Source organism: Arachis ipaensis, chromosome B10 (assembly GCF_059453495.1).
Source record: "Arachis ipaensis isolate K30076 ecotype BB chromosome B10, ASM5945349v1, whole genome shotgun sequence".
Lineage (NCBI taxonomy): Eukaryota > Viridiplantae > Streptophyta > Magnoliopsida > Fabales > Fabaceae > Arachis > Arachis ipaensis.
In genome coordinates this window covers 130,409,177-130,480,349 of record NC_142435.1, presented here as the reverse complement: position 1 = coordinate 130,480,349, position 71,173 = coordinate 130,409,177, and the positions used below count along the sequence as shown (strand labels likewise).

Sequence of the window (71,173 nt, the reverse complement as noted above, 5' to 3'; positions counted from 1 at the left end):
TTATATACTAAAATTAAATATTGACTTTTCAATATATAAATTGTTTGCATTAAATTCGATGATAAAATTGCATTAAATCATTTTAAATTTTTTGACACTAAAATAAAATATTTAAAAATTTTAAAGCTAAAATAAAACGTTAAAATATTATGGACCAAATATTAAGATTTGGTAAAAAATAATACTTTTTCCTTTCAAAATTTTCAATTCAAATATTATTTTGATAGTTCCGCATTCCAATTCCTCCTCTACCCTCTAGGCCCTACCTTTTCTCAACGAAATTCAGCTAGCAGCGCATAATAAGAGAGAGAATAATGAGAAACCGTTAATTCCGTTATAACTTATAAACATAAGTCTCTTCATCGCGTCGCCGGAATCGGTCTTCGATCCCATTGGAAAACCAGATTTCCGACACCGGAGGAAAGGAAAGAAGCACCGATCGGATAGAATCGTTGCTGTGGTTATCGCTGACGAAAGAGAAATGGTGAACTCGTTAGTTGAACGTGCCACGAGCGACATGCTGATTGGTCCTGATTGGGCTTTGAACCTTGAAATCTGTGACATACTCAACCATGATCCTGGGTACACCATATATCTACATTCTTTCTTCATTTGCAATTTTCTTCTTCTTTTTCGTCTCGGAATTATTAACATTTTTTTATGAATGAAATTTTTTGTTACTTATTTTTCTCAAAATCTTCACACTTTCCATTAATTTCTAATTTTCTAGATATGTTGTTGCCTTGGAGGTGAAGTTTTCTGCAGTTACTTATTCTCGGCGATGAATTACGATTTCAATTTTTTCATTACTGGCTTAAAACCAAGGGATCAACTATTTTAAAAAATAAGAAATAGAAAAGAAATCTTTTAATTCGACTGTAAATTCAGATACCTAAGAAAATGATTCAGATTATTTTAAATGACAAGAAAAAAGGAGAAAATTTCTAAGAGTGAATATTATTATTTATGGAGTGCGATCAGCGATGTCTAGAATTGGAATCTAGAGTTGGCATATCTGAATTTAGAGTTTTGATATTCAGTATAAACTATTATGGTACAAAACCATTATCACAGACAGTGATTTGTGCAATTCACAGGGATTCACACTGTGCTTTATTTAAGAATATAATACCATAAAACACTATACTTGGTGAAAACTACACGCAATAAAACTTTGTATCGTTGATTATCCATGAATTTATACACTTCTTATAATTATGTAGTATTTATGTTAAATATAAAAAAAATGTATTATTCATGCTCATTGTGAGTGATGTCTTTTGTCAATGGGAGAAAGTTGGTGCCATACTGCCATATCAATTTTTACTTATTCTTGTTTCTTGTGTGCACTTTCTTTGGAGCTTTCACAAGTTGAAATGGAACTCAATTTACGATATTTTATTTCTCTCTATCTTGGTTTATACTTCTAGAGTTTGAGAAATCAATTTGGTTATGATTTATCAGGCAAGCAAAGGATGTCGTTAAAGGCATAAAGAGGCGGATTCGAAGTAAAAATCCTAAAGCTCAACTCCTTGCATTAACTGTAAGTAGATATGTTTATGTATCTTTCATGTATGTGTTTTCCTTTTCACATTTATTTTGATTTCAAACTTCGACAAAGTTGGTCACTATTTGAGTTGTGAGGTGATAGGCTTGAATTGCAAGCAATTAAAATTCTCGTAACATCATTTTGTCACTTCTACTTTTTATGTGAAATTGAAGTGTTGTCCAGATAGCTTCTTAAATATCGCTTTCTTTGATGTTTCAAAAGTAGGATCAATGTACTAAATTTTGGAGACTTGGAGTTGAGTCGCTAGTGTTCACTGTAAATGGTTAATATCTATTCTTTAATGCGGTTGTTGTGCATTCAGATTGCCTTAGACAGAGTTTCTAATGAAAATAGCATAGTAGCTGTTCAAATTATGTTTCTTTAAATAGGAAGATTTTCTCAATTGTGGATATAACAAACATATTTGTATCATCTTTAACAACTGCAAAAGCTCATTCGGTTTTAAATTGGTGTCTAATATTTTAGTTGCTGGAAACAATTGTAAAGAACTGTGGAGATACTGTTCACATGCATGTTGCAGAGAAAGAGGTTCTTCATGAGATGGTGAAAGTAGCAAGGAAAAAGGTAGACATATCTCTTTTATGTTTCCATATCCTTCCTTTCATACATGCTTTCATTTTATAAATTATATTTATGTTATTTGTCATGCCAATTGTAGCCTGATTCTAATGTCAGAGAGAAGATACTGAATCTTATTGATACTTGGCAAGAAGCCTTTGGAGGGCAAAGAGCAAGATATCCTCAATATTATGCTGCATACCAAGAACTGTTGGTAGGTTTACAAACAAGTTATTTTAACTTAATGATCTTTTTTCCTTATATATGAGCATGGGGGAAATTCTCTAAAGAGTAGTATTTTGCATAATTCTTTCATCTTACTGTTTAGATGGGTTTTCAATGTGAATGGTAACATTCAAAGCACTTGCACATACATTTAAGAATTAGTTTTTGCTTATTTCTTGAATCCTATGAAGTATTTGTCTATTTCAGCATGCAGGAGCAGTATTCCCTCCAAGATCTGAAAGTTCTCCACCTGTATTCACACCTCTACAAACACGTCCATTGACATCACATCCACAAAATATCCGCAACTTTGATGTGCAGGGGGACACAGCTGGGTCATCATCAACCGGGTCATCAACCGAGGCTGAGTTTCCAACCCTAAGGTGTATTTCTATCTCTTTTTATTATGAGAAATGGACTCAGTTTTCTTATGCTGATCTATATAGTTTTCTATTACTTTCATACTTTCCTTCTATCTTATGATCTTTCTTTGTCGGTAATTACATATAAACCCAACGTAATTGAGTATCATAGCCATATTTATCACCTTGATCACTTGTTTCAGAACTCTCTTTTTTCTTAGAGCAAATGTCATTTTTAAGCATTTTTTCCCTCCCAATTGGCCTTGCCTTCTAACTATTTTTCCAACTAAAATGATTGTTAGATCTTTAATATGGTTTGAAGAAGGAATCGATTTCTATTCCTGGATTCCAACTTCTGATAGGTATTTAGATTTTAAAGAGAGATGAGAGAGAGATGGTACTTTATGTACTAACTTTTTTACGAAAGATCAGACTACCAAAAACAACTATTATGATGATGACTATGATGAGGATGATAAAAAAAAAAACTGACATATACATGTTAAAGATTATCAATGAAAAGAGTTCTATAAAATTTTCTACCAACAATGCTCTTATCCTATATTTTTTTAATTGACCTTTTTATATCCAGTTTGTCTGAGATTCAAAACGCACGTGGTATCTTGGATGTTCTTGCAGAGATGCTGAATGCAATAGACCCTGGAAATAAAGAAGTAAGTTATTCAGTTCAATTGTTCAAATATGGTGCTTGTTTGTGTGTGATGCTTAAGACTTCTATAGATAAATCTACTGATTCAATTGAAGAATATATTCGTACATCCTAATAACATTTCATAGCAAAATGAAACAAATCCAAATCATTATATTCACCATTTGGTGTGACTTTGACCTATCTATTATTATAAATATGAAGTCTGATATGTTATTAAATTTTGGTCTAATCTTAAAATATATTAGAACGTATGAAATATAAATAAAGCATTATTAAAAAAACACATTTAAATTTATAATAAAATAAATATGTAATAATAAATAATTAAAAATACTCAAAAGTTTAAACTCCATTCATTATACTTTTTAAATTGTAACATAATTGTTAATATATATGCTCAACTTAAGTGACCAATTAAATTTTTTAAGATAAAATATATTTTTTTGTCTCTAATATTTTTTAATTCTACCTCTGCCGTCAATTTTTTAATCGTCAATAATTAATGAATATTTTTCTTCCAACTTTACTTTTATTCAAAATTTTAATTTTAACTTCAATCTATTTAAAAGTTATAATGGTTTCACTAGATAGATAATAAAAAATGTGAACGACGTAAACAACAAGCTACACCGCATCCACAAGTTCACTAAACATGAAAAAACGTATTATCCATCCTTACTCTCAATTACACCTTTCTCCTTTTTCATTATCCTATTTTCACCGCAGTCACTCCACTCTCTCCTCCCCTGTCATCGTCAATGTTACCGCAATAAAAAGAAACATCCATGTACAATAAAAAGCAACATTCATCGAATTTAAAGCAATATCCATCGAACTTAAAGAAACATCCATGTACAATAAAAAAAAAACATATGTGAGGCTATACGACATGATCGATAGAAGGTGGAGGGCACCCCACGTCGCAGAAGGAGAAAAAGAAGTTTGACATCGGCGGAGGGGCACAATGGAGGATGACGATGCAAGGGGTGTTGCAATTGTGCCATCGACACGACTTCTCCCTCGTGAAGCCCAACGATACAGCAGCAACGACAGAGGGCAGAGGCAATCCCCATGGCGCGATGGAGGCGCAATGAGGCTGGATTGCGTGCGGCGGTTGCGGACGCATGAAGGAGCCAAAACGCGTGACAACGGTCAACGGGCTACACCACAGGCCACTAAACATATATATATATATATATATATATATATATATATATATATATATATATATATATATATATATATATATATATATATATATATATATATATATATATTATTCATCCTTACTCCTAATTATACCTTTCTTTTTTTCCATTATCCTAATTTTTTCCGCAATCACTCCACTCTCCTCTCCCCTGTCACACTATCAATGTCGCTGAAAATGCAGGACCTTAGCGCCGAAATGAAAAGAAACATCCATGTACAATAACAAGCAACATCCATTGAATTTAAAAGAAATATCCATATACAATAAAAAAAAAACATCTATGAGGTTGTGCGATATGATTGATAGGTGGAGGGTGTCCCGCATCGCAGAAGGAGAAAAAGAAGACCGACGATGGAGGAATTGATGGGATTGGGATAATATTATAAATTTTAAGTAGATTGGGGTTAAAATTAAAATTTTGAATAAGGATAAAATTAAAAAAAATATATATTTATTAATTATTGACTGTTAAAAAAAATTTATTGCAGCGGTAGAATTGAAATTTATTTGAGACGTTAAGGATAAAATTGAATCAAATTAAATGTTAGAAATCATTTTAAAAAATTTCAAAATCGTTAGGGACAAAAAGTATATTTTACCCGATTTTTTAATATTTGAACGTGTTGCCGTGTTGGTAGGGGTGAAATTGATCGAATTAAACGTTTTGCGGGCTAAAACTTAACTGTGCCTAGAAGCTTTAGCAAAGGAATATTGTGTTTGGTTCTGACAACAGAATAAGATAAGGCATTAAAAATAAAATACAAAAAACAAAAACATAAAAATTAGTGTTCTTGTATTTTATTTAACGATAAAATAAAATAAATTATAAAAAATAATTTATTTTCATTTTTTATTCTAAAAATTTTAAAAAAATATAATATAAAAAATTAATAAAAAATAAATTATATTTTTTGTTAATATTTTTTATATTTTTTAAAAATAAATATAAAATATATTTATTCAATATCTCTAAATATAATATTTTTATTTATATCTTATTTATCAAATATAATTTTATTTCTATATATTTCTGTTTGAGTATTCTGTACATGTAAACAAACATAAAGCAGGTGATCTATATTTGATATATGAGTATCATTTATTTATGTTGTTACTATTATCTTACACTTGAATTATCTGTTATGAACCACTTGCAAATATTTAAGTTTAAACCATAAAACTCAAGGACCGATGATTATCATGTTTTAAATTTAAAACAAAAAGAAAGAAAACTGACATGTCATGTATAACCTCTAATTTTATTTTCAGGGGCTTAGACAGGAGGTTATAATTGAATTGGTGGGCCAGTGCAGAACTTACAAACAGAGAGTGGTACATCTTGTTAACTCAACTTCGTAAGGCCTGATGTCCCTTTTCCGTGATATTATGCAACAAAATTGGCTTTTTTTTTTTTTGGTGCGCAAAATTGGCTTTATTATCCTATTCTTAACTTTTTTTTTTGTTTTTTTAAAAAAGAACTATTTTTAACCATAAAAAATTTAAACGTGGATAAAATTAATTATAAAAGAATAAAATTAATTTTTATTTATTAAAAAAAATTATATTTAACAAAAATAATTAATCATTAACTTTTTATTAATTTTATTAAAAAATTAAAATATTTAAATTATTCTCATTTTTTTTATTATTTTCAATCTTATAAATTCTTCAACTCAACTCTCTATTAACATTCAAGTTTTATACACCATTATTATATGACCATCACAAGTTCACAACCATTACCAAACACTACCATCAACACAATACAACAACAAATAGCAACAGAAAGAATGAGACAAAAGGAGACAAATAACATTAATAAATAGAGAGTACGCACTTTTTGAGAATAACGACGAGGCAAATAGAGTAGATAGGAGTAATTTGGACATTTTAATTAATTTTTATTGAAATTAATAAAAAATTAACAATTAGTTATTTGTGTTAAGTATAATTTATTTTTTATGGGTAGAATATTAGTTTTATTTTGTTATGGTTAATTTTATCGGCGTTAAATCTTTTATGGTTAGAAATTATTATTTATTATTATTATTTTTTTTGAGTTGTGTTAATTCCACTATTTTTCATATACCTTTATGTGTACTGTATACTTTCTATTTTTAGATATAAAAATAGATATAATGATAAAATTATAAGCAATAACTGATGTGTATTGTTTCTAAGAAGAAAATTATACAACTTAAGGTATACTAAAAAATGGTGCAAGTATATTTTTTTTAATTGTATTCCTAGTAATTTCTCTTCAAATTCAAAGAAAACAAACTGGTATATTAACTTTTTTATATTTAATTTTTCCAGTGATGAGTCACTCCTATGCCAGGGTCTAGCTCTTAATGATGATCTACAACGTGTACTGGCCAAGCATGAATCCATTGCTTCAGGAACTTCTAATCAAAAGGACAACGAGAAACCAAAGCCTGAAACTCCTGGAGCACTTGTTGATCATCCTCTGGTTGATACTGAAGATGGTGGTAAACAAAGCGATGAGAGGTAATCGGGTCTCCATTAGCCTAATTAAAATCCATGTAATTAATTATTGGATGCTATCTTTTTGGAGTTTTAGAAATTTTGGATAATTTCTAGTAGAGTAATAATGTTTTATTGTAAAATTAAGGTTTTTAAAATCCTGTTTTATTCTTTCATTTATATTCTTTAAATTTTATTTTTGTGTTTGATTTCATAAATTAGTACTGTACTAATCAGTTATAAAATCTTGTATTTGATTAATTAGGTCATAAACCTTTGCTTTGGTTGCATAATTTGATATTGCTTCATGCATGAAGCCGATATATGAATTACGACCAATTTTTTGGTACTTTTTAAAATCATGTCAAAATTGTTGAATTTGATCCTGATAAATAAATTTGGAAAAGTTATCAATGTAAGATTTACTGACGCAATTAATTTTTGATACCGTAGACAACAGCATGAATTATATACCAACTTTCTTCGACAATAGGGTGACATGTTTGCATAATTGCATAGTTCTTTCAGGTTATATATATCTTCATTTTATTTTACTTTATGTTTGCAGATTACCATCTAATGCTGAAGCTGAGTCCCAGACATTCAACCAATTACTACTTACTGCACCCCCAACGGCAAATGGTTCTGCTGCCCCTTTGAATGTTAATGCCAAATGGGACCTACTCAGTGGTGATGACTATAACTCATCACCAAAAGCTGATAACTCACTTGCTCTTGTTCCTCTAGGAGAACAGCAGCCAGCCAGTCCAACACCTCATCAGAATAATGCACTTGTTCTTTTTGATATGTTCTCTAATGGTAACAATGGACCTACTCCAATTCTTGGCCAACCAAATTCATTATCCCCCCAATTTCATCACCAGACTTTCATATCTCAAGGCATATTTTATCCCAATGTAAATATGCCAAATGTGGGATCACCTCATTATGAGCAACAATCATCACCATTTGCACAAACCACAGCTCCTATTTGGAATAATTCTCAGGCCCAACAACAACATCAACAACAACAACAACAACCACCACCAAATTCACCAGCTTATGGTACACCTAATGATTCTTTATTTGGTTAAATTCTTTCACAACAACTACTCTTTTTCCTTAAGCAATTGTTATGATATATAATGAAGTGTGACCTATAATTTTCACTCTTTTTTTTAGATGAACCATATTAGGTGTACATAAAAAATTAAGTCACTAAATCAATTACTAATATAAAATACATATTAAAATATAAAATATATATTAAAAATGAGTTAAATTACATATATATTTATATACAAATATATAGCTGATTTTTTGTATGTAGGTATCATTTTTTTGTTTTTTGATATTATTACATCACTCATGTTTTTATGGCTATAGGCACACAAAGTGGTGGATCATTTCCACCACCTCCTTGGGAAACAACCGAAAATGGTAGTCCTACAGCAGCCGGCAACCAATATCCACAACCATTACAGGTCACTCAAGTGGTTATGACACATGTACAGAGTGCTGGTACGCATGGTCAAGGACTACCTCAGCCAATGGGGAATGATCAAGCTATCAGTATGTATATGCAGCAGCCAAATGCAAATACCTATATTTCAACAATCAATAACAATAATGCTGGTCAAAGCAATCAGCAATTCCCTCAGCAGATTCAAGGTGTTCCTGGTGGTGCTTACATGTCTACGGTTCCACATCAAATGCAAAATGGTAACATGGCTTACATGTATCCACAACAAATGTATGGCAACCAATTCGTCGGATATGGTTACGGTCAGCAGCAACAAGGGGTTCAATATGTTGAGCAACAGATGTATGGTTTATCTGTGAGTGATGACAATGGTATGAGGAACTCTTACCAAGTTTCTGCTACTTCTTATGTGCCATCTGGAAAACCTTCAAAGCCAGAGGATAAGTTGTTTGGGGACCTTGTTGATATGGCTAAAGTGAAATCCCCTAAAACAACTGCTCCTGACCGAGCTAGTAACACCTAGAACTGTTAGGTTTGCATCTTTAACTTTGTTTGCCACATGTTCTCCTCATTCTTTTTCTTTAATATTTTACACTTTTCTATATCTAGTATTTAATATATTAATATGTTTTATTTTATTATTTTATAATTATTTTTCTATTTTGTGGTGCTTGGCTAGAAAATTATGTTAGATTTGTACATTAATTTGTTCTAGAGAAAAACACTTGAGATTGAGGATGAGAATTCATTTTTTTCTTTTGGTACAAAGAGGGTGAGAATTCATGAAATAAGCCTTTTAGCATTTTTTTTTCAAATTTTTTCATGTAACATTTACACGCGGCCATAAAATTAAAAGAAAAAAGAGAAGGCAAAAGAGAAAGACACCCACCAATCTCTGTGTATGTTTTAAAAAGGTGAAGATCGCATTGAAAAAGAAAAAAAATTATGGCAGAAATTATACTTAGAAGGACTAACTGTAGCCTATGGCATTTTAAAGATGTACTATTCCTTATGTTTAAACTAACGAAATTATAAACTAAACTTAAACCAGCTAAGTTGAATTTAATTAATTTAAACTTATTTTCAATCTTAATAAAACAAAGAGTAAAGTACTAAAATGATGTAAAACAAAAAGCAAAACTTCATGGAGAGTGTGGAGAGCGGGGGAGAGTCTTCGAGGGTGACACATAGCGAGGCAGCCGGCTATGTCGGCGGAAGCAATAAGGGGGAGAGCGGAGGGGGCATGCATCATAGAGCGGAGGGGCATGCATCAGGTGAAAAGGAAGGGCTTAAAGGAGACATTAACATGACTCAAAGTCCGCGGATATTTCTCTTGATGAAGAAGCAAACGAGATATTGGCAGTGCCCTACAAAGATGTCATCGTGATCAAAGTTCTTGGAAAAAATTTTAGCTATACGGCGATCACGCACAAGCTTAAAGGTGTGTGGAGAACCAAAGGAGGATATGAGGTACTAGATGTCGATTTTGGCTATTTCTTAGTCAAATTTGATCTCTTAGAAGATAGAGAAAAAGTTCTCCTTGGAGGACCGTGGATGATTATTGGTAGTTATGTTGCGGTTAAAACTTGGAGTTCTTCATTCAGACCTTGTGAAAACACTTTTGGATCTACCATGGTTTGGATAAGAATCACAGGTTTAAACATTAACTATTATCAAGAGAGAGCCATGAAAATGATTGCGTCAGCTGTTGGCAGACCGATCCGCATCGACTTAGCCACCAAATCTGCACAGAGGGAAAAGTATGCAAGAGTATGTGTGCAAATTAACTTGGGACTTCCAGTTATAAAAAAAAATTCAAGTTGATGGTCATATGTATGACATAGAATATGAGCACTTGAATTTAATTTGTGAAAAATGTAGCTGCTTTGGGCACGTAACAAGAGAATGTGCGAAAGAGAAAAATTTGCTGTCACTATTTCTGGTGGATAACAACGAGAAAATGGCAGAAGGTAGTCAAATCCTAGTAAAAAATCAAAATTCAACCTTTGAATTTGGAATTAATGCCAAATCAATTCCAATTATGGAGAAGCATGGAACAGCGGATCTTGTGCATGATAATTTGCAAGAATCACGCATGAATAGGAATACTCGTGCAAAAGAGGGTGAATGAGTTACAGTTAGTAGAAAAGGCAAGGAAAATGTGGGTAAAGGCCCAAAAGTGGTGCCAAAAAAACCAATGTAGCAATATGCTCCAATTTGGTGAGTAAGAAATTTTCTTTTGGGTCTAATAACATGCATGCTGGATCCTCATCAAATGCAAAAAGAAAGTCCTTATCAAATATAAAGGTGGGGCATAAGGAAAAGAAGGATCCTCCATCCATGCTTGGCTCTTTGGGAATAACTCAAGTGGCTTTTAAGGATCAGAGTACTCCTTTTTTTAAAGTAGGGCACAAAAGACAGCGTCCTATTTCGCTTCAAAACTCACCTACTGAAGCATTGTCAATGGATTCTCGAGTACAAAAAGAGCTTGATAAAGCTAGTGCAACAACAAACTTGGAGAACCAACCTCAATAGAAGAATGATGGTTCTGCGGCGCAAGTCCAAGAGAAGACACTTGGAGACAGGGCTCCATCAACGTGAGGTAGGATGATTAAACATTCCAATTATTTAATTTATTTTTATGGATTGTAACCATTTAAATATTATTAGTTGGAATGTAAGGAGGCGTCAAATAAAATGTCTCGGGTGCACTGTAAGGAGTTGGTACGAAAATTTCAACCAACTTTTTTTATTTTGGTGGAACCTCATATTGGGTTTGAAATTATAAAAGAATTTTGGGGGAGATTAGGCTATTATTCTGTAGGGATTGTAGATGCTGTTAGACACAATGGAAGAATTTGGTTCCTCTCTGCTAATTTAAAATTTTTTTGTAAAATTCTTTGGGCTATGAATCAATGTGTAACTTTGGAAATTGATGGTGGTGGGAGAAGATGGATCTGTAGTGCGGTTTATGGCAGCCCTCAAGCCACTAATAGAGTAGAATTATGGAGTCATCTGCTTGATATTGATTTTTGCATTCAGGACCTGTGGGTGGTGGTTGAGAATTTTAATGATATTTTGAGTGTTCATGAGGTGAAGGGGGATAATTTGTATTCGAATCGCAGTAGTATCTTTGCAAGTACTCTAGATTCTTGTGGTCTTTTTGATCTGACAATTTCTGGAAGACGGTTTACTTGGTTCCGTAAAATTCAAGGAAACAAAGAAATTGCAAATAGATTGGATAGAGTTTGCTGTACTACAGAATGACGCCTTCTTTTTTTCAGAAGCTTTTGTTGAAGTTCTCAGCCATTCTCACTCTGATCATTGTCCCCTACTTATCCGATGTTAAGGAGTTCCTATCAAGAAAAGAAACCAGCCTTTTAGATTCTAAGCGGCATGGGCAATGCATCCTGATTACAAGGCCATTGTTCAGAAATCTTGGGATAGTACAGACTTTGACATCCATAGGAAGTTGCTGGGGGTTCAAGAAGCTTCGTTGGAATTCAACTCTACGATCTTTGACAATATTTTTATTAAAAAGAGGGAATTGGAGGCTTATTTGAATTGTATTCAACGGAAAATGAAAGCTGACGATGATCCGATTTTGAAGCACAAAGAGGAAGAATTGAGAGCTGAGTATAATCTAGTTTTGGCCCAGGAAGAATTGCTTTGGTACCAGAAGTCAAGAGATCAATGGGTTCGGTTTGGTGATAGAAATACTAGCTTTTTCCATATGCAAACCATCCTTAGAAGAAAATCTAACAAGGTTCATGGGTTACTGGTCAATGATGGGTCCTGGTCTGATGATCCGGAAGTTTTGCAAAGAGAGGTTATTAATTTCTTCAAAAATATTTTTTGCTCTACTGAGCCTGTTGAGGTTAATTGCATGGGAGAAATTCCTATGCCATCTCTTAGCCAAGATGCTTGTGATAATTTGTCTAAACCAGTAACAATGTTGGAGGTTAAAGAAGCTCTGGATAATATAAGCTCGTTCAAAGCTCCTGGGTCGGATGGTTTTTAAGTTTTTTTCTTCAAGGAATATTGGGATGTGGTGGGTCATGAGGTGTGGTGTACTGTTCAGAAAGCATTCTTAGAGGAGACGTTAATCCATTCTTTGTTGGAAACTTTGATTGTTCTTATCCCTAAGTGCAACCTCAAACTAGATTGAAGGATTTTCGGTCAATAAGCCTTTGTAATGTAATTTATAAGCTATTGACTAAAGTGCTTGTTAATAGATTACGACCATTTTTAGATGAGATTGTTAGCCCAACTCAGGGAGGGTTTATTCATGGTAGAGGAGCACCTAATAATATTATTGTCGCCTAAGAAGTTCTTCACTTTCTTAAGCGGACAAAGTCTAGAAAAGGAGCTATGACTTTTAAGATTGATTTAGAAAAGACTTATGATAGAGTTGATTGGAATTTTCTTAAGCACACTCTTGAATCTTTTGGCTTTCCTTCTCTAATTATTCGGCTTGTAATGAATTGTGTTCAGGCCTCAAATCTTTCCATCCTTTGGAATGGGAATAGATTGGACAGCTTCCAACCTCGCAGAGGACTCAGGCAAGGAGATCCAATTTCTCCTTATTTATTTATTTTGTGCATGGAGAGATTGGCGTACTTTATTTCCAAACAAGTTGACGAGGGTATTTGGGATGGTTTGGTTATTTCTAGAGGGAGACCTAGAGTTTCTCACTTGATGTTTGCAGATGACCTCCTCCTTTTTTGTAAAGCGAAGAAAAATCAAGTTCAGAATGTTGTGCACACCTTGGAGTTGTTCTACAAAGTTTCAGGTATGAAGGTTAACATTGAAAAATCTAAAGCTATTTGTTTTAGAAATATCTCTAATAGAAGGAAGGAAATGTTGCCTGATGTTTCTCATATTCCCTTTACTAGTGACCTAGGCAAATACTTGGGGTGAACCTTAATCATCCTCGAGCTGCTAAGTCTATTTTTTCGGACTCTTTAGAGAATATCAAGAATAGGCTGGCTAGTTGGAAAGGTCGGCTCCTTAACAGAGCAGGCAAGCTTTGCTTAATTAAATCTGATGCTTCTTCTCTTCCTATTTATCAGATGCAAGTGACTCTTTTTCCTACTTCGGTTTGTCAAAAAATTGGTTCTGTGCTTAGACAATTCTTGTGGAAGGGAAAGGTGGGGGAGCGTTGCTTAAATTTGGTCAAGTGGAGCAAAGCTGTCACTCCAAGAAAATATGGAGGCTTGGGAATTAGAGATACCCAATGTGTAAATTTTGCTTTATTAGGAAAGCTTGTTTAGCAATTACTGCATAATAAAGATAAGTTTTGGGTAAGAATTATGTTGGCAAAATATTTACCTGGGAGTTCTTGCTTTTTCACCCAATTTTTCTAATAATGTTTCAAGTACTTGGCGAGCGATTTATAAGACAATAGAAAAGCTTCGTGATGGTTTTGATTGGTGTACAAGCATGATGTCTCAATCCTTTTGGTATCATGCTTGGCGACCATGTGGAACGCTAGCTCCTTTGGTTCCTTTTGTGCACATTTCTGATTCTCACTTGAAACTAGAAGATGTCTGGCACCATGGACATTGGCAGTGGGATATTCTTTGCACAATGATTCCGGAAGAAGTTAAACTTGATTTGATACTCTTTGATCCTATCAAGCAGGCAGGAGATAAAACAGGTTGGTTTTGGACAAACTCAAATACTCTCACCTACTCGACTAAAAGTGGGTATGAATGGCTATTGAAGAAGAAATTTGGCTGGAATGATAATGAAAACTGGCTTTGGCTTTGGCGCTTGAGAATACCGGAGAAGATAAATTGTCTGCTCTGGCTTTGCCTCAACAACAGAGTTCCCACAGCTAGTTACTGGTTTTAAAGTGGTCTTGCTACTTCTGATTTTTGTCAGAGATGTTATCTTGCTCTAGAGGATATTAACCATTGCTTTAGGACTTGCCAAAAAGCTCGTCAGATTTGGATTAGCTTAAACTTGGGAATGACCGCTGAGGACTCTAGTTTGGATTTTGTATCTTGGATTCGTTCTAACCTCAACAAAAATGAGTTTCTCTTTGCAGCGACCTTTTGGTGGATTTGGAGGGATAGGAACAATGACATCTTCTATCAAGATGATCCATGGAGTAAGGAGAAAATTGTTCACTTAGTTAAGCATGCTACTCGAGATTTCTCTAATGTTATTACCACCCAAAAACATATTATTCCTTCCTCTTTGCAATATAACTGGGAACCACCTCCAATGAATGTCTGTAAAGTGAACTGCGATGCAAGCGTTTTTGAAAATGAGCAATTAGCTGGTTTTGGATGTATTATTAGAGACAGCATGAGAATTTAGATAAAAGGTTGTTTTGCCAGTATACCTCTTTCTAATGTTCTATGTTGTGAGTTTCATGCTATTTGGAGAGGGCTTGTTATGTCTTGGGATTGCGAGTGCAAAGAGGTCATATGTGAAACTGATAATCTTGATGCGTTTCTTCTTGTTTCGCGAGGCACAACCAGCATGATTAGGAATGACTCTGATCTGCTTGAAAAAATCAAAGAGATGCTCTAGCGCAATTGGACAGCTACTTTAGTGCTCATCCAGCGCACAGCAAACAGAGCGACTGATTTAATGGCTAAGACTGCTACTTTAAACAAGCAGGTGTACCTAGAGTGGTTACTGCCCCCTAATAATTTAGACATTATTATTAGAGAAAAGTGCTACTCTTTTTGTTAGGTCCTTTTTCTTTGTGTTATGTTCAGTCACCAAAAAATCCAATATATATTTTTTTTTTTCGACGAATAAAAATTTCCTCTAAATTAAGGATTTTAATATACCAACTTAAGTTTTGTCTTTATAGTTTGTTTATGACACAATCTTTTCATAAGTAGTCTATCTTTTGGGTTATCAAATATTAAAAAAAATAAAATAAAATAAAATAAAAAATTAAAAGTGTAAATTTCATTTTCTTATTTTTTGGTTCAATGTTTTGAGACATTAGCATCTTGAAAATTTTAATTACCTAATTAAGTCACCTTTTCTTCCTTTTTTTTCTTTATATAGGGTAATAATATAAAGGAGTCAATATAAAAATAATATTTTTTCACTTTTAATTTTTAAATGATTTTTATTAAAATAAAAAAAGTATTGTATATTTTGTTAATGAAATAAATTTTATTAAAAATTTATTAAACTTTAAATTTTAAATATAAAATATAATAAATAAAAAATATTTGTTTAATTAATAAAAAAACATATTATTTAATAAAAAATGTTTAAGAAAACATCTTTGTCCTTTTATAGTTTTACCTGTCCTCATTGCCATAAAAATCAAAAATAGAAACATAAAATAAAAAAAATGATCATAACTTATCTAAAGTGAGAATTATGGTTTTAAAAATCGAATCCGATTGATTCGATTGGATTAATCAAAAGCAAATTATTTATTTTGGATTTTTTGCTTAAGAATACTTGATTAGAAGTCTTGCAAATTATTTATTTTAGATTTTTTGCTTAAGAATACTTGATTAGAAGTCTTTGTTAAAATTTATTATGATTTTGAATTTTTTATTATTGATGGTTTGAGTTTTTGCATAAATTTGTGTTTTATATTGTTACTGATTACTTGTTTATTAGAAGTTATTGTTGAAACTTTTTTGGTTCTAAATTTTATTGCTGATGTGGTGAGTATTGTTGTTGATTACTTGATTTACTTCATTAAAATTTTGAAGTTGATTAGAAATTTTTTATTTTGTGAATTTTTAATGATAAAATATAAACAGTTTATTATATGAAATTGTAAAATTTTGAATTTTGTTGGTTTAGAAATAATTGAATTTGAATATTTGAAATTGTATATTGAAATTTTAATATATGGGGAGTGCTAGGTAAACAATGAGTATGTTGAACAATATGAACAACTACCAATCAAATAAAAATATACTACATCTTAATTTAATACTATTAATTAAATTTAAGATTAATTTATTTTTTTAACCCTATTAATTAACATTATTCACACATTATTCAAAAATATTATTGGTTACCTATACTTTCTTTTAATAATTTCATTACATGTTTAATTAAACCAAATCGTTGAACCTTGGTGAAAATTGCTTCGGTTTTCCTATTGTCTTCGTATTTGTGTTGTTTTCTCAGTTCATCTTTTTAGGGTTCACAGTGTTCCCATACCCTTTTCCATTTCCGAAGCGATCCAACACAGCATCGCAACTCTTCCTTTGATTTCATTTCAATTTACTTCCCAAATCAACAGTACCCTCTGACACGGTACGATCTTCCGTTCTCTTTTTTGTGTTTTCCTCAATTTTGTTTCCCAATCCTAATTAACGAGTTGTTTTGGTTAATCATGCAGCTAAATTCACAGTTTGGGCATCATGCAGGTTCTTATAACTCATCTTTGTCTTCTCTTTCTATCTTATCTAATGATTTTATTTTCCGGCTACCCATAATGGATGCAGTTGTTGTGAGTTAAAATCTTGGTGTTTGAAATTGAATTGAGTAGCACTTGCTTATGGGAAATAATGATGGGATATCATATAATTGTTGTTTATTTTGAAGTACCTGGTGTTTGTGTTCAATTACCTTCTATGAAGATGGGTTTGTTACTCATTAAAGATGTTTTAATTTGTTTTTTGGCTCTGTGCCTGATTTATTGTCAAACTTTGTAGTTGTAATAAACTTGATTGTTCTTCAGTAAAACCTTGCTGTTATAATGAATTGGGATTTCGACTTAGGCATCAAGAGCTAGGCTGTTCAAGGAGTACAAAGAGGTTCAACGAGAGAAATCGGCTGATCCTGATATTCAACTAGTTTGTGATGATTCTAACATTTTTAAATGGACGGCACTGATCAAGGTTTGATCAATACGTTTCTTGTAAAAGCAGTTTATGGCATTCAACCAGTGTGATGATTCTGAAATCATGTTGGTTTTGTTTTGTTTTATTCTTTTTTGTATTAGGGACCCTCGGAGACTCCTTTTGAGGGGGGTGTCTTCCAACTTGCATTTTCGGTTCCAGAGCAGTATCCTCTACAGCCGCCCCAAGTCAGGTTTCTGACTAAAATATTTCACCCAAACGTGCACTTCAAGGTAAGATGGATTCATCCTAAGTAATTATTGCCTTGTTTTGTGCTTATACTTTTTCACTTATATTGCATTTATATTATATGATTTCTGAGTAAAAAGGGTTTTTCCTGATTTATTACATAGATGGTTTTTTTGAGTTCTTTCCCTTCAAATTCAAGTGGAAATTAAAAAATTGTGTAGTTGTTTGCTTGGAGCATGAATGGGGTTGGATACCTCGGTAGTCCTTACCATGAACCATCAGTTTGAAAATAAAAAAGCTTTGACACATCTAAGATCGCAATAGTTTAGTGCTCTTTTATGTTACTTGCAACTTATGTTCCCATAATCTTGGTTGTCTTAACTTACCTACTTCAGTTTGCTCTTGGGTCTCAGTTGTCTCAGTCCCTGTGGGAGGAAGACCAATAGGAATTAATACTTTTTATGGGAGGCAAAGATGATGGTTAAGCCTTATGATCACTAATTACTATTACGATAGTGTTTTAGAAGCTATTATTGAATCTAATTTCATTGCCTAGTTATTAATGTTTCTTGTTTAACTGCGTGGATGTCGCATGGTGGCTCATCATCTAATCCCTTAACTAAGAGGTCGGGAGTTCGAATCCCACCTGGACATGGAAAACATCCTGGGGCCAGCTGTTTGCCTTTAAATGGATGACCCGCCACGAACGGATTAGTCACCGCGTGGCGGGTGGATACCCTTGGGAAACCAAAAGATAAAAAGGAAGATTCTTGTTTTCCTTTTGTTTGATATACAAGTTCAATAGGAATTTTTTATTAGATTTGATTTTCCTTACATTTTTATCATGAGTATTACTTAAACGTGTTATTAAATTTCCAGACGGGGGAGATTTGTTTGGATATCTTGAAAAATGCTTGGAGCCCAGCTTGGACACTTCAGTCTGTATGTAGGGCTATAATTGCTTTGATGGCACATCCAGAACCCGACAGCCCACTGAATTGTGATTCAGGTTGACTGATTCTCTCCACTTATTGTTTACCCTTTTTGGCTTGTCTCTCGTTTCATGGAATCAAAAGGAAGTTCTATTCTCCTCATTAAAAATAACTGAAAGAAGACTTTTAAATTCATAGATGCACCTATGTAGTATAAGATCCTGATGACGGGAGATCACATATTAAAGTTGGATTTGACGAATGAGAAAATGCAATATGTATGCCAATTAAGTATAATTGCATGAGACAATGGCAATAGCCAATAGGCGAGGTAGTGGCGTAGTAGAATCAAGTGTTTAACTGAATGAGGTCCATTTGTCTTCAGTCTCCAGCTGCGTTTTCTGTTGAAATGAAATGTATGTTTAGATTTTTGTTATTCATTATAGAACTGTGCTTAAAGCATCAAATTAATTTGTAGTTCCTAAACCCACAATTTGAAACCCTTTTCGATCCCCAACTTATTTCTCTTTGGCATTACAGGTAATCTTTTGCGCTCCGGTGATGTTAGAGGGTACCAATCAATGGCCAGAATGTACACCAGGCTTGCAGCAATGCCAAAGAAAGGCTGAATAATTTCAGATAACTTGCTTTTCTGTTTGTCTCCGTGCTTGCCAGCGACAAGAAAATCAGTGTGTTAAAGTGTCCAAAGACATATTGTAACAAGCTAGCAATATATATGGAAAACAAACCAAAATGCTAGCAATATAACTTCTGATGTACTGTTCTATTATCAATGAATGAAATACGCTTTCCAATTCAACCAAAAAAAAAAAAATAAAATAAAATACCAAAGCTTTAGAAATCACATGGCTTTTTTGTATTAGATTATTATTCATTATTCACCGTAAATTGGTTTTTAGAAAAAGGAAAATATAGCTGAAGAATCTGAAACATAGCACCTTGGAATAAAGAGAAAACATGCTTAAATAAAATCATGCATTGTGTTACATTTGATAATGACATCCTAGATAGTACAGCAATGTAAAATTGCATAACATTGAGCAGGTAAAGTACTCCCTCTATAGATGAATACATGCATAGCGTTTTGTCATTCAGTTTCACAACATGACAAAGTAAAATATACCAAGGCTACCAATGAGCCAGAACAAATAGGTTTATAACATTACACATAATTTACAATTAGATGTTGAGGGCACGAGCTTTGGCTTTAAAAATCTGTCAAACCAATCAGACGATTCTTTCACCTGTAATTTCGTTATCTGGTGACCAACTCCAGGTTCTAAAATTATCTGCATTTCAAAATAGGATCAACTGAAGCTAACCACTTGTATTAATTATTTTTGGATTGGTATTAGTATTGGAAGGCCATATATATAAAGATTGTGAACCAAATAATACATGTTCATACCTTGAAATTATCTAAAGAATTTAACTCCCCATACACCTGGCGTGCATTTGACTCAGGAGTTACTAAGCCTCCAATGGGACAACGAGGATCTTCCGCACCTGATGTATCCAAGACACAAGGAAATGCTTCAGAAAAGGCTAAATGGAATGAGCTTGCCAACCCCAAATTATCAAAACTTGTGAGAAAGGATCTTCAGCTTACCATTAATAATAATCAGAGAACGTGGTGCAATAGATGGAACCGAGTAGGGTGAATCAAACTGGGAAGCTAAGCCCGGGGCAATCCTATCCCATACCTGATCAGAAATTAAGAAAATAAGAAAAACAAGATTAGTATCCAGTACTAGACATTATGAAAAATATATGTCATGGTCATGAGCGTCAAGAATCCTGTTTTATTAAAGCTAAAAGAACAGCAAAGCATATTGCAACTCATTTTATAGACTAATGATGGTTCCATTCATCAAACATTGGCTGACCTTCTCCACGACTTCTTTGTCAATTTCACTTTTTCCCAAATCTTCACGAGCCGCTGCATATACATTTCAGATTGTATTAGCATCAATAAATTTAAGAAACTTCCAAATTGCAACAACATCGTATAAGTTTCATTTCTTTTGACATTATATATCTTACCCTCAAACACTGGCTTTATACTGTTAACTCGAGCCTGCCACATATCGTTATCGATGGCCCATCGAAAACCCTGCACGAAGGCGGCATGACAGTTTTCAATAATTGTTGCTTTAGAAGAACATCTTGCAAGATAAACCCCCAAAATAATTCAATTACACCTGAACACCAATAATAGGAGCAGCCACAACATAGCGGGGGTCAGCAAATGCTGCGAACCATGAATGCATTCCTACATCAATGAATGACGTAAGTTACAAATGATATAAAACATGGCATCTGTCATGATCCTATCAAATTCTCTCAAACCAACCTCCAAGTGATATTCCAGTGATTCCTATCCTAGATGGGTCTACATCCTCTCTCTGTGATAGATAATCTGCCAATTTAATCAAGTCCCAGACCTGCCAGATGAAGGAACGATACACAAATTTTGAACCAAATTAATCATGAATTCATAAGTTTAAAATGCACCAGTGGCCGAGTCTTTTTGCACCTTAAACCAGCATAATAAATATGGAAGTTACCGTGTCATATATGAATGGCATCGTCTCCCCAGTTTTCCAAGCAGAAACAAGAGCCTGCAATGAAATTTTTACAAAATGATTTGTCTTCCACTTTGTGAAGGATCTTGGCTAAATATTTCAGTGGAAAAAAAAAAGCCTCTCTTCAGCTCTTCTATACAAGACTAGACTGGACTAGATGAGCAAACAATAAAAATTAAAGCCGAAGTACTTCTCCTAGGCCTTATAGCTTAAATAATGTGATAAACTGATAAACATGATTATTATTTTAAATATTGGAAACAATCCAATCAAATCATTTTCAAATATTGTATAAAGATATTAAAATGATTTTCGTTTACAAAATTACTCTTAATATTAGTTATATATCTTCCTTAATAAATTAGCCTACTTATTCTCTATCTATCACTATTTTACTGCTATATCTCTTCATTTATTCCAATTATATTATTAAAAGGGATATATTTAAATAAAAAAAATTATATCCTCAATTTTCACCTTCTTTTATTCACTGCAAGGCGATAATATTCAAGTCTAACATCTTAAGTCATTATGCATGCTAAACCACTACTCCTAAAACGTTTATTATCTTAATTTCTTTTTTATTTCGATAATTGAATTAGGTCCATTATTATCTTAATTACAGTAGCTTAATTTCTGAATGAACAGTGAAAAATAGCAATTATTAGAAAACTAACGACTAATAAAGCAGACACATACATCCCGATAGGTGGTGGCGCTGCTAGCACGCTCGCCGTGGTATCGAGAATCCACAGAAATCGCCACATATCCTCGCGAAGCATATGCCTGAAACACGAAACCGAAAAATAAGACCACAAACTTTGACGATTCACAATCAATTACAGGATTATACATATACACACACAGTATAATTCACCAATGAATTAAGCATACAAAGATGAAACAAAGCAACCTCAAGCAAAGGGCGCAGGTATTCTTTGTATTTATTCGTACTGTGCAGAAAAACAACCGCAGGCCTTCTCTCCGCCTTGGTTTTCTCCTTCAAGCTCAGAATCAACAGAGGCAACTTTCCTTGATCTCCTTCCTAACAACGCAACGCAACCAAACGATTCAAACTTCGTTTTCAGCAAATTCTTTTTTCTCTCAAGCTCAAAATTCAAATTCGAACTGTATAATTCAGCTGAGCTCAATAAAGAAAAAAAAAATCGAATCAATGATTGAGAACCGTTGACTAATCAATCATACCTCTACAGTCAAGTAGAGATTCTCCTCCTTGAGCAAATCTTGGAGGTTAGCAATGTCTGCCTTCGGACAAGACGCCATAATCTCCAGCTGTAGGGATGTCAGGCAAATTCAACCAGGAAGGGAAAAAAAAAAGGAAAATCTGAATTGAAAATTTAAAAATAAAAAATGCTATGGATGTTAATGAAACTTCGAATTTGAAACCTCTACTTCCGATGGAGGAGAGTTCTGATCCAAAGGATCTGTCACCGGCTTTGCAAGTTCTATAGTTAACGGAACTGAAATGAATTTTTCAATTACGAAAAGAATTAAATCAATATAATCATCACCGAAATCTTAATTTATGTCAACTGAAACAATGGTGATTGATTGAAGAAGTGTTATTACTACCTGGAGCGGTTCTTCTGCTACGGAGGACTTGAAGGAACTCGGACCGAAGCTTGTTTTGAGCTTCCATGGCTTCTTCTTGTCCTTTGGTAATTTTGGTGTGAGTGAGAGTGTGAGTCTGTTGAGGAATAACTAAAACGGCTACGGGTTTTGTTAGTGAGCATGTGGTTTGTGTTCTTCTTCTGCGTATATTTATATACAAGTTGCGCGGGTTCGTGGTGCGTGTTGTTACGGAAGGTACCGAAGTAGTAAAAGTTAGGAAATGAAGGCACGTGAGGCTGATGGGAGTGCTCACGTGCCATGTTTGGAGAAGATTCCCAGCTCCAACTTTCATCGGCGGTGTTCTCTGCGTGGTGCAGCTGCTAATTAATGGTGTGAGAACTCGCGTTGATCTTGCTCATTACATTATCTCTTTTATTATTATTATTTATTATTTTTTTGTCTTGTTAACTTAAGGGACGACGAAATTAAAATTTGAGGCCATGCTTGTACTTTTGTAGAGAAATATTTTTGTGCAACGTCAACGTGTTAATATTTTTTTTTTTTTTAAAAAAAAATGACATGATATCCCTTTTTGGTGTCTAATATCCATAGGTAGATACATTAAAATATCTGTGGTGCCAATCTCAGCTTACAGTATAGTTTTGAGAAAAGAATATGATTCTTCCCTCCAAAACACGCTTGGGAGTTCTTGCAATTTAGTGATACATCCGGGGTTCACTTGCTCCGTACTGTTAGTATCTCTCTGTAGCGAATACCGAATAGCATTGCGAGTTGTCTCTGTCTTTTTAGAAGGTAATAATATCTCCAACATTTAATTTTCATCAAATTTATTTTTGATTTAAATTGAATATAGTTCTATACGTACTCATTAATTATTTTATTAATACGGTTTTAAATGATTCTTAACTTGTTCTTTAAATATCTAATGAAAAATTTGATGTGTATTAGGTTGGACTTGCACTCTTAATCGATGAAATTATGTTCGATCAAGAAAGTTCAACCAAAACCATGATTGAAATTCGATATAATTCAACCAAGGAAAAGTCTATAAAAGTGGTAAGTTGTGGAGAAACTTCAATTCCTGACTTTTTTAGTGTAATATGTCCAAAACTGCTGGAAGACCAAATTTATATTGCGGAGTTAAGAATATCCAGCCAGTTTCATCCTTTGGCTGCAAACGGAGAAGGAAACAAGAAGGAAATGAGGACTAACATGATGGTTAAGTTCCTAGAACTGTTTATGTGTAAAATTCGTTTGATCCCCCAAAGTCACATTCTTCTTATTAACCAGGTTCCTCAAAACAAGTTTTGGTCACTCCCAACTAATTTGACACTTCCGCGCAAGTTTGAGAGATCAAATTAATTAAATAAATCCCGGCGAACTTAATTTTGTAAAATTTTACACGGTTGCATACTTGCATTGCATGGAATTCACTGTCGGTATAACTGCAAAAATTTCAATTCCTTTTTTTTTTTTTTTTTTGTGTGCTTAACATGAACTTCATCCAATTATGCACGTCAATCTAACATTGTTTTCATTACCACTCACTCAGCTGAGAAGTCTTTCACATAGGGAAACATTCTATCATTCCCTTCCATAAAATTGGCAAGCAAACCTTAACGAGAGATCAAGATCACCATTGCCATCGATCATTGCATGCTTTTTCTGAGATATTTCAATGGCCGATGATGAGATGGGGCACCTTGCAACACAGTTGCTGGGAGTTTCCTTCTTTTCACTCCCTATATCAACTTCAGCACCATTACTGTTGGCTGCAAGTTCTTCCTCGCTTCCCCCGTCTTTCTTGGCTAATGAAGAGCACATTGTTTCTAGCAAGTTAAAAGATGAGTGATACTAGTTATAATTAGTACGAGTGATCTTTGTAACGAACAGAAAAAAAGAGAAAGTGATCCAAGGTGTTGAGCAGAAAAATAACAGAGAATCCTAACTTCAAAAATTGTATAAAATTTTAACGAGTAAAAATAAAAGAGATCTCTAAAAGGTTTGTGTTGTGCCATGAGAAACAGTTCTTAGCTATGGCAAAATTCAAAAATCACTCGAATTTATCATCATGTAGATAACAACTATCATTCATCCTTCCTCGTGAAACCGGCATATACCATCCTCAACTTTATATCACTTCAGAGGAAATAGAAGAAATAAAATACCAAAAACAAATTGCATTCTGCACAAAAAGGTTGTAAGAGTGAAGAGTTCAACATCATAATAATAAGCCAAACCTTTTATGCTTCCAACAGTAATGAGTCCGCGTAGAACATCCCAGAACTTTGTGAGTACAACCCTTTCTTGCTCCTCATACACATCAGGGCATCGATCAGAAGTAGATGAATTTTGAACAATGCTTTGAAAATTGTTGCATGCCACTCTATTTGCAGAACCATTATCGAAAAACACCTCATCTTGTTCATCACACATCAGTGATAGGGTTTCTGGTGAAAGTGGCCTATTATAACAGTCAATATCAACTCTATCTACTTCATCTTTACAATTATCACATACAAACTTGCAGACATCTTCCCTGTCTTGCAGCAACTGAGTTGATGAAGGAATAGAAGATTTAAATTTCCCAGCATCAACGTTCTGGCCTACTTTGGCTCTCATTTCTGGAAAGTTAAAAGAAAATTATGATTCCAAATGTGTTAAAATAAAATGTAACTAAAACTATAGCAAGTGTAAAACTCAGAACGAATTTAAGATTAAATGCAGACAGACTCATCAACTGCAAGGTAACAAATAACGAACATATCAGTAACCCTCAAGCCTATATTTACATGGATGCTGCAACTACACATGATGTTGGTAGCTTACTCTATAACTATATTCAGGGGACAAACATTTGGATAAAATAAAATAAAAAGTAATCAGCCATATTTAGTAGACTTAAAAAATACTGACCACATTAGCAATTATAAAAGCAAAAAGGGGGTAAAATGTAAGAACATGTAAAAGCATATGGTAGATTGGTAGTTCTGTAGAAGTTCACCGGAACCCTCTCCTGGTCTACCCTGTCATTAAACTACACTATTCTATATATATATATATATATATCATTCAACTTTGTGCAAAGAAAATCACAAATGTACGACCAATGGTCAATAATTTCCATCAAACAAAAAATTCAGAAATTTCCAAAAGCAAAAAATCTGTAATAAATTTGTATTCCAAAACATGTTCATTTTTATCATAAACCCTAGTACTCTTTGCTTCAGTTGCAAATCAGGTTACTCATTTCCACATATCATCATACTTTCCCAAATCCTTAATATCCTCCTCAAAAGGATCATATATATAAAGCCACTCTCCCGGTCTCCCCTAATTTATCCATGAATAACAAATAACCAAACATATTTTAAATAATAAAAAAAAGCCCCTACAAAAAATACAAAGGGGTGCAAAATAGGGGAAAAGAAGATAAAATTTATGCTTGTATATATAAATGTCTCAGCAGCATGAACTTTAGAAAGTTTGAAAACAAAAACAATAGTAATCATAATCAACCACAATATATAAATAAATTGAATTCATTATGAACAATATAAATATAGTATGCATCAATATGCAAGTCAAACCTGCATTTGTCTTGGCAGCTACTCCTGAGAGAACAACAAAAAGTGAACAGAGATTCTTCACATTTTGTGGCTGGAGGACATCCGCCAATGGTGACCTTCGGCAGGAACCATTGTTAATTAAATTTTATTTTATATTTATATTATAAACATAAGATGAATTCCTCAAATAATGATTTAATACCTGTATGTAGATCTTGAATAACCTGAATTTCTAGTGTTGGCAGTGTCAACATAAAAGAAAGTTGACTGAGATGTCGGTGGTGTAACTATAGGATCAGTTTCCTGATTAAAATTCAAAATAAAATAATGACTATTATATGAATTTTGGATGCTAGAGGGAGGAGAAAAATGATAGTTAATACAAAAATAATAAAGAAATTAAGAAACTAAGAGAGGCCTGTCAAAAAAGAAAACCGAGCAGAAAAACCTAGAATCCAAGTAAATCCTATAAAAAATGCAAATAAGCAAACACCTGTTGATATTGAGTTGTTTGGCAAACAGTTTTATCTATTGACGATTTGCTAGAAAATATTTCCTGAATTTTTCTTTTCTTGGGTGTTATGGCAATTCCAGTCCCGTAGCCAGAGAAACCAACTGCTCCACTGATGGCAGCATTTGCTTCCTGTTTGATGCGAAACATATTACACTCTTCATGAAAACTTGCTCTTCTTTCATTACTTCCTTCAAAATTCTTGCAGTCCATGCATTTGCAATTTTCAGAGCAGAGGATATTGGCTTGGAAGCACTCACAATACTTCTTAAGGCAACCTGATTTTTTACAGTGACATCCTTTATTGTGCTTTCCAACTAATTGAATTTCAGACACATCTTCCTGAATTTGTTCAAGAGTCAAGGCATTTATAAAGCAGCACAAGCCAAGTCAGCTAGAACATAAAGCTACAACCAGAGTAGTCCAAATCCAAATCATCCATTAAGTTGGCTCAGAAGGCCCATGCCAGAAACCATTAATTTTGTTCTACAAGGAATTTACTTACTAACCTTGGAATCTCGAGTTTCTTGTGGACTGCTAGCAATTTTTGGTCTCAAAGCATTTGGATTGCGCTCTAATGTAAGTCCAACAGCCTCCTGTCTAGCTGCCTCATTATCCACATTGTTTTGACAATTTGTACAATTGCAACCATCACAATACATCCCAGATGCAAAGCATTCACAGTACCTAGCATTTGTGAAATTAATTTTTTTCTAGTTAAATAAATTAAGTGTGGGAAAATGCATGCAATGCAAGATATCTTGTCATAAAGCAATAGCATTCTTAATAAAATTTTTCAGTTCTCATTCGGAGAAGTTTAAGTACTTACAATTTGAGGCATCGAGAATTTTTGCAGTTACATTGTTTTGATTTCTTTGGAGTGCTGTCTTTTAATTCAACATTATACCAAGGTTGTGATCTGGGACTGGGAGACTCCTGCTTCCTGTGGAGCACATGTTCAAGTGTAGAGAAAAAGGTCATTTAAATAGGCGTGCTTACACAAATTTTTATGAGTGTAAGAGATAAACCAGTCTACTTGATAGGATCAGTTATATGGACAGATGAAACGTTAGCAATGCTCTTCATTAGCAGAAAAATTAAGTTATTTTCTTTTCCTGTCATGAAAACTTATGTTTGAAGTCTTTTTATTTACGTAGCAGAAACTTTACAATACTTCTTTTCCAGAAATGAACAGAATACTCTGTTTAACTGCACTATTAAGATGAATATAACCATCTTCGAAATCAGAGCAACAAGAACCCTCAACGAAGTTCCATTTTTCTTTTTCAGCATGGAAGAAATCAAGCTAGAAACAAATATGTGTAGACAGTGTAGTGATAATAGGAAGAATCATTATCATAGGCTATAAGTAGTCCGAACTGATTTGCTACATTAAATTTTTTTTTCTCTTCTCAACACAAAAAAAAGTGTTCTACTCTACCATACGAATATCTATGCAGTTATTCTCCACCCTACTAGTTCTCTCCAAGAATCACTACTCTCGAAATGAATAGCATTCATTTCTTTTCTGCGCCTCTTTGCAACCTTCTGTTCATCACCTTAACTGAAACTCAGAGTATAATATCCAAATTCAAAACTCTCAAACACACATTGCTACATTGATTTTATTACTACGCCGTCTTTCCTGACAAATAAGTGAAGCGCATGCAATCCAAAATTGCAAATCAAAACCCTACCTTTTCTTTCTTTACTTTCTTTCTTTTTTTTTTCAGCTGTTGTGAACTTATAGAATACTTACGACACTTTGAACGCCTTTACCGGAAGCTTCTGGACAGTGTACGGAATTCGAGGAACCGGCGAAAGCTTTTGCTGCCGCACCGCTGGCGACTGCGGCGGCACTCTCAGCTGCTGTCCCTGCGAAAACAACCACGGCTGCGGTTGTTGCTGCTGTTGTTGCTGTTGCCCTAGCGGATGCAGAGTCAATTGCAATTGCAACGGTGATCGTGATGGCGTTCGCGGAATCGCCTCTGCCAGCGACTGCGGCGGCGGAGTCGGCGCCAGTTTCAGGTGTGCTGTGAAATCCAACTGCCTCACCAATTTCGGAGCTAGATCCAAAGCCGTTTCGCTCTGCTCCATTCACCTTTCAACCGATCTCGCAGAAACAACGTCTTCGGCTCTTTTATTTTAGAACAGCAATGTGGCTCTTAACTACTCAACGTTTCGAACTGAGCTCACGAAACGTACCGAGAAATCTTCACCGAAGGTGAGAGTAACTGAAGAAAGTTGTTGCTTCCGCACCAGCGTTAGAGACTGAAGCCATAAATTCCCGAGCGTTACAATTAGCGATTCGCGGAAGCAAGGAACCAACGGCTAGAGAGAGAGAGAGAGAGAGAGAGAGAATGGCTTTGGAGCTCTGGTGGAAGAAAACGAAGCATGCATCGATGCAATGTCGCCGGAAGAGTTGGCTGGAAAACGTGATCGAAGGAAGGCTCTGCGGTGCTCTTTCGCTTTCTCTCTCTTTCTCTCTCAGATTTTGAAAATTGAATTGAATAAGCTGAAAAGGAAAGGTTTGATTTGACGGCTGATATTTTACTGAGGAACTGGGAGCGTAGGGTGATCGTTGGATTAGTGGAAAAAGGTTTACGCACGGTTTTTATGGGAGTGATGAAGATGAATGGATTTTGGCGCTAATTGAATCCAATGGAGACTTGGATTCGAAGTATTGTACACGTGTACGTCTGTCTCGTCAAGTTTCGTACTTCCGTTAGATCTTACATTTTTTAAATTTTTTATTTCTATAATTTATTATAATAATAATGATAAGTTAAAATGTTCCACTTTTTCTTTATATTTAAAAAAATAATTAACTATGATAAGTTTTGTATATATAACTTTAATTAATTATCTATTAATATATTAATATATTAATTAATATATAATAGGAGAGTAGTAGAGTGGTCTGTGAGCAACACGTAGAACTGTGTGTGATTGACAAGTATTTGCTCTTAAAATTGAACGCTTGACAGTTCTCAAATAAAGAAGTAATTGGGTGAGATTTTGATTCAAATTCAAATTGGAAATGGTTTTATTCTAGGACTTGCAGCTGTATTTTTATTGTTAAGAAGAGAAGATAAGAGAGAGCGCGCTGCAAGTTTTGAAAGGGGGAGTAGTTGGCACCAGCAAGGAAAAGACTTCCTCTTTCGACGTCGCAGAGAAGAGAAGAACAAAATAACGGTGAAGAAACAAAGAATACGGAAGAAGGAGAAGAGGGTGGACGACAGGGACGGTCAGAGAAGGATGCTAGATCAACAGAGAAAAGAAGAGAATGAGGCGGCGCGGTGATGGATGCCACCGCCGCTGTTGGATCCGTCGAACCTTGTCCATTTACCTATCAAGCGGCATTCTGCGGAAGCATCCATTTGAGGTTAGTTGTGTAACGTTTAAATGCATATTTTAAAAATTTTAAAATCTTCTATTAATATATAATAGGAGAGTAGTAGAATGGTCTGTAAGCGACAAGTGGAGCGTTCTATGCCCGACATGTGGAACTGTGTGTGATTGACAAGTATTTGCTCTAAAAATTGGACACCTGACAATTTTCAAATAAAGAAGTAATTGGGTGGGATTTTGATTCAAATTCAAATTGGAAATGGTTTTATTCTAGGACTTGCAGCTACATTGTTATTGTTAACAAGAAGAGAAGATAAAAGAGAGCGCGCTGCAAGTTTTGAAAGGGGGAGTAGTTGGCACCAGCAAGGGAAAGACTTCCTCTTTCGATGTCGCAGAGAAGAGAAGAACAAAATAACGGTGAAAAAACAAAGAACGACGGAAGAAGGAGAAGAGGGTGGACGACAGGCACGGTCATAGGGAAGGATGCTAGATCGACAGAGAAAAGAAGAGAAATGAGGCGATGGCGGTGATGGATGCCACCGCCGTTGTTGGATCCGTAGAACCGTGTCCATTTACCTATCAAGCGGCATTCTGCAGAGTGATCAATTTGAGGTTAGTTGTGTAACGTTTAAATCCATATTTTAAAAATAAGATCATTACTTGATTTCTTCTATCTCTCTCTTTCTCTCTTTCCCTCTGTGATTGAGGCAGATGTGGAGTATACACAAATCAATTTGTGGCTCAAAATACCTAGACATATCACCACTGAAAAAGTAGGAGGAATTCGCTGGTGATGAAAGCAGTAACTGACAAAGAAGATAGAGAATGTGTATTTTCGACCTGTAGAAAGTCCTAGTCCTAGCCCTAACTTTGCACACTTTGCCCTTCTTTAGAGATGGTGTCGAGTTTTGGATGGATTAAATTGAAAAAGCTAAATCAGCTCTGGCTAAGGATGATGCTGAGCTTTTAAAATTGAAAAAAAGAAGAAAGCACACTTAAAGATATTGTGCAACAGCTAAGCGGTATCCTTTTTTTTTCATGCTGCTCATGACTGATTCTGAACTTGAATGTAATGAAAAACGGCTGCCAGATGCACCAGACAGGACACCAGCTGCCAATATTGAAGGTGACTGAAGCATTGCATTTTTAGGTACTTCTTTTCTTTGTTATTTGTTATTCTTTCTGCTTTTAAATGATCCCACTATACATTAAGCTTCTCAATAACTAAGCAGAATATTATTTTGATGGGCACCAACACAGGCACTGTCTAAGTCTCTAAGACATTAACTGTAGACGAACTGTTTTATTTAAAGGAGGAGTTTACACTTTTGAAGCCAAACAAAAATGGAAGTATGGAACCATTAGCCTAGAAAACATCAAAGCGGTTAGTTTTGTTTCAAATTCTTTTTATATACTTGGTTAAGATGATGGTGTTTGCCATCTCACAAATTTGACATGGTCAGGCCTCGATGAAAAACGCAACAAATGCTATGGAGTCACGCATTCTTGATTTTTTTGGATCAGTAAGTTCTATGATTTAACTATACCAATGCTTCCATACATTATATAAATAGCATTTGCACCAATAGTGCTCACTGATTAAAATGAATTTGGGTTGCAGCTTAATGCATTACATTATAGAAGGACAGATTTTGATGAGTTTCGTGCAGCTACACTCAGTGTTCATCAACTTGAAGCACTTGATAGGTAGGAGCAACATGCACGGTGTTCCTATAAGCATTTTGAAAAGGACAAAAACAACTATATAATCATTGAGGAACTAGCTTTGGTATACTTAATTTGACTATGGTCATAACTTATGCATACATAACTTTATACAAATAATGTGAACATGCTGATGATTTTACAAGTCATAATATTTACTGTATCCAAAATATTTTATGGGGCAGTGGTTTTGTATTTTGAATATGCTTTGTAAGTTTATACATGTTATGAATTGTAATCTATTCCTTTATGCATGTAAAATGATAGATTCTTTAATCAGTGGGCTTGGTAGTGGACATGTATATAGTGATAAAGTATAAAGTAAGGAATTGAAATTAATTTTTGTTAATTTCTATTTAGTCTATTTGATGTATTTCATGAACATAAATTGGTGAATTAATTTAAATTCTGAATTCTGCAGGAGTATGCATAAAGTATAATAGATCAAGTAGCTAAATCAAGAATATAGTAGTCAAATAAATATTTTACCTAGCACACTAATTACTTTGTGTTTTAATGTGTTTGAATTAAGAAATAACAAGTTCAAAGCAATATTTTCTTATTGAAATTGTCTATGATTCCTTTAAAAGAAGAGGTTAGTTTAGTAATTTTATCTCTCTAGTGGGTTCCAAGCTTGGTAGTTTTGATGGAATTATTGATGTTCTTAATGCTTCGTTGCAAAGGCTTAGGATTTAGAATTTTCTGGATAGAAATGTAATTTAGAATTCCATATCAATTCTCATATCAATTTTGTATAATTTATCAGACCAGACTGTTCTTTTATTTGTATTTACTTGATAGAGAAATACAAATCTTTGTTAAAAAAGTTTCAGTATATATCTTACTCTATCATAGTTGTACCAATAAGATGTGGGTTGGAAGGATAATTTTCTTTTCTTTTATCTGAAACAGTATGTTGAACTTTTTCATTATGATCCTTTGTTTTTTGGATTAGCTTGCTCCTTTTTCTTCTTTCTTTTAGATGCTCAGCTAGAAATTCCGTATATTAATATTTTATTGACCCTCTTAATTCTTAGAAATACAATTTCATTGAACTTTGGTTTTCACAATGATTAATTGTTGGCTTCACACTAACTTTAGTAGTGGCTTAGATGGTAAAAAGGTGTTATTTGTTCTTGGATACGGCAAATTTGATAACTTTCTTTTAAAATCTTGCGACATTGATGTTAGGCAAATACTCTTTGAAAAATTGAAACTCTTTAACAATGAACACAATTCTTAGCAAAAATAAAGCTGGTTTTTTATACATGTTCTTAAACTGGGTGAAATTCTGAATGCTGATATGAAGACAAATGGCAAGCTAATGCTAACAATGTTAAGGTAAACTTAGGTAAATTGAATTTTGATGAACAGGAGCAGCTTAAAAATACAATGGTTTGATGAGATGGTTTCATTGTGATTTTAGGGTTTGTATATTGAATTTTAGAAAATTTATGTGATCTAATTTTTATTTTTTTTGCAGTGGTAGCAGATAACTAGGAACTAAAATCATGTTTACGAAATTCACTGAATGTTGCTGTTGTCAGTAAATATGGTTGTGAATGAATTAGACAAGACCTTGCACCACCAAAAAAAAGCCACTTTCTGAAGGTGAGAAGAGGTATATATCTTTGGTTCTCTTTGTTTTATTTGAATTTTTTATAATGATTGCATTCTAAATATTGTTTTGTTATGGAAAAATAATGGAAGAAAAACAATTGGGCCTGGGAGTTTAATGAAAACGGTGGTGAGGTGATGGTCCATTTATATAAGTTGTTGCATTGGCCTCTTTTCCTTAATTAGTTTTTTAAAATTTAAACATGATTTTCAATGTGTTGATAATTTGTGTTTTGTTATTTTTTAACTATTTCTATTTAATGTTATGTTTACACACCTTTCCAAAAAGAACTAATTCGAAGTAAGTATTAGATTCATCCTTCGGTGATTATATGCAAATATGTTAAAAAAATTTTATGTTTTTAGCAAGAATAACATTGTAACAATCTCGCATGCTCATTTCATCTCATTAAGCATAAATTATATAGATTAAACTATGTAATTTGTTTCTTATTATAGTTACCAATTTTATTGTTGGACAATGCAATTTAAAGACAATTGTAAAATCTTTTTAATTAGTAATTTAGGACACATTTTATTTTTGTAGCTATAATAATTAGAAGAAAGACTTATTAAAATAGTTGATGGTATGAAAGGTACAACTTATGTAATGTTTCTCACATCATGAGTTAGTCTGCCACTAATTTTTAAAATTATGCTCCCTTTGTCATTAAGCTTCTCACAGCATCTCAATTTTGTAAGAGATACTGAAAAATATTATGTGATGTTTCTACTGTTTTATTTTAACGTGATCAAATATTATCATGTTCTATTTTAGCGTGAACAATTTTTTGCTCATAAATTAAAGGGATAAGTACTTTTTTCGTCCCCAAGGTCTGGGATCAAAATCAAAATCATCCCCGACCTTTTTTTGTTATTAAAATCATCCTCAACGTTACAAAACGTTATAAAATCGTCCTTTTCTATTTTTTTGGACCAAATTACCCTTAACTATTAATAAAAATTAAAAAAAAAAACCCCACCCCACCCACACCCATCAGCATCTCTTCGCCTCTCTCCCCCCCCCCCCCAAACCCAACTTTCCTTCCTCCTACACCTACACCCACCCCCCAAATCCCATCATCATCATCATCATCATCATCATCATCATCAGTTCCCACTCCCTCACCCCCCTCACCGTAATCCCCTCACTCCATCACTCCATCGCCCCCCGCCCCCTCACCCCTCACCGCCGCCGCCCCTGCGTCCAACCCGCCGCCGCTCCGCGTCCAACCCGCCACTGCACCGCACCGCACGACCATCTTCTTCTTCCTCTTCATATCGCCGCACCACCGCACCGCACCACCGCACCACCGCTTCTTCTTCTTTTTTTTTCTTCTTCTTCTTCAAAGTGAATGTTGCTTGAATTTTCTGTTGATGATGATGATGATGATGACCATGAACAGTATTTTTTCTGGATTATTGTTCAATAATTTTTCTGTGGCTTTAAGTCGGTTTTGATTGTTGGTTTGGATTCAATTGAGGAAAAGAACTTCTGCCTGGGTTTTGAATTTCCATGAGGATCTATTGCAAGTGATTACTTTTTTTTTTGTGATTTTTTTTTGCCAAAGAGGTTCGGTTGATTTCTGGTTACAGTGAGGGGGTGGGAGTTATGGTGAGGGGGTGAGGGGTGGAGGGTTACGGTGAGGGAGTGAGAGGGTGAGGGAGTGGGGTGAGAGGTGAGGGGGTTATAGTGAGGGGGTGAGGGAGTGGGGTGAGGGGTGAGGGAGTGGGGTGAGGGAGAGGCGGTGAGGGGTGGGGGGTGAGGGGGAGGCGGTGAGGGGTGGGTTACGGTGAGGGAGGGGGTGGGGGGGTGAGGGGTGGGGGCGGTTACGGTGAGGGAGGGGGTGAGGGGTGGGGGCAGTTACGGTGAGGGAGTGGGTGGTGGTGGTGGTGAGGAAGGTGAAGAGGAGAATGATGATGATGAGGGTATTTTGGTCCAAAAATTCGGAAAAGGACGATTTTAAAGCGTTTTGTAACGTTGAGGATGATTTTAATAACAAAAAAAGATCAGGGACAATTTTGATTTTGACCACAGACCTTGGGGACGAAAAAAGTACTTATCCCTAAATTAAAAACTAAAAGATAAAATAGATTTATGAAACAGAAACTTTTTGCACTAACCCATATAGAACATATGTTTTCCTTCTAACAAAAATGCCTTCTACTGAATATTTGCCACCATAATTTTCTTTGCCGTTGGGTTAGTGCAAGTTTAGCCTTTATTCATGGGATTAGAATTTGTATCTTCTGTTTGATATTAATTATATCTAGATAGAAGATCAATTTGTAGTTTACTACTTGAAATGGCATAAAAAACTTATAAATTGGCTGTTTGATTTCTGATTTTACGTTTTTTGAAAAAATCAATTTGTAGTTTACTTTACTATTTTATATTTACATTTTGGTATTTGATACTAACAGAAATATTTGTATCATGAATTTCATTTACAGATTTCATGATGCAAATTCCATGTCACTAGAGTTTAGTTTTCTTAAGGATCTCATTGAGATTTTAGAGAGCAAAAGTAGCCTCATTAAAGAGGCAGGAGCTTGCAATGTCTCCAATCAAATTGGTAGGTATCGATATTGCTTGCTATATTAGCTAGTAATATCTAAGAGTTATTTTTTCATTTGAGATCTAGCATCATATGGTTGTGTTACCTTAGCCTCCTAATAATTGTAGTTAATGGGTTATAGTTGTGTCCTACTTATTGATGGAGGGAAAGAACTTTTAAGATTTTTAATTAAAAGATAAAAGAACTTTTCAATTTATGGGAAAAAGATGCTCTTTTTATTCTGTGTTCTGTGTTTTCTGTCTGCATGGTCATTTTTTGTGGGATGAAGAGGTTCTTTTAGGATTTATGAGTGAATTTTGCAAATGGATGATTTGAATAAATTGTGAACTGTAATCTTGCAATCATTGGGTTTTGATCACTTATTTTTTTTTTGTGTATTTTGTGTATCTCTATCTGTAATTTCATTATCACATGATTCTATTATCGTTATTAAAATTATTCTCCTCTTCATCATGTTTAACCCACTTTTTTTTCACAAATTTTGCAGATAATTTTCGTTGATAATGGGTTTCAATTCAGTGTATAGGAGCTTGCAAGATACATTCCTCTAAGTATTACTCTTTACCTTTAAAATTTGAAAGTTTAATTGAATTATGGTAATTTATTGTTGGATTTTAAGTATAATAATTGCTACCCTGTGATCTGGTGTTATTTATACTGTATTTTAGTTGTGAATTTTCAATTATAGATTGAATTTATATTCAAATAATTAATTAATTAAAAAAAAAGGAATATTATTAAGTGATAGAGATTTTAGCTGCATATTAAACATATAGTAGCTACATATTTTTAGATGAATGAGTAGTTTTATATGTTGAGATTTTCACCTGAAAATCCTTACAAAAGACTATTAATTTCACTTGAACAATTTCTGATATTAGTTGTTTAACACTATGGTTAATTAAAAAGTACTTTCCCTTCCAAATAATATTAGTTGTTGTCAGTCAAATTATTCCGGCATCAAAGATTCTATAAAATTCACTGAATGAATTGTATAGAGATTTGATATTGCCACTACCATAGAAGAGGTATTTTTGGGAGTTTCTCCTTGATATGCATGTATAACAAAATTGTAATGGTTTCGTTTTTTATGGGATATTAGTCTTTTTCTCTATGTATGTGTTTGGTCAGCAAATTGTTAGTCTAATTATACTCTTCACATGTCATGAGAAAGAATTATGCTTTTAATTTATTGTTGAAGTATCATTATGCTTTTAGTTTATAAAAATATCGAAAATTATTCTAATTGTATCTCTTCATTAGTGATTCTAAGATTCTTAGTGCAAAATGATAAAAAATGAATGAATAAAGTATTAATTAGTGTCCAAACTCCAAATTATAAAATTAGTTAAATGAAAATTAACTTATAATTTGGTCGCCGTTCGTATTTTGCTTTATTTTTTAGTTTTAAATTCAATTAATAAACAATAATTGAATAGAGTGCATATTTGCATGATATATTGGTTGATTGTGTTATAACACTATAATTTACATTACATTGTGTCATCATGTATAATTTATTTTGCCATAGTTGCATGTAGAAGAGGTGATATCACACCTTAATTAATATGAAATTTAAGAACATTAGTATGGTGCTGAAAAGTTATTGATGTTTTTTAAACTTTTACAGAAAAGGATTAGGAGGCACATATGAAAGGGACGTGACATTTGCTACTGCCCTTGAAAATTTTGGAAGTGACCATAATGATTTTCATTTTGTTGCTTTAGGAGATAAATTTCATATTCTTTCTTTTTCAACTACAACTAAAGATCTTTCTTTCAATACTAAATTAAATTGTGAACCTTTAATATAATAAGTTAGAGAAGTTCACTTGAAAATATGCTATTTTTTTCATCTTTAAATGGAAATAATTGAATTATCATAGCTTCAGTTTTAAATCATTCCATGTTGGAGTTTATATATAGGTGTTTGCTACGGTACGATGATAAATTAATACGTACCGATACGTTTAAAATGTGGACAAATAACAATTAAACAAGTGGAATTTATTTTCCACGTCAGCATTTAATTTTTTCTTTTTTAAATATATAATATATCACCACTTTTACTAAAACACCCTTTTAATTAAATAAAAATAAAAAATAAATTTTATTTAATTTTAATGAAAAAACTTAAACATCCTTCCTTTATTTGATTAGACAAAAATACTTTTTGAATATCCCTGTCTTAACAGCTTCTCCCCTAAACCCTAGCTTCTCCACCACCGCCACAAGATACTTTTTGAATATCCCTGTCTTAACAGCTTCTCCCCTAAACCCTAGCTTCTCCACCACCGCCACAAGAATTGCCGCCGTTCGTCGCTCTCAGGCATACCATCGTCGTCTGGTCGTCCGTGCTTCATCCTCCTTCAAGAATCGCAGCTTCTTCTTCCTCGACCTCGGCGCGTCAGTTCCTGGTATTCATCTGCTCCATCGCGCTCCTGCCGCCGTCCGTCGGGCGCTCAGTCACCATCGTCTTCGTCTGGTCGTCGCAGATTCTTCCAACCCACCACCGTCTTCTGAGTTGTGTTCGTCGCCTGGCCTCTGTCTCCGTCACGATTCTACCCCCCTCTTCTCAGACTGCTCAGTAGAAAAACCCATCTCCATTCCAGTTTCCTTCCTTCGAGTTCAAAGAGCAGAAGCTCAACCAAGAAAAAAACCTTAGACTTCCACGGTCAGTATGTACCCGAAGCCATGCATCATATCCCTCCAACTCCTTCCATGGCTGCTGCAAGAGAAGAAGCTGAGAATGTTATGTTTGGTGCTTTGGATAATCTCTCTGCTAATACAAAGATTAAGCCTAAGGATATTGGTGTTCTTGTTGTGAATTGCAGTTTGTTTAACCCAACTCCTTCACTTTCTGCAATGATTGTGAACAAGTACAAGCTTAGGGGTAACATTAGAAGCTTCAATTTGGGTGCTATGGGTTGTAGTGCAGGAGTTATAGCCATTGATCTTGCTAAGGACATGCTTCAAGTTCATAGGAACACTTATGCTGTTGTTGTTAGCACTGAGAACATTACTCAGAATTATAGTCATTTATCAGCTATATAATCACTGCAATCTTGTATAAATCTGACTATAGTTACTGTTTTTCTAACTATGGCTACTGACAATGTTGCTTCTTAGGCTTATCTGTGGATTACAACCACATACACAGAGAGTAGAAAAGGTGGTGGGGATTGGCTTTCAACCTGGACTAGACCCAGGAAAGGTAAGATGATCTTTACTAATTTTTGCTTTCTTTTTCATATAATGTTGTCCGTCTTGGTAGGAATTCAATAACAATCTATGGATTTGATATGAAAAGGATGATGAAATTATGTTGTATTTGTGTTCCTCTTTAGATTGTTAGTGCTTCTCAGGCTGGAGATATTCAATTCCTTGATATAAGAAATCATAGTAGCGCCTATCTTACCATTGAAGCTCACCGGGGCTCGCTCACAGCTTTAGCTGTACGTAGACACGCTCCAATCATTGCCAGTGGCTCAGCCAAGCAACTTATTAAAGTTTTCAGCCTTGAAGGAGATCAACTAGGCACTATTCGATACTATCCAGTCCTACCCTTATGGCTCAGAAAATTGGGTCTGTCAGCTGCCTTAATTTCCACCCATACCAAGTCTTGCTTGCTGCTGGTACTGCAGATGCATGTGTCTGTATCTATGCTGATGAAAACACTCAAGCAAGATGAATCTACAGTTGTTGTCCCTCACCCCCCTTCTCTTGATTTCATTGGTTGTCTCCAGCTCAGAAGAGTGCATGATACATGTCTAAGGAAAGCCATGCTTATTTCTTGCTGTTGGATGATCATGCAATACCTCGGCCAATGAGATAGTTTGGTGGTTGGGTAATTAAAACCTGTTACTACGCTTCATTGCCGCTGTGAATAAATCTGAAACATACTGGTAAGGTGAATTTCTGCTGAATTGCTGGTAGTGTATGCAACTCATTCATTAGCCTCCATGTTAGAAGGGCTCCATGTTAGAAGGGCTGCACCTGACTGGGAGTAATCATGCGTATTTATTGGAGGCTTTGTCAAATAATATGATCTTCGTAAATGTGTGTAAATAATTTTGTTTATTATTATTTTCCATTCCAATGTTGTGTTATATCCCAATCCGCCTTTAATTTGTAAATTGTTAGCAGAATATGTAATTTAGTTTGCTGTGGGTGGTGTGACTGCTGAGAACTGAGGCATATTCACTCAAATATAATCTTCGAATTCGGGGAAACCTTGCCATGGTGTAATTTCATTCAAGTTTGAGCCAGTGTGCTGTTTTAGTACGAGACTAAAATTTCAGAATTTTTAGCTGCCGTGTTGGCATCTTCTAGTACCCAAAATCTCACTGTTTACACTGCATAGAGAATCGATAGTCTAATTTAATTTTCATCTAGTAACATTACGGTATGACTATAAGTAATCTAATAGCATGTCATTACACAATAGATTATAGATTTTTGTTTATTGTTTTGTAACCAAATCAGCTTACCAACCAACGAGCCAAATGTGTCAAATTTCATTTCAGTTTAAGCTTTTAAAGATCAACTTATTGAGGTGTTAATGATCGAGTTTGAATTGATACAATAGTACAATTAGCCTTCACTTGGTTGTTGTTAATTAGTTCATGGTTACCTACCATTGACCGTTGTGGTGGCTTTAGTTGTGTAGCCAGTTATTGGAGCTACCTGGGTCCATGTCAGCTGACAGACGATACATGACATGGAATTGCACAATGGCAAGTCGCAACTTGTCAGGGGTAGACTCTGCCTCTGCCTCTAAAGAAGTAACCTTAGCTGAAGTGATGAGTTTGACATAGCAATGGTGAGTTTCAAGCACTCGCGCAGTGTATCAGGACGGCACCGTTGAATGATTTGTTGCTTATTCAAAATGTTGCGTAGCAATTCTAACGAAAGCTAGAAAAATAAACACGTACAACAGTTAGCTGTGTATAGAAAGAATGTTATACGCACGTAATTAGCATCTGTTCAAAACACCCAAAAAGAATTCAACACATTTGAGATTGAAATTAAGGTGAATGCTCTCAATATGCACAAATGTTAAAAATTTCCGTGCCAATTATAGTGGTCAAAGATCAATAAATCTTAAAAATGAAACCATTACCAGAAAGAAATCTTTTATCAAAGAATGCTCCGGAGTCTATCGTCTGAGGGAACACTGAAAACTAATGACTTTATGATCTACTCATAAGTAGGAAACTGCAGCTGAATCAATCTAAATAACTTACATAACCTTAAAATAAATAGGAAAAAAAAAACAGGTATAAACCATATCAACATTGCATGCTTTTTACAATAATAGAACTTCACTTGCGCCCTCCAACCATGCCAGGTCCCATTGTACCTGACATGCCGGATGACGTTCCACTACCAGTCATCTTCACCCTTCCATCTGTGTTTCCAAAAACATTCAAATCTTCAAATAGTCTGTAAGATGGAATAAAGGGCCGTTGTCCGCTGCCAGTACTGCCTGGGCTCCTTTGGCCGAAATTTGCCCCCACAGCAGATCCAGCACCATTCGAAGGAAATGTAAAAGGCCCTGTTGTGTTGGCTTGAGGATTGGAGAACGAATTGGTAGGAGATAAATGGTTTTGGTTTTGATAGTTGGGATAACCCGGTGTTGAGGGCTTGAGGTCCATGGTGGTGGAGGGTAACTTCCCGGGTACTGAATGTGCTGATTTTGAAATCGTTGCTGCTGTGGTGGAGCTTGAAAGTGCTGTGGTGGAGATTGTAACTGTGGTTGGGGTGGGGATCGGACCTGACCCTGGAAATGTTGGGGTTGGGGTTGCAAATGTGCGTGTGAGGGTTGATACTGTGGTGAAGCGCTATATTGAGGATGCTGGGACTGCAACGGTGGCTGAGTTTGTTGTTGGAATGGTTGTGATTGCTGGAACTCAGTTTGTCGATTATTAAGTGATTGTTCGGATTCATACGAGGGTGGGGTCTGCAAAGGTGGCTGATTTTGTTGTTGGAACGGTTGTGATTGCTGAAACTGAGGTGGTTGATTATGCAGTGATTGTTCGGATTCATACGAGGGTGGGGTCGCAGACTGGGGGCAGGACTGAGACTGGGGTTGATACATCTGTTGCTGTGACTGGACTTGAGGTTCCGACGGCGATTGAGGCCTAGCCCATGGCGCGACATAACTGTTGTATTGCTTATTCCCAGGATATGTTTGGGGAGCATTAGAATACCCCTCTGTTGTGGATGGATTGGCTGCTTGATGCATTCCTTCGACATAGGTCGCTGATGACGTATAATTTTCCTGTGGAGTCGATGGTGTGAGGGACAAAGTGAGGCTCAGCAAGTCAATAATGTCCTGATCCTTTCCAGTACAAACTGGTGCAGGTGGATCGGGAAGAGCTAATGCATTGGATGGGACAGTAGTTGAGGAATCTGCCACATGTGACGTCACACTCATTGACGCCGCCCACTGTGTCTTAGAATGTCTGCATAAGTGGTAAAAATTTCATGCTGAATCAATAATTGGTTTAAAAAATGGAACCAATTCATTTTTCCTGAATTGTTCCAGGGCACCATAGACCAAAATGCATGTCCAAGATTATATAACACTCATGCTTCCTATTTTCACATCACAATTGCAACAGGGAAGAAATTGACTTTCCAAAACCCATGCCAATTAAAATATAAATCAAAATGATTAGTCCTAGCTGACCTTCGAGCTAGCTGTGCAAATTCATCTTCTTCCTCTTCATCACTCAATCCCGAAGTTTGAGAATAGAGAGGGGCTGGTGGGCTAGCTTTAGGCGTTGAAATAGACTCTACGGGACTGCGGCTTGGGCTCTTCATGTCAGTCTGATGGCTGGGGCTCCGCACATCAGTTTGATTGAAATTTGAGTTAGCTTCATCTGGCAGAACTTCACCTGGTGGAGTGCTGGAACCTGCACGTTGAATTGGAAGGGGATTCCCTGTAGCAATTGCATCATGTTTTGCAAGCAAACTCTGAATACTATCATTTAGTTCAAGGCCTCGTCCAAGAAGCTCCTCATCCCTGAAAGAAAACTAGGATTATTCCACACATCTTGTGGACATGCAGAGTTCATAAAGCAGTCGACAGGTGTTGGAACTAACCCAGTTGTTGTTAGCATCTGCATCATTTTTTTCTGGTTGGTGCGACAGCGATCAACAAGATCAACAATTACTTCGTCTTTTACAGCCTGCTAAGCATAAAACAAAATAAATTTAGCTTACTGTGGCCTGAGATAATTCAGCAAGACCAAGATATCATCCAACGTACCGTACAGTCACTAGGATTCACAGCTTGAAGCATGTCACTCAACAGGTCCATAACATGGCGCATGGATTCCTAGCTTGACAAACTATGAATTATAAAAAAAATAAAAGAAGACAAGGAAAAAGGAGAGATATTTTAGTTTACACAAGTCTGGTGACAGAGGTCAGCACCAGCGGTTGGCAACATAGTGAAAAAATTGAAATTTCACCTCAGTTTCTATCTCTGTTGCCATTGTTTCGTCAAGTGTTTTTGAAGAACCGTTTGGCATCCCATATCCAGCATGCATACTTCCTGAAGCTTGATGGGTAGGAGGTGGAGTAAATATTGGAGACGCATCTAAAGAACGCTTTGGAAACACTACTCCCGTTCGCTGCCATTTATAAGGTCCAAGAGAGTGTGATGGATATGATATAAAGGTCATTCAATTATTAATTAAATGTACCTTTGGCAGTTGGCCTTACATATATCAATGCCATCTACATTTGAAATGTAAATTGATTGCATCGAAGGGAATAATAATAGGTTTAGCAAGGGGAACAATCCATGCTAAGCTTTGTAAAAGTTATATAACCCAACCATGAAATAGAAGAGAGGAAATACCCCCAAAATGTCAAGTTAATATCAATTTTCAGTCTAGCATTCAGCTCTGCATGTACAACTATAACGAGGCATGATAAGACTTTTTCAAGAAACTCTGTTGATATAGTTACCTTCAATTCCTCATATGCCCAATAGCACTGAGGATACTTTCCACCAGGCCCGCCAAATGCCTCTTGCCATGAGTCCAGCAATACTAAAATTTTATCCCTCACTTGCATATGTGCCTAAATTATCATCAAATGAATTTCAAATTAGACAAGATTAACCACAGTTAAACAGCATTAATTCAAGTTGCCTCCAAGATGTTGATTGATTGGATATATCATCCTACATCCAAATAGCATCAATACTAAGATTGTTTGGATAGGTGTACATCATCTATGTTTTGGTCGATCAATTAATCCAAAGAGCAAAACCTGAACAATAGGAGCTTTTTACTTTGCTATGAAATACGACCAGAAATATTAATATTTGAGCCAATAAGACAAGAAAGAGAAGTGAATTAAGTTGATGTCAAATTATTTGGCAACTGAATCAAACTACATCATATTGATGGATCAATTTTACTAATAGACCACTAGTTCATAGCAATAAATACACACTCACCAAGGGTCAATAATGCACAAGTGAAATCACATATGCAACTTAAATAAGAATGATTCTCAAGTTTCTATCTGACACCACCTTACCTTCTTCCTTACAATTTTGATAATCTCATCCAATATGTTCCTCTCAGCAATTTGAAACTGGACCTGATCACCATAATTCTTCACCATTGTCTCCAAAAGCCAGAAGAAAGAAAATCAGAAACCATAAATCAAGCTCCAAAACAAATAAATTTGACATCAGGTACAACAGAATACAGAAACAATCAAGTTGAACTTTTGGTACCGTGAGAGCTAGTAATTGAACTTTAGTGCTCTTATGTTGTATTCTCTTTTTCACAGCTTTAACCACATCTTTAGGCTGCCTGAGAAATTAAGCATGTGCTACTCATCAATGATTCAGCAAAAAATACAAATGTTTTTTCTTCACAAAGACTAATATGGTGGAAGGAGATAAATACAGGAAGGCGGGTTAGGGAGAAAGAAGCAATTTGACAAATTAGCTTGGAAATTCATCCACAAACCAGAAAGGAAACTAAGGTTACAAATTATTGTTGCATTTTGAGAACAACTAAAAGGAAACAAAATAGAAGTAATCATAATATTTTTGTTTTTGGAAAAAAAAAAGGATAAAAAGGAAGAGAAAAAGAAACAAGAAATCAAAGAACAACAATATGCTTCATGTCCCAGATAATTCAACTAACCAAATTTTCACATCAACATGAACAAAATCACCCAAAACACCAAATTTATTTATTTATCTTTTTGGGGATGAAAAAGATATGCAATTTTTACACTCAATATTTCATCTCAACATAAAACACAAACACAAGCATGAAACACAAAAAAGGATATAAATCATTAGCATGTGGCAGATGATCAAGGTCAACACCTAAAAATAATAAAAAAATATAGAAACAAGAAACAAAATGATAAATTATATATATAAAAGGCTCAAAAAGCTGTTGAAAAAGATGAGACAAAGGTAGAATTCTGAAAATAAGGCAACATTTCTTGTGAAATTGACTGTATTTGTTGTTGTTAATTACTTAGTTATCTTTTGTAATAGTACTGTGCAGGAGAGGATGGCAGAAACCGAGTTTTTATCACCAGTGGTGAAGTCTCTAACAAGAGATGCATATGAGAGGAGGGAAGCAGTGGGACTGCTGCTAGAACTCTTTGATCTTCCTGTAGTTCGAGGGCAAATTGGAAGAATTCAAGGGTGCATTGTAATGTTAGAATGATCTTCCTGCTTGAGCTTGCCTTTATTGAGTTCTCTCTAATCATTCTTTCATTCATTATTAATTTTGGTGATGCAATTTTGAGATTGCAATATGATAATATCCTAGGTTGTATTGATAATTGAGGATAACATTTGTACAGCAGAGTGTATAAACCACTCAAGTTATTTATTTTGCAAATAAAAGTATCATCTTTTTCTCTTCTTATCCTTAAATATGTTGGCTGGTTTATAGGTTTAGTAGTTGTATAGTTGTATTGTTTCTAGGAAATATAATAAAGCGACCAATTGTCTAGATCAGCAACATAATAAGCATAAAAGTATATCAAGCAATTAAACCTGCAAGAGAATCCAAGCATGCAGCTGTTACAAGGCACCCTTCCAAGTTTAGAAAGGAAAGCTTTTGCAACCCTGAAATGAACCAGGACATCATAAAAAATTAATGAAGAATAGATAATTAGGAAATACTGAAACTCAAGAATTCTGTTCAAACTGGCAAGCTGAGATGCTATTATGCTTGGTTTAGTAACTTGTTCTTGCCATTCAGGTCTCAACTACCTCAAAAGCAGTCCCAAATCATTTGCAATAACAGTGATCTATGCTTCATAAACTACTCAAATTATCAAAATCAGAAACATGAATCGAACTATTCAGAATCTAGGAGAGGCATACCAATTTCAAGAAACGCATAATTGGCACAATTTATCAAGCATACCAATAATAAATATTCAATCATCTACTTATTTAGTTAATTCAATTCATCTATTTTTTTGTTAAAAACAAAGATGAAAAAATTATTTTTTCTATAACAAAAGATTGGTCATAATCAAGGTCCATATTCATGTGAGAACTTGTGTAAATATTTTCAGTTGTGACCAATGATTAATTTGATGAAACTAAAAGACTATGGTTCAACAACTTCAGGGGCTTGATTTGCATATTTCAGAAATTGAACAACTGTGCACAGAATTTTCCTCAACAATTGTGATACTTGATCACTTGGCCTTCTGCAAACCACCACTGTGAGATATTTAATATAGTATAATCACTCTTGCAATGACAAAGAAAATGGAATCTTATTTATGAATTTAGTGAATATCACATTGCAGAACTGATCAAGAACAGCTTATCTTTTCTAGGCTCTTAAATCTATCTAGATTCCCTCAAGTAAGTGCCTGATAGTTTCTTCATGAACATAATCCCCAAACCTTTTACATAAGAAGAAATTTAAATATTGACAATATAAGGTTTTGGAAATGAATCTTCTAATCCTTTTACTTTGAATAAATGTATGTGAAATTTAGTGCTCTTTTCAGAGTTTCAAGAGAAAAACACCCTTATCTGGATTTGTCAACTCTCTTGTCTCAAATTGTCTCTAGCTTTGGTGCTAACTGTGTAATGTGGGGCAGGTAAACTACCTTAAAACCATTGAACTTTGTAAAAAAAAAACAACCAGAATTGGCAAATTCATGAGGGGGTTTTATTCATGTGACCAAATCATATGACAAATCTCAAATCACACATCTTTCTGCAGTGATTTTCCATTTGTTGTTCCTGAATGTGGTTACAAAGAGGCCAAAGAAGCTGTCAATCTAATTGCCAATAAGGCATCTCTTTCTCCAACTGATTTGGAGTGGATCATGGGGAAAACAGCCACACAACTGTTCCAAAGCCACTCAGCATCTTAAAACTTGGGAATAATAGAAAACTATTATTGCTTCTAAGCAAAATTTTTTAGCTAGTTTGGAGTTTAATATATGTAAATCTGTGTTGAATGTAATATACACAATTGTAACAATTCAAGCATATGTCCTCCTTAATCATCACCTAGTCCTATTCTGAGTACTATGTATGCTAACTTGTAATAAGGTTCAATGGTGTTCTGCAAAATTTATGTGCTGCAAAATTTGCTAAAAATCCAAAAGCTTCAAAATTATGTTAGTTTAAGTAATCATAGTTGCCATCTTTACACGAAGATTATAAGTGAAAATCGATAGATTGAATTGATATATTTGACTAAATTGTTACGAAAAATAGTCACCCAAAATTTAATCACACAAGAAAGTAGTGAATTGCAAGTTGTACACGCAAAAAGTACTACCATTATAGAACCAAGAGAGATTCAGAAGAATTGAGAGGCAACACATTTCCAAAACTCATTGGCAAGCCACTTCATTGTAGAATTAACTAACAAGTAACAAGAATTATTCAACAATTATAGTTTAAAAAAATTAATACCTAGAACTAAATGCCAGAACAGAGCAGAGCAGATCAGTAGCAAGAAAGGAACAGGGCACAACCAAAGGGCTGACGCGATGGAACAGAACTGGCACCGTCAAGACAGTGGCTGCGCGACGGAGGCAGAAGGCGAGGCCGGCGACGGTGGTTTCGAAGCTCAAGCGTGGCTGCACGATGGAGGAGAACGACGTTGCGACAGTGGCATCGAATAATTAATACAAGAAAGAACAAGAAGAAGGAAAAAAAATCACCCTAAGAAGAAGTAACGCATAATTGGCACAATTTATCAAGCATACCAATAATAAATATTCAATCATCTACTTATCTAGTTAATTCAATTCATCTATTTTTTTGTTAAAAACAAAGATGAAAAAATTATTTTTTCTATAACAAAAGATTGGTCATAATCAAGGTCCATATTCATGTGAGAACTTGTGTAACGCTATAATTTCACTTATAAAAGCATGCCAAACATCTCTCCACATTTCACCTCCCAAATCAATGAATTCCAGTATCCTGCTATTTGAACAAAGCATACTTATTGTGAGCAGAAAAAATGGAAACAGCAGAGTCAAAAAGTGCAGACCCTAAAGGCCCAACCGTTGCATTCTCTACCTTTAATCCTTGTTGTGTAAGATCCATTCTCATGGCTCTCTTCTCTCCCAATAAGTCAACTACTGGAATGTGTATTTGAAGTTATCAATAGAAAAATATATTCATCCCTTTCTCCTTGCAGAAGAACTATTCTAAACCCCTCCTTCTACTCATAATGAACAAATAAAAATTCTAACAAACTTTTAGCAAAATTTTCAGCATAATTTCAATAAAGATTAATAATATTTTCAGCTAATCACAATTTTAGCAAAATTTAAGCACAATTTTAACAACCCAATAGCCTTAGGTGTTTCTTAGTTGAAAAAAAATCCAACAACAATACAATATCACAACAATACAATCCAATTACAAAATCACAGTAAACCACAGCAACTCACTCCAACCCATTAATCTCAAGTCTCCAACAGTCAAAATTATTCAACAATTATTCAATTCAGTAACAAGTCCACAGATTAACTAACAACAATTATTCAGCAATTATTCAACCAGTAACAACAGCAAGGTTCACAGATTAACTAACAAGTAACAAGAATTATTCAACAATTATAGTTTAAAAAAATTAATACCTAGAACTAAATGCCAGAACAGAGCAGAGCAGATCAGTAGCAAGAAAGGAACAGGGCACGACCGAAGGGCTGACGCGCTGGAACAGAACTGGCACCGTCGAGACAGTGGCTGCGCGACGGAGGCAGAAGGCGAGGCCGGCGACGGTGGCTGGACGTTGAGGAACGGCGACGAGAGATGGCTGCTTCGGTGCTTCCTCCAAGCTGCGTTCGAGTTCTCTTCTGTCTTATCTGCGTTCTTCAGTGTGTTCGTTCAGAGAACAGAAAAAGCAATAATCAGAAAAGCATATAGTTCCCTTATGTTCGCGAGAGAACAGAAAAGCAATAATCAGAACTACGTTGGTCTACCATTTCAATTATCACATTATGCCAAGTTAGAACCAAAGTAGATGGCATTGGAAAACATGCTAATAAGAAAGAATAGAAGAACTTTATATATAATAGCAAATCGTGTTCTTTACTTGCAATAGGCTATCGAGTGGTCCTGGGTGAGTGGGTGGTCCTGGCCTGCTGGGTGCGATTTGCGAGTTGCGAGGGACTGAGGGTGGTGCCGACCTGCTGGGCGCTGGGCGCTGGCTGTGTGCTGCAGTGCTGGGCTGCTCTGTCCGCGAGGAGGTCCTGGGTGGGAGCAGTGGAAGGGCTGCGCTGGGAGGAAGGTGGCGGTGGCTGCGAGGTGGTGGGAGGAGGTCTCTCACCGGTGATGGGAGTTGCAGAGAGCGAGGCTGTGAGACCTAGGGAGTAGGGAGAGAGGGGCTAGGGTTCGTATGGGAGTGGAGCTTGGGGGAATGGCCGAATGGGGTTACTGGGTTAGGTTTAGGTTTCGTTCATTTCGGGGGAGGGGGGTTTGGTTTTTTTTTTTTTTTTTTACCTGACCGGTTCGGGTCGGTTCGGTTGGGGTTTTCCTTATCAGAACCGGTTTTTTATTTTCGGTTTTTTCGGTTCAGTTGATCGATTTAGTTCGGTCCGAGTCGGTTTTGAACACCCCTACTGGTTAGGGTTCCTCTAACCAACGGCATCGTTTTGAGCAAATTTTAGAAAATCGGTCAGGTCTCGGTTCGGTTCGACTGACCGGTTCGCGACCGGTTCGACGATCCAACAACGGTTTCTGAATCTTTCGGTTTTGATATATGACCGATTCGATTTTGTATCGGTTCACGGTTCGACCAACCGGTTCAAACGGGTTTTCAGAATCTTGGTCCGAATCGCTTTTCCCCTCGATTCACGAATTGACGGGTTTGACGGTTTCTGAATTTTTCGGTTTTGATATATGATCGATTCATTTTTTATATCAGTTCACGGTTTGACCGATCGGTTCAAACGGGTTTTTAGAATCTTGGTCCAAACCGCTTTTTCTCTCGGTTCACGATTTGACCGGTTCGACCAGTCAGTTCGAATCGTTTTCAGAATTTTGCGTTTTTCCCTTATTCCAAAAATCTGGCTAGGTGACGGTTCGGTTCAACTGACCAGTTCTTGACCGGTTCAACGGTTCAATTGCGGTTTTTGAAATTGGGGTTTTAACATTGTTTTTTGTAACGGTTCATGGTTCAATCGGTTCAACCGGCCAGTCCGAACCTATTTTCAGAAGATAGATTATAACCATCTTCTCATGTTGTTTTTATTTTAAAATGCTTAATATATTTTAATATCAAATTTTCAATTAAGCTTACAAGACAGAAATAGTTCAAGGAATCAAAATACTAGAGTGAAAATTAAACTTCACCTAAATTCAACTAAAATCAAACGAAAGACAGAAACATTAATTTTCAATAAGAGTCCATAAAAAATATAGTGCATAATAATTTTTTTAAGTAAAAGAGATGAAACTAACAAGTCTTAGTAGTTAATATAATCTAAACATGACTACATGACAATTACGATTATTTAATTTTTGTTTCACTCCTTTTGTTTATACTTATTGTAATTCCTGGTAGCAGATTCAATGCCATTACGCAGCATCAGGTTGTGGGGCCTTAGAATCAAATCCAACGCAAGTCGCATCCTTATACCATCATTAACCTGAAAAATATAAATATTTTAGGTTACCAACAAAACCATACACATAGTGAATAAAATGAGATTTTGACCCTGCATGCAATGTTCTAATGTTACAGTGAACTCAATCCATCATTGAAGGACAAAGTGACTTTAGACTCATTAGCTGATTCTGTTGAGCAATTGACCCAAATAGTCCAATCTCTTGTTCAACGATTGGAAAATAATGTCAGCTCTCCCTCTAAGGTGTTGGTCTTTGGTTCCAATTCTAAGACTCTTAACCAACAAAGTAGTGCATCGAATAATCCATTGTTGCTATGTTATATTGAGAAGGCCAAGACAAATCTCTCCATTGCTTAAAAAAGGAGAACAGATTCACTTGCTCCAATCAATATTCCTGGATTAGAGCTACCTAGTGTGAGTACTAAGTAATAAGTAGTTTATTATTATTATTATTATTATTATTATTATTATTATTATTATTATTATTTCACTAATAACAGTTTTTTTTATATATATTTAGTGGGTGCAAGTCTGTTTTAGACCAACAGCTTCAATAGGTTTAGACGAAACTGAACTTGCAATTGCAGCATATTTGTATGGTAATCATTTGATGGATAAGTAAGTAAACTCAATCGTTTATCTTGTGCTAGACTTAGTAGCAGATATGATGAGGATAGAGTTGACCAGAGAAAGTGGTTATTGGTTTTTACCCACAACTTTTGCGGTAAGTATATAGGAGTGTATACTAAAATAATATTGGTAGTTGTTATTTGTATTGCACATATAAACTAGTGGCTGAAATAATGTAGCTGTCAAAGAAGACAAAATTGGATCCCGACCGTCTGCCGTCTTGTATCACATATGTTTATTTGGACAAAGTTGACTGCTTAAAAAGAGTAAGTTTATATAATTTTAAATTTATATTAGCAAATATTGGCATAAAATAATTTTAATAACTAAAATGACTTTCTCTTGATTAGGTGTTTATCCCTGTATTTGAAACTACTGACGAAGGTCATGAACACTGGTACCTCGTAGTGATTGATCGTGTTAAAAGACAAATCATTTTGCTAGACCCATTTTCCATTGAGAAACAGTTCAAGCCAAAGAGGACAGCCTTGAAATTAGTAACTATATTTTCCTTTTTTTTTTGTTAATTATCTACATATATGTCTAAAAAAGCAAACTCTAACTAGACATAAATAGGCCATTTATTTGAACGAGGTATTGGAAGATCGTTCATTCTATGACTTTGAGACCACTCCAAATATAATTTCTTCACAGTTTGAATTTGAAGAGTCAGAAGGCCTTTCCACCCTCGAAGCTGGATCCATAGTTATCAAACCGACTCGACCCGACCGGTTCGACCGGAAATCCAGTCACCCGGTAACCTGATCGAGTCGAGCCACTCGTTGAACCGGACAAGCAATGGACCTGGTAAAAACCGGTTTGACCCGACCGGTTTTTATTAAAACCGGTGATCCGGCCGGTTAATTTAACCCGGTCCGGGTCATTTTTTTTTTTAATTCCTGAAATGGGGCGTCGTTTCGCTCCTCATGTCCTCCACCCCTGTTGATTTGCATGAACCCTAATGGCTAATGTCCCTAATCAGAATGGAATTGGAACCCACCTAACCCCCAGCCAGCCTTGTGTCTCTTCTCTCTCGAGCTCGACAGTCCATCACTCACGGCGGCTCACGACGGCTCACGGCGTCACCTTCACTTCGTCACTCACTCGTCGCTCCCCTCACCTCGTCGGTCGTCACTCTTAATCTCTCACGGCCTTACCTCGTCGCGCTCTCGGTCTCTCACCTCGTCCCCTCACCTGGTCGTCGTCTTCTTGCTTCTCAAGGTCTCTGTCTCGCACCTGGCCTCGATCTCTCCCTTCCCTGCGCTCTTCGTCGCCGGTAGCAGAGGCAACATATTCCGGTGGGCTTATCTTCGTTGTCGTCTTCTTGCTTCGAACCTTGCCGTCAGCTTCTCCCTCGCCATCAGCTTCTCCTTCGCCGTCAACTTCCTTCTTGCAACCCGATTTGGTGAGTTTCCCATGGTCTCTGTTTCAATTTTGGTGCTGCATCACTGCAGTTTGATTTTGTTGCTGGGAGTAATTTGTTACTGAAAGTTGAATGTGTTGCTGAAATTTGTTACTCATTATCATGAACGTTGAATTTGTTGTTGACCTGCCAAAATAATCACTTAGCTTAAGTTTGTTCGTTGCCGAAAATCATTACTGAGTTTATTGAACCTTAAATTTGGTGCTGTTTTGCAGAATAATCACTTTGTTAAGTTTTGCTTCATCTCTCTGCCCAGGTGAGTTTCAGCTTTGGCCTTGTTATTCCTCTTTCAATTTCAATTCTGTAAATTATTAGTACATCTTGAATTTATTGTTGAAAGTTGAGTTTGTTGCTGAAATTATGATTAGCTAATGTTAATTTGCTGTAAATCATATTTGGAGAATTGGAGTTTTTTTGTTGCTCCCTGAAAGTTATCATAGTTTATGTTTTTGTTGCTGCCTGAAAGTTTTCATAGTTATCATAGTTGAATTTGTTGCTAGAACTCTAGAAGTAGAATTTGTTGTCAGCTGTAAGTTGAATTTGATGCTGAACATATCATAAATGTGGTTGTTGCTGGATAACTGAGTTGAGTTGAATTTGTTACTGAACCTTGTTGTTGTGTTGCTTAAAAAATACTAAATCTTTTGTTGCTGTATGTTAAGGGATAAGAGATAAGAGATAAGAGAGTTGGTCAATAACAAAATTAGTTTGGTACAGTTAGGTAGGGTTTGTTATTCTGATCTCTAATCTTTCTCTCTTTTCCAACTCTGTTATAAATGAAGCTCTTGCATCCCTCTAAGATGAAGTTAATTTAGTTTGTTAGTTTCTTGTAGCTCCCTCTTCAAACTCTTCTTTCTTTGTTTCTAATGTTTTGCATAATGCAGTGTTTCTTATGGAAGATATAGATGCAAATCAAAATGAGGAAAATGTTGATCAAGCTCCAAATTTGTCCTATGAACATATAGATGTCGATTTTAAGATAACTTGGACTTGATTTATCGATTGTGTTATTTTTTGCTTGTTCTTGTTTATTTAAATGGTGAAAGTATTTTGTACTAGAAACTAGTTTATTATCTCTTTTTTCATTGCTGCCAGGACATACCCCTAACTGGCTTATATTTATGAATAGGTAACCTCGTGTAAGCTATGGCGGCAAGTGGGAGAATCTTTCAAACCTCCTAAGTAAGAACCAACGTCCCCTATCTTGTCTTGATTGTGTTCATGGCTCATTGAAGAGTCTCCTCAAATGGACAAGTTATAGTACTTTGTATCTCTCTGTTATTTGATTTCAAATCTGTGATATGCATTCTTTCTAATTTTCTAAGTAATGTCATGGTAATGGTAGTGTGTATTGGTTATGATGATGAGACCAATTAACTGTTTCCATGTATTATGAATGGTTTCTCGATTTCCTTATGCATGGGAAAGTATACTTTTCAAGCTATTATTTTCATTATATAATAAGTGGTATTTTTTTGGTTGTTTTAGGGGGTTGGAGGGTATGTGTGGGGAGAAGGGCTGCCAAATTCTGACAGCTTTTTGGATGAATTGATTGCTTATGACTGATTATAATGTTCTGTTTTTAACACATGCAGGACATGTACCACAGTTTCATGGACTTTCCGTGGGTTTTATGAGAAGGTGGTTTTAGATTAATGCTAGACTTCATCTTTTGGAAAAAAAAAATCTTTTATGAAATAAATTCTGTTTTCAAATTGTTGAAATGTGTTTCTTTGAAGCCTCTGTTTAGACTATTTGTGTGGACATTACTATTATTAACATTTGGTTTATTTTAGATAATGTCACTTTCCTGGAAATTTTCATGTTAGCATACCGTATGATCTGTAAGATGTCAAGATGATGAGTGTTCAAGTTATGGCCTTATTAGAGAAAATTTTGGCTCTTAAGTAGTGGCATTGTCTAAATTTCTATATAATCTATTTAATACCTTAGACATATATGCTTATTTTGTTATTAGCTATTCCATTTTCAAGATTTCTGAAAGATTTACCAGATATTGTGCATATAAATGTAGGCATGCTCTTTTTCAAATGTGTTATTCGTTTTTAATATTTCTGAACTACTGCAGGCACTTCTTGATTATGAAAGACATAAGATAAAAGGTGGTGAGCTGAGTGTTCCAATTCCTTCACAACCAGAGCCTATGAATATCGAAAATCGGGTAAGATGTAATTTCTGTGTTTGATTTGATAGCATATGCAATAATATCTACTATATATAAAAGGAATTGGGGGAAGTTAGTGTCCAATTTTTTTTCCCAATTTAACCCTTAACTCCCAGACCAAGTAATTATGCAGTTTTTCTTTCAAAAAGTAACTTCCAAAAAAGTTAAAGCTCTGTGCCTGCTCCACCACTAGTACAAGAAACATTTATTGATGGAAATTTTTGCTTTGTTGACTTCAATAGATGATTGATGACACCTTTTTCATCAAGTTTGCTGACATAAGATGAGGGAACTATTGGAAAATTATATTGCTGAAATTTTAGGGGCTTTAACATGGTGCAATTCTAATTTAGATTGTCTCAAAATTACTTTTCCTAAGAGAAAGTTTGACCTAATTATCAGTTCAAGCTTAAACTCCCCCTGGTTCCTCACAATTTCAGAAGGCTATTACGTTTCCAGCAAGAAGAATAGTTCATCTGTGCGACTTTGCATCTCTATGGTTTTCTACATGTTTACCTCCCTTCCCCATCCCTAGGAAAGTAATGCCTACACGTGGGTTTTATGGCATGAAGCATTGTTAAATGTGAATACGTGATTAAGTTTGAACAACAACAACAACAACAACAAAGCCTTATCCTACTAGGTTGGATCGACTACATGGATCAAACTACGCCATTGTGCCCTGTCATGATGATTAAGTTTGAACAATAGTTTAAAATGGTTTGATTTCTACCTTCTTGTAATGTAGTAGCTGCTTTGCGGGAGGAATTAAACTGGCGCTCTATCATTATCTGTTTATATCTGTTATCCCTGTTGTTATTTGTGTTTCAATGATGATTCTATGCAGACTTCAGCATCAGGTAGAGCACGTAGAGATGCTGCAGCACGCGCTATGCGGGGTTGGCACTCACAACGTCTTCTAGGCAATGGTGAAGTTGGTGACCCCATTATTAAGGTCTGGTACAATTCTGTAAGTAGCTTATCTTGTGTTCAAGTAGAATATAATTTTATATGCAATTTCCTCATTGCAATGGAAACTTTTGTGTGCAGAAGGATTGCTTTGAGGTATATGCTTTAGTTCCTAGTCTACTTCGAGAAGAGGTAATAGCATATATTAGGAAAGAGAAGAGGTATATGCTTTAGTTCCTGGTGAAAATGTAACAGATTTCAGTCTGACATCTGCTGCATTGGATACTAATTCGAAAGGGAAGGACAAGATTAGGTCTGATCAGGATGAAGATGAAATTATAACCCCTTCTGATGCTGTTGTGGGTGAAACATGTGAAGGGGAGTCTAAAATGGCAGTTAACGATGCAATGAATGTTGGCTCGTCAACTGTATCAGATCCCCACAAAGCTGAAGTGATGCCAGATGTATTGCCTGAAATTAAGATATATGCTGATGAAAATGTGAGAGATTGCGTTTTTACATCTGAACTGGGGACTAGTTTGAAGGGAAAGGATGAGATCAAAACAGATGTTGAAGAAGTTGAAATTATAGTCCCTTCGGATACTGGTGTTGGTGAAAATGAAGATGACTCTGCAAGATCAGTTAGAGATGCAGTTAACTTGGATCCTCAAGTGGCTGGTGGAGTTGTTAATCTGAAGGAAAAAGACAGTGCCGAGTTCCCTTCTGTGCTTGGCCAAGATGATTCCCCACTTGGTTCAAATTCTGTTGTAATAACAAATGCTTCAATACGTGATGTACAGTTAGAGTCTGCTCATGTTCAGTTTTCTAATTCTAGTGATGCTCAGACTTTACTTGAAAAGGAAGAAGAAAATACTAATTCTAATATCCTTCCTACAAGTGTTGATAGAACTGAAGAATCGCCTTCAGCTCAAGCTCTGATAAACGACGCTGCAAAAGAATGGAACTCACCGGCAAGATATCCTACGGAAATGAAGAGGGAAAAATGGAAAGCCAAGAGCAGACCATATTGGATACAATTAGTATGTTCCTCATCAGTGGATCTTCAGAGAAGGCAAAAAACTGTCATATGATGGTTATGGTTATAGTTATAGTTATTTTCATGCTATTTGGGGTCTTGTCTGCTTCTAGAGTTGAGATACATATTTTGATCATGCGTCTCATTCTATTGAACTGGGTAACCTCCTAGAAGTTTGGTTGTATATTTGAAACATGTTCAGTTGCCATTACTGTTTATGTTATTTTAATGTATCATTATCATGGCTTTGGTGCTTTTTATATATTGAAAATTAAGAAAACGTTGTGATCTTGTGAGCTTTACAAGTAGGGAGGATTTTAGTCGAGTATGTAAGGACTCATCCTTTTATTATTGTTGTGTTTTGAACTTCCATCCAAAAACTGATAGATGATTTGAAGTACATAAATAAATAAATACTGTCGATAATAGGCTCGCTATTTGGTCCATAAAAATACATGTGAGTATGATCCTTAAAAGTGCAGTACGACTGGGTATATCATTATCCTTGAAAGTGTCACTGTCAAATGAAAATTATGCAAAATTGGAACATTCTCCTTCCTAAACTTCAGATGCGAACTCTGAAATTTCATTATGCAGTTTTCAGTCGATTGTCTTCAAACCCTAGATACTTCCTCTCCCTATTCTCCACAAATTTCGCTTCTCAGCCATCCCAATGCTCGAAGCAAATCTGCCCAATGACGACCATCAGTTTTTCTTGCAACACTTACAACAACATCAAGGTACTCCGGAAAATTCCTGATAAGATCACAGGTTTTCTCCAAAAGCTATCTTTTGGCATGTTTGGGAACTGAGAGCTGGTTCTTGTTTGCATTAGGCCTGGGGTAATCAGCATGAAAAATAAACAGCCAGAATAAACATTAGAAATGGACACAGAAAATTGTATTTGTTGATGAATTAAAATGATAGAGTGGATATTAAAGAGACCTCTCAATTCTCAAAACAATCACAATTACTCACAGAATTTGAAACCCTTCTCTGTATCCTATCACTTCTATTTATACTAATCAAATGACTAAACCATTGTAACCAAGTACTCCTAGCTAACTCTTACTAATGGTAATCAACTCATATACCAATGTGATCCTAACACTGAAGGGAGCTGCATACTTACACTGCCAACAACAATTACGTCAACTGAACTACTACGGATTAAGGTATCCACAAGACTAAGTGCTTGTTCACCACAATCTGTGGTTCTCAACTCATCCTCTGCCTCTTGTCTGAGCTTTACTTCCTGTGCATGAGCAGATTCAAACAAATTGACCTGAAGAAAAAACATACAACCCAAGTTGGAACAAACACCATGATGAAACTCTAAATCTATCTATTTAATATTATCATTTGTCAATAATTTGAAGATATGCAGCTAAATCACATAATATGGTGTCAAGAAATTTCTGAACAATACATTTGTAGTTTCACAGTTCTGACAAGTTTCGGAAACATGTACATAGGATCCCAGTAATTTGTCAAACTTCATTTAGCACTATATTTCATCCCTGACCCTCACAGCAGGCAAGATTGTGTTTGGCTACATTCCTTACAAGTTACAACAAACACAAAGTGAAAAAATAAAAGCACAAAAACAAAAAAACTTTTTGCTACACAACTCTGAATCAATCATTAAGTTATCCTTACCTTCCTTATGGCCTCAGTGGCTTCAGCTTCCAACTTCAATAGCTCAACAAAAGACTCATCTGCTGCTTCATCAGCTTCTTGTTTGACTTCAACAAGTTGACTATTAACTCTTTCTTCTTCAGCCTCTAAATGAGTATCTGAAGAACTCTCAGCAGAATTTTGGGGCAATGGACCGCTGGATGTAGTTGATTCGGCGGCAAAAGTGCCTTCTGTTTCAATTGTTTCACACGGTGATAAAGAACAAGGTTTTTCAGAAGCTTCTCTTGTCCAAATATGTTTACCTCTATAGATAAACCATATTTTACAGAAGGGGGGGTGCATTTTTGGCAGCATAATTTGCTTTCCTGGAATTCCTTTTGACTTTCATCCAACTGCAGTTTTCCATTATGGTTTTGTAAGAGGAAAGGTTATTCATTCATCCCTCCAATGAAAGAAAAAGGGAACCAAAAAAAGAAACGGAAACAAGCAGATACTGTGCTTCTAGCTATTAGTTGTAAGTCTCTAGAGCAAATAAAGAGATGGAAAGGAAGAAAAAGGAAAAGAAAATTCTCAGACAGTTTCCACAGAATATTGAGATTCAACAGCAAGTTAGCTGACAATCAAAGCATTACTTACCCTTCGGGTATTGCTCCAATAACAAGCCTCCTAATATTATGCCCGACAACCAAAGCAACAATCCCTTTCTGGACTTGATCAGCTTCTGTCATCATAAAGCTTGCCTTAACCTGGGAAAGAAAGTTACACGAAGACCGTCACCATCAATAATGGATCTCTTTCCCACAGCTTGCATATCACATATTTGTCTAAAACGAACATTTTAACAACACATACATAGAAGGCAGTTATAATCATTCACATATTCTGCAGCTACAATACATAAAACAGAATGGCAGCCAATAAGATTTGATAGGTCTTGCTCAATATGATTGATTCCTGAGCCACATTTCCCAGGCGGTAAAAATAGTTCTCCTTTAGAAATATAACTAAGAAAAAAAATCACCATAGTAGTGTAAATGAACAAGCAGAAATCAGCATCAAAAGAAATACCTTAGCTGCACGGCAAATTCTCAAGTAATTGTCCAAAAGCCTCATGGCCTGTTCTTTTTCCTCTCTTCTAAAAGCAGAGACCACTTCAGGATTAGCCTGAGATGCTGGTAACTTCCCTACTGCTCAAAGATACCAACTTTAAACCAATCAAATTCATGGGATACCACCAGAATTTAAAAGCAATCAAGATAATCGAGTTACAAGACACTGGGATAGGCATTCATTCGGTGTTACAACAGAGAAGAATACATCCACTTTATTATCACAATGTATACAGAAAATCAAAGGGAGGGAGATTAAAGCAAATGCCTCTTGTGATTGACAATAACATATTGACAAGTTGACAACTATAGGGGTTATGGTCACATTACAACCAAAAACAATATAGACATTATCATCAGGGGCAAAAATTAGCATCTATAGATAACCTCCTTGCTTCTGTGCCTCTGAAATCACATGTAAAGCAAGAGTTGTTTTCCCAGAAGCCTCTGGACCATATATTTCCACAACACGTCCCTACAACAGTTATATATAACAATCAGCTTACAACTATCACCCAATGAAACAATGAACCATGAACTAAGAGACAGATTTCTTCTTTATTTCTCTCTTATCGTATCAGATGAAATTGTGGAAGCATAATTGTCATGCAGTTGCCAAATTAACATAGCAAATTAAACGTGGAAGGAAAATCAGAAGTCGGAGCAAAGTAGAAAATCTTTTCACCAACGACCAACTAGATTAATCTATAAAAAGGGTTCAATGTTTGCAAAAGCAGAATAAATTAGCAAGAAACTTCTTTATACAAGGATTTAAAGATACCTTTGGAAGTCTACCAATTCCCAGTGCTATATCAAGAGCAAAAGGGGAAGAGGAGAGAAGAAGATGAAAAACACTGAAACATTTAGAGGCATGAACGGGAGGGTTTTTGAACCAAGATGAAGAACAATTTTAGTTTTTTGTATTTTTAATATGTTTAACTCAGACGAAGAATAATTTTGATTTTTTGTTTTTTTAATATGTTTTTGTTTTGTTGTTTCAATTATTTGAAACTATAAAATTAGGATTAATTGAATTCTAAAATTTGATTAATTTAAAAGGATATTTTTGTCTAATTAAATAAAGAAAGGATGTTTAAGTCTTTTTCTAAAATTAAATAAATAAATATTTTTTATTTTTATTTAATTAAAAGGGTGTTTTAGTAAAAGTGATGATATACTATATATTTAAAAAAGAAAAAATTAAATGCTGACGTGGAAAATAAATTCCACATGTCTTATTGTTATTTGTCCATATTTTAAATGTATCGGTACGTATGAATTTATCATTGTACCATAGCAATCACCTTATATATAAATTGTGTGAGAGTGCTATAGTTAGATCATTTTGTCTAGAATGCCATCTAATTAATATATTTCCTTTTTTGGTGTTCATTATTTTTGTTTTATTATAATGACACAAATATGCATGTATAGTCAAAAACAGTATGTCTAATTTATTACAGTTAAAAATTCAAGAATAAAATAAATTGTCAACAAAAATCCAAAACTGAAACAAAATAAATTGATGACAAATATCCTGGATCAATTACTCAATTCTACTCTACTGTCAAGTGTCAACTCATAAAAAATATTATTATTATTATTATTATTATTATTGAATACTCTTTAACTGTTGATATCCTTACATTATTCTTTTTATTTATTTAGTTAGTTTTTTATTTTTGTTTTGTTATTAAATTTTTAATAAATTATAGAATTAAAAGGGTAGCTGTTCTTTATAAGATCAAAATTGTTCATGTATTCAAATCACAAGTTAGTATTTTTTTTTGTCCTTGCAAACTCATTGTATTCTTCTTTTCAACTTTTCTTCAAAAAGATTAATATAAATTTCTTTTCTGCTTAATAATGTACAAATTACTGAAATAGTATCTCTTATGTTACTCTTACCACCCTTCTTTTTTTTTTTAAGATATGAAATTTTATTAATAAATTGCAATAAAGCAATATTAGTCTATGTCTAAACTCTAGCAAGAATAAGGTGGGCATTAACCCAAAGAAAAAGCATGAGAATAACCTAGAAGAAAATAAAAAGAAAAACTAACAATAACTTGTCTTAAGGTAAAATTCTTCGTTCATGTTTTGTGCCTCTTCTCAAATAGCAGCCGGTTCACTCCTTTTACCATCAAAAAGCCATTTGTTTTCTAGATATCCAAATCCTCTATAACACCATTGCAAGAAGACTTCGTTGCTTCTTATTAAAACTTTCTTACTTTATCTTTACCTACATCTCCCTCCACCAATTGCCAAAATTATCCTCTGCATCCACTTTATTTGGACTGTTGAACAAGAGCCCCATGTGATTCCACACTTGCCGCGAGTAAATGCAAGTAAGCAAACAATGGATCAAAGTCTCGTCCTCCATTTCACATCTTAACACCCTTCTTTATTAGTGAGGTAACTAGATAATAAAATTTCTTAGGAAAAAAGGCATTATAAATTTATAATAATTACTATCGTTATGGTAATGTTTGTGCAATTGAAATTGGTCCGATCCAGAAATAATTGATTTATGTTTGTATTGTGTGAATCATGATATAACTAATAATTACTTATATCATCAATAAATCTATATAGTTAAATCTACATTATTATATCAGTCCTATTTATTGATCTTTGTGGTTGTGGTGATTGGTGAGAGTTATGATGAAGGCTCTACCTTTTTGTGAGAATAAATTTTTAAAAGCAAAATAATACCATGGTTATGTTAGAGAATGGTGGTTATTGAGAGTGATCAATGTGTTGATTTTGTTATTAACTATGTTTGCTTGGAACTGATATAATTAGAATTCTCACAAAATTAATATATCATTCCAAAATCACTCACCATTATGTATATGTTAATTGATGTTTGGACATGTCTAATTAAAGAATCTGTTTACTAGAATTATGCTGTTGGCAGAGATATAAAAATTTTTTTTTCGTTTTTACAAATCACTTTTCCCATTTTTTTAAAAGGTGCAAACAATTTAATTCCAATAGAATTTACATTAAATATAAACAATAAAATCTTATGTTATACGATTTTTTTTGTATATTGTGATGCCTATGTGATTCGATGATATACCAACAAGTACAACTAAATTTTGTTTCGGCAGGTAAAGTTTCTTTACTACAAAAAAATGTTAATTGTAAAATATAAAATGTATAGAACTCTCTGTAATTTCATAGCATCAATAAAAAAATATTAAACGAGCATTTTCAACAATTCATATCCTATTTATCAAAATATAAAATCAGTATCTTTAATAAGCTATGTCCCATTAATGTATACTATATAATAAATTTTTATATATAAAGACTTTTTTAAATTAAAAATAATAATTATTAATATCAATAAATAGATATCAATAAATTTTATAATGGAATAAGGTTTGGTCCGAACGTAGTCCAGATTTTACACTAGTTGATTTAATAAACAATAACTTTTTATTTCTGCTTATTCATACTTTAATTAAGAATCAACGGACACATATATGACTCACTCAAGGACTACTATATTATCAAAGGCTGTCTTTAAAATTTAAATTCTAGTCATGTGATTGCGTAAAGTTTTAGAAAGAAAAGTTATATTGCGCAAATATTTTGTTAATTCGAGCAAGATATTACATTACGTCAAATAATAAAATACATGTAGCTAATTAACACTTAAAAGCTAACAGCTAATTAAAACAAAGGTGTATACAACAATACATGTGTGTTAAATTACTTATTACAATTCAATCTGAAAATTAACCCTAATTTGGCATATATATATAAAGAATATTTTAATTTTAATAAACCGAGAATATAAAATATTTTATATAGTTTCTAATTGTATTCATTCTTTTATGACCATTTATGTAATCACGCAATGTAATTGTGTGATTTTTTTTTGTGACTATGTAATAATTATGCGATTATCTTTATTTACGTAGTATTACGTAATTGACTCATATGACAATTGTGCCATTTTTTTTTGTTATATTCATAAATGAATCAACAATACTAGGAAATTAAGAAGGTACTAACTAAAAATCAGCCAAATATTTTTGGATGAATCCAAAACTTTTATGTAGATGGTGTTTATGCTAGGCATTAGGATGTTTTTTCTACCAAGTATCAAAATATTTCTTTTTCATACTAAATAGATGTTCTTTTATATATTAAATATTTTTTTATATACTAAGAATCGGAATTGTTAAAAGCAGAATTCTATGATTCCTGTCCCTATTTCTCCAACGTATCATTTAGAATTTTAATTTGGAGTGAGAAGCAATTAATATCAAATATTATAAATTAAAAATAAATAAAATTAATTAAATATAATTATAAATTAGTTAAGTTGTTTACTTTTTGACTAATTATCTCTTGGTTTCATATATTTTTTCTAAATGAATATATTTAATTATCTTTTCTTTTGCTTGACATGATGAGTAAAATTTAATTATGACAAATTTAAAACTAAACGTTGTTGAATAATTATTTACGTATAGATATTAAAAGGAAAATATTTGACTAATATAATTGACTACCAACTTATAATAATAGCCAAAAACAATACCCAGACGAATGCAAAAATTTTAATATGAAAGAGTCAAATTTTAGATGAATTTTTTATTTTTTTATTATATTTTTTATTTTATAAAAATAATTAACATATAATTATTTAAATTGGTATTTTAAAAGATTTATCAAATATATATATATATATATATAAATTATAAAATTTTTCACAATTTTATGTTTAATATGACGCTATACAAAAAAAAAAAAAATAACAATATCAATAGTATATTATAAAATCATAGAATATCAATAATTTATAGTATGTTTATTAAAAAAATATCACATTTTATTAATTCAAATTAATTCTTTTAAAATTTTTGAAAAATTTAAAAATAAATTATAAATTATTAATTATTAATTATTTGAAAGATATAATATCTTCACAAAATACAATATATAAAATATTTTTATAAATGAATATTTTTTACAAGAAAAAAATATCTAAAGTACACTATGTAATTAACAAAATATAACTACACAAGTCATTATTAATATTTTATATAATAATATAAATATTAAATATATTAATATAAGATTTGAGGGTATGATATTAAATTAGTTAAATAAAAAATATTGATGAATTAAACAATTAAGACATAAATTCATCACATAATAAAAAATAACATATAAAATTACTAAATTATATCATATTTTTTATTTTTTTAAGTACATATCTCATATATAAATATAATTTCTTAAAATTTTGAGAGACTAAAATCATTATCTGCCTCTCTCTAAATTCATCTCTACACATATTAAAACGATTTTTTTATGTATAACACGTATTTCAATAATTTTTAGTTGTCATTTATTTTTACTAGTAGTTCGTTAACTAATGAAATAATTGAGGTAATATTTAAATTAAGAATTTAGCTAGTCACCAAAAAAAAATTAAGAATTTAGTTAATATGTATTTTAATATATACCTTTAAAATACATATTAGCTAAATCCCACCAATAACATTATTATTAACATCTCTACATAGTACTAACTTGAGCCAATGGCGGCATTGAATGATAATGATAATTTCATATTTCACATAGAGATCTATTAGGTAGATTTTGTATTGTTTATTGGTTTGTTGCTACTTAAGGGAACAAGCCGTATCATAGTTTCTCTGTATATCAATTCTAATGTTTGCCATAGTGATGTAGTATGCACGGTATATATGCACTTCATTGTAATATTAATAATTTAAATAGATAAATACACTTACATAATAGGTAACACTAGGGTAAAAACTTTTGTTCGTTACTCGATCACTAATCAGTTAGTTGCTAATAATTAAGTTAGCTATCAATTTAGCAATTGAAAAAAAATATTAAATTATAAAACAGTAAATTACTAAATCAATTGACAATAATAAAATTGTTGGTCGGTTTAATAACCAATATTAAAAATTAGTTATTTATAGCTAATTATTAAATTAACAACTAATTTAAAAATACCATTCTCATACTCATACTCGCACTTATTTATTTTCTCATTTTTTTTCCATGAATAACAATTACAAGAAAATAATTTGAACATAAAAAATACCGTAATAAAAATTAAAATCAAAGTACTAAGTACGACAAAATGTCTTTGGATAAAGTTCTGAAAATTAGACTTATAAATGAAGACATCAAACAACTCCAAAATATATTTTTTAAAGCTTGTTATTCTGTTATCTCACATAAATAAAGCTTGTCATTTTATTATCTTCCGTTCTTTTTTAATGATGAAAAATTAAAATTAAGCAATAATTCATATTACCTTGTAATTATCTATATATTTTTTACTTGAATTTAATATTACTTTTAATTATTTAGTATTATTCTGCAATTATGTTCTGAAAAATTTGTTGAGACACTTAAAAGATTATAATGGCTGAAGTCTCGTTTAAAATAAAATAATATAATACGAGAATGTTTATTAAAAATAATATGAATATATTTTTTAATTTAAAATTAATGGTTTTAAATAGTTAATTTTTCAAAAATAAATAAATATAATTAATCATATAAGTATAATAATATGTCTACGTTTATTTTTACCAAATTAAATTTAATTATATCTATTTATAATTTTAAATTAATTTTTATATGAATAAAATTAGATTAATTAAAAAAAATAAAAATATATCAATACAATATAAATCGTACTATAATGAGAACAAATTTGATGTGATGGACGAATTTTGTATATAGATAAAAATTTACATATCAGACAAATTTTATGAAACTTAAACAAAAAAGGTGAATCCTAAAAAATAAAAAAAATTGTTTTGAAAAGTAACAATTTTTTATTTTTATTTCAATAAAAAATCCAACACTAATAAGACACTAAAATTAAAAAATAAAAAAAAGTTGCTTATCAAATAAATAGAGATGAGAGAGAAAGAAAGAGAGAAAGTGAAGAGGCAGATTTTGGTATTAGAAAAAGAGGAGACATGATTTGATACTTCAAAATTATATGGAATTTTAGTGTTCTTTAATAAAGAAGAGAAAAAATTTGTATATAGAATTTTAATATTTTCTAACAAAAAAGAGAGGAAAAAATCAGCATTAAATTATTAAAAAAAATCATCATTAAAATTCAATTATTTTTAGGTTAAATTTTTTTGTTTTAATTTAAATTTATTTTATTTTATTTTTAGATTGATATTAAATTATTATAAAATTATGACAAAACAAAAAACAAAAATTTAACAGAATTAAAGGGCAAAATATTCTTTTAGATTAATATTTTAGAAAATTAAAATATCTTTTAATATTAAATTTATTTAATTTGAATTAAAATTTAATTTAACTATAAAAAATAAAATAAGTTTGTAATTAATTTTAAAAAGATATAAATATCCTTTTAAGATAAGAGTTGTTTGATTGTTTTAAAGATTCAAAATTTATATTTGAATTTATAAAATTATTCTTCCAAGAGATTATTTAAAAATTTAAAATATTCATTTAAAAATTAATAAAAAATAAAAATATCTTTTTAGTATTATTATTTAAATGTATTAAAATAAAAAGACCAAAATATCATTTAGTTTGTATAAGCATGTTGAGACTTGAGAGGGAAAAAAAAGTTATATGCGATTAGTTACTTAGAAATATTTATAAATTTAATTTTAATTTTAAAAATATAATTTATATCTATATTATTTAAGTAAAAATGAATACCTCGTATAGGGATGGCAAAATTCCCCGAGACGTGGGGATCCCTGCGGGGACTGCCTCGAATGGGGATCCGATTGTGGGGAATTTTTCCCGCGGGGATGGGGATGGGAGACAAAATTCCCCCGAAGCAGGCGTGGGGACCCGAGCGGGGATCCCCGCCCCGTCCCCGTTATTCCCCGAAATTTATGAATTCCTTAAATTATCCTTAATAGTTTATTTCTCATATATGTTTTTTAGTCATTTCTCACACACACATATATAGAAACCCAAAACTCCTAATCTTTATTTGCATAACCCTTCTTCAATTCAAAGATCCCTAAGGCTGTCCATACTCCATCTAACCTCTCTGCAGCCACCCCCTCGTCATCCTTCTCACCGAATCGTCACACCTCACCGTGCCATCACCCTTATCGCGTCGTAATTTCTATTTGCGGCATTCTTTTTCATAACTCTGCCGTCGTGTCCATTCTCCTCTCTGTTGCCACGTCTCTTACCTCGTCCACTGCTTTGTCCTTTGACTCGTCGTTGCGTCCCCCTATTGCGTTATTTCGAGAGAAGTCACCATCGTATCATTTAGACTTTTTGTATAAAATCTTGCAGTTTTTGTATAAGATAGATACTTGCAGCTCTATTCATATGGAAATTAATAATTAGTTAGAATTATTATGTAGATGGAGAATGGGGTCCCCGCGGAGAATGGAGCCCCGTGGAGAATGGGGATGGGGAGCAATATTCCCCCACGGTGGGGAATGGGGCGGGGATGGGGAGCAAATCTGAGGGCGGGAATGGGGAGCAGGGAGGCATCCCCCGCCCCCGCCCTGCCCCATTGACATCCCTAACCTCGTATACGAGAAAGAATTTTATTTAATTATTCTTCTTTTTTTTAATTTTAAAAATTAATTATCTTAAGCATTTTTATCTTAATTTTTAATTATTTATATTTAGTTCATATTATTATATCAAAATTTATTTTTATTATACTATACATACTAAAACACACTTATATTATAATTTTTTTTCCATGTTCTATATCTTCTTATTTAAATATCAATTTATAAAACTAAACATAAACATATAATAAAAATTTTATTTATTCAAATATTATAAGGAGAATATTATTTACAAAAATAGAAACTATTCTTAAAATTATTATTAAAATTCTGAAATAAATTTATAAAAAAACTTTCAAAACAAATATTTTTATCTTTATTTTTTGAATTCATTTTTGTTGAAAGCTGGAGCAAGTTTACTCATTATATCAGTAAATTTGCAGATTTTGTTGAAGTTAGTCCTTTGCATCAGTAAACTTTGTTGAAAGTAATAAGTTTGTCGGGTGATAAAAATTTATTCCTATTTTCGTACAATTTATTCCTATTTATTCTGATACAGTGAATTTATTCCTATTTTCGTACAATTTGAATCGCATTGGTATTTATGCACATAATTTAAAATTTAAAATTATAAAATTTTTAATTTAAGATTTAAATAGATATAATTTAATTTAATAAACATAGAAATAATCATATTATTTTACTCGTACGATTAATTATGTTTATTCAGTTTCAAAAAAATTAATTGTTTAAAACCGATAATAAATGAAAACATCAATGTCTTGTATTATTTTAAAATTAAAATTTATAAATAAAAGCACTCTTATTAGTTTAAAAATTTTTAATTTAAATAAACGTACTCGTATTATTTTAAATTATTTTAAAATTAATATGAATATATTTATTTAATTTTTTTTAATTTTTAAAATTTTAAATAAATATATTCATCTTACTTTAAATAAACGTATGGTATTATTTTTTTAAAGAAAATCTTAGCAGTCAAATATGACCTTTAAGTATCTCAACTATATATATATATATATATATATATTTGAAGAGACTAATAAATTTTATCTAAAAATTATAGTTAGAGATATATTTTGTTTAAGATAATAAAAAGAGTGAATATCCCATCCGATCCTGACAATTACCTCGAAAGGACAACGAGACTCCCAAGAAAAAAAACACCCAATCTGGCTCCTGATTTTTTTTTCTGGACTGATTAGTCCCTTTGTAAAAAAAAAAAACATTGACTTTTTTTTGGTACAAAGATCTTATTGTCCTTTCGAGGTAATTGTCAGGACCAGATTGAATTTTTTTTTGTCAAGAACCTCAGGGACTATTTTGGGTTTTTATAACACAAGTGTTTATTTTTATCAAATTAAATTAAGTTGTTAATTTCAATTATATTATTAATTTAAATTATATCTATTTAAATTTTAAATTAAAAATTTTATCATTTTAAATTATGTGAATAAAATTAAATTAAAAAAAATTAAAATATACCATCTAAATTATATGAAAATAGGAGCAAGTTTGTCCATAGACAAAAGTTATTATTTTCCATAAAATTCGTTCTATGCAGTGGACAAATGCAAAATCTGATGCAGCAAGCGAACTTGCTCTAGCTTCCAAACAAAACATTTCGAAAAATAAAAATAAAAACATTTGTTTTGAAAAATAATCATTCTTTTAATTTTTTTTAAGTTTCCAGTTAATTATGTTCCTTACATATATTTATATATATCTTAAATAAATGGTATGTTATGATATAGTTTATTTTAAAAATTATGATGCTATAGATGAACAAAAAAATAGTATATAAGATAAATTTTATAAGATAAATTATAATTTTAAATAAATAATTAAAATAAATAAAATTTAAAAATTTTAATTAATTAGATTTTATGAACTAATTTAATAACTTATATACTAATAGAGCATGTTAGATTCTTTTTAGTAATCATAATTATCATTTATTAAAAATATATTTTAGAAATCTACCTAATATACTAAAATTGGGTTTTCCCCCAGCTACTAAAGGTGACGTGTCGATCTTTCATGCCTCCGTTTTTCCTCCAAAACGAATAAAATTTTTTTTCTATTCTAAATTATTTTATTGTAATTATATTATAATTAATACTAAATAAATAATATATAATTATACTAATTTAGCAACATATCTTCATTATAATTATATCAAATCAATATTTAATGCACTATTAAACTACTTATCAATTATCAATTAAAAATACTTTTAATAATTTTAATGATAATAATAATATCAATAATAATAATAATAATAATAATAATAATAATAATAATAATAATAATAATAATAATAATAATAATAATAATAATAATAATAATAATAATAAATTTTTGTTACCTGATTCACGTATATCAAATGATTTTTCTAAATTATTTTATAAAAAATATCTTTAATATAATTATATTGTAATTAATATTTAATGAA

General features: G+C 33.5%; 5 protein-coding genes, 1 long non-coding RNA gene, 1 other non-coding gene and 1 pseudogene across 15 annotated transcripts; 5 read left to right on the top strand and 3 right to left on the bottom strand.

The window, feature by feature from the left end:
* Positions 1–414: 414 nt before the first annotated feature.
* On the top strand, positions 415–9,265 carry LOC107622029 (TOM1-like protein 9). The gene is made up of 10 exons (XM_016323963.3): positions 415–582; positions 1,465–1,543; positions 2,036–2,134; positions 2,229–2,342; positions 2,561–2,736; positions 3,308–3,389; positions 5,868–5,953; positions 6,915–7,106; positions 7,651–8,147; positions 8,469–9,265. Exons 1-10 carry the CDS (start codon positions 482–484, stop codon positions 9,086–9,088), a joined length of 2,046 nt encoding a protein of 681 aa, XP_016179449.1. The 5' UTR covers positions 415–481; the 3' UTR covers positions 9,089–9,265.
* A 7,356-nt stretch (positions 9,266–16,621) lies between these two features.
* On the top strand, positions 16,622–19,397 carry PEX4 (peroxin4). The gene is made up of 6 exons (XM_016325644.3): positions 16,622–16,824; positions 16,910–16,937; positions 17,292–17,411; positions 17,516–17,644; positions 18,480–18,609; positions 19,073–19,397. Exons 2-6 carry the CDS (start codon positions 16,932–16,934, stop codon positions 19,159–19,161), a joined length of 474 nt encoding a protein of 157 aa, XP_016181130.1. The 5' UTR covers positions 16,622–16,824; positions 16,910–16,931; the 3' UTR covers positions 19,162–19,397.
* Positions 19,398–19,498: 101 nt separating this feature from the next.
* Positions 19,499–23,227, bottom strand: LOC107623729 (alpha/beta-Hydrolases superfamily protein). Its single transcript, XM_016326082.3, has 13 exons — positions 22,732–23,227; positions 22,546–22,619; positions 22,345–22,431; positions 22,052–22,183; positions 21,838–21,924; positions 21,121–21,174; positions 20,907–20,997; positions 20,755–20,825; positions 20,597–20,666; positions 20,440–20,492; positions 20,163–20,256; positions 19,962–20,059; positions 19,499–19,842 (listed from the first exon to the last, which is right to left on the bottom strand). Exons 1-13 carry the CDS (start codon positions 23,060–23,062, stop codon positions 19,708–19,710), a joined length of 1,377 nt encoding a protein of 458 aa, XP_016181568.1. The 5' UTR covers positions 23,063–23,227; the 3' UTR covers positions 19,499–19,707.
* A 757-nt stretch (positions 23,228–23,984) lies between these two features.
* On the bottom strand, positions 23,985–29,296 carry LOC107623312 (protein tesmin/TSO1-like CXC 5). The gene is made up of 8 exons (XM_016325525.3): positions 28,571–29,296; positions 27,641–27,754; positions 27,321–27,498; positions 26,794–27,153; positions 26,503–26,603; positions 26,322–26,416; positions 24,972–25,355; positions 23,985–24,560 (listed from the first exon to the last, which is right to left on the bottom strand). Exons 1-8 carry the CDS (start codon positions 28,906–28,908, stop codon positions 24,316–24,318), a joined length of 1,815 nt encoding a protein of 604 aa, XP_016181011.1. The 5' UTR covers positions 28,909–29,296; the 3' UTR covers positions 23,985–24,315.
* Positions 29,297–30,430: 1,134 nt separating this feature from the next.
* LOC107623314 (uncharacterized) lies at positions 30,431–36,178 on the top strand. The gene is made up of 5 exons (XR_015880537.1): positions 30,431–30,774; positions 30,874–31,312; positions 31,423–31,546; positions 31,626–31,685; positions 35,959–36,178. It is a non-coding gene; the product is annotated as an uncharacterized LOC107623314 (long non-coding RNA).
* A 2,110-nt stretch (positions 36,179–38,288) lies between these two features.
* On the top strand, positions 38,289–40,315 carry LOC107623313 (uncharacterized). Its single transcript, XR_015880526.1, has 2 exons — positions 38,289–39,297; positions 39,431–40,315. It is a non-coding gene; the product is annotated as an uncharacterized LOC107623313 (transcript).
* Positions 40,316–41,272: 957 nt separating this feature from the next.
* Positions 41,273–50,046, bottom strand: LOC107622777 (TOM1-like protein 6; annotated as a pseudogene). The gene is made up of 12 exons (XR_015880510.1): positions 49,679–50,046; positions 49,221–49,455; positions 48,040–48,206; positions 46,141–46,212; positions 44,848–44,926; positions 44,646–44,735; positions 44,067–44,180; positions 43,569–43,726; positions 43,360–43,447; positions 43,194–43,279; positions 42,778–43,113; positions 41,273–42,550 (listed from the first exon to the last, which is right to left on the bottom strand). The product of XR_015880510.1 is annotated as a TOM1-like protein 6 (transcript).
* A 2,666-nt stretch (positions 50,047–52,712) lies between these two features.
* Positions 52,713–57,686, top strand: LOC107622719 (uncharacterized). Of its 8 annotated transcripts, none has more exons than XM_088483002.1 (8): positions 52,713–53,247; positions 53,481–53,521; positions 54,395–54,447; positions 54,861–54,906; positions 55,355–55,447; positions 55,891–56,170; positions 56,298–56,405; positions 56,501–57,686. In XM_088483002.1, the coding sequence occupies exon 8, from the start codon at positions 56,749–56,751 to the stop codon at positions 57,448–57,450; it is 702 nt and encodes a 233-aa protein (XP_088339128.1). In that variant the 5' UTR covers positions 52,713–53,247; positions 53,481–53,521; positions 54,395–54,447; positions 54,861–54,906; positions 55,355–55,447; positions 55,891–56,170; positions 56,298–56,405; positions 56,501–56,748; the 3' UTR covers positions 57,451–57,686. The 8 variants fall into 8 exon arrangements, 7 of the variants coding, with proteins under 7 accessions (XP_088339128.1, XP_088339130.1, XP_088339129.1 ...); XM_088483004.1 differs by having other exon boundaries at positions 56,298–56,420; XR_015880499.1 differs by lacking the exon at positions 55,891–56,170 and having other exon boundaries at positions 56,311–56,420; positions 56,501–56,639.
* The last annotated feature ends 13,487 nt before the right edge of the window (positions 57,687–71,173 follow it).

What these genes read in the sequence shown, in the direction of transcription:
- LOC107622719 (XM_088483003.1), top strand. Translation starts at nt 56,749, where the DNA reads ATGGCAGTTAACGATGCAATGAATGTTGGCTCGTCAACTGTATCAGAT.
- PEX4 (XM_016325644.3), top strand. An exon ending in ACCCAAACGTGCACTTCAAG is followed by an intron (nt 17,645 to 18,479) that starts GTAAGATGGATT and finishes TTAAATTTCCAG; the next exon opens with ACGGGGGAGATTTGTTTGGA. An exon ending in CCCACTGAATTGTGATTCAG is followed by an intron (nt 18,610 to 19,072) that starts GTTGACTGATTC and finishes TTGGCATTACAG; the next exon opens with GTAATCTTTTGCGCTCCGGT.
- LOC107622029 (XM_016323963.3), top strand. Translation starts at nt 482, where the DNA reads ATGGTGAACTCGTTAGTTGAACGTGCCACGAGCGACATGCTGATTGGT. An exon ending in CTCAACTCCTTGCATTAACT is followed by an intron (nt 1,544 to 2,035) that starts GTAAGTAGATAT and finishes CTAATATTTTAG; the next exon opens with TTGCTGGAAACAATTGTAAA. An exon ending in GCTGAGTTTCCAACCCTAAG is followed by an intron (nt 2,737 to 3,307) that starts GTGTATTTCTAT and finishes TTTTATATCCAG; the next exon opens with TTTGTCTGAGATTCAAAACG.
- LOC107623312 (XM_016325525.3), bottom strand. Translation starts at nt 28,908, where the DNA reads ATGGAGCAGAGCGAAACGGCTTTGGATCTAGCTCCGAAATTGGTGAGG. An exon ending in GTAAAGGCGTTCAAAGTGTC is followed by an intron (nt 27,755 to 28,570) that starts GTAAGTATTCTA and finishes TGTGCTCCACAG; the next exon opens with GAAGCAGGAGTCTCCCAGTC. An exon ending in AAACAACTCAATATCAACAG is followed by an intron (nt 26,604 to 26,793) that starts GTGTTTGCTTAT and finishes AATTTTAATCAG; the next exon opens with GAAACTGATCCTATAGTTAC.
- LOC107623729 (XM_016326082.3), bottom strand. Translation starts at nt 23,062, where the DNA reads ATGAAAGTTGGAGCTGGGAATCTTCTCCAAACATGGCACGTGAGCACT. An exon ending in CTCCTCCATCGGAAGTAGAG is followed by an intron (nt 22,432 to 22,545) that starts GTTTCAAATTCG and finishes ACATCCCTACAG; the next exon opens with CTGGAGATTATGGCGTCTTG. An exon ending in ATTCTTTAGATAATTTCAAG is followed by an intron (nt 19,843 to 19,961) that starts GTATGAACATGT and finishes TTTGAAATGCAG; the next exon opens with ATAATTTTAGAACCTGGAGT.